This window comes from Budorcas taxicolor, chromosome 2 (assembly GCF_023091745.1).
Source record: "Budorcas taxicolor isolate Tak-1 chromosome 2, Takin1.1, whole genome shotgun sequence".
Lineage (NCBI taxonomy): Eukaryota > Metazoa > Chordata > Mammalia > Artiodactyla > Bovidae > Budorcas > Budorcas taxicolor.
The window spans coordinates 170452507-170523195 of record NC_068911.1 but is presented as its reverse complement, the minus strand read 5'-3'; the positions used below and the strand labels follow the sequence as shown (position 1 = coordinate 170523195).

General features: G+C 53.1%; 1 protein-coding gene and 1 pseudogene across 3 annotated transcripts; one reads left to right on the top strand and one right to left on the bottom strand.

Moving 5' to 3' along the window:
* The first annotated feature begins 5367 nt into the window (after positions 1 to 5367).
* Positions 5368 to 5842, top strand: LOC128043613 (40S ribosomal protein S10-like; annotated as a pseudogene).
* A 5446-nt stretch (positions 5843 to 11288) lies between these two features.
* On the bottom strand, positions 11289 to 64049 carry SLC9A1 (solute carrier family 9 member A1). Of its 3 annotated transcripts, XR_008200908.1 has the most exons (13): positions 62932 to 64049; positions 24270 to 24730; positions 20684 to 20934; positions 19572 to 19789; positions 18227 to 18429; positions 16660 to 16749; positions 16135 to 16205; positions 15839 to 16012; positions 15505 to 15619; positions 15235 to 15336; positions 13722 to 13794; positions 11717 to 13158; positions 11289 to 11517 (listed from the first exon to the last, which is right to left on the bottom strand). XR_008200908.1 is itself a non-coding variant. In XM_052656447.1 (12 exons), the coding sequence occupies exons 1-12, from the start codon at positions 63281 to 63283 to the stop codon at positions 12812 to 12814; spliced, it is 2457 nt and encodes an 818-aa protein (XP_052512407.1). In that variant the 5' UTR covers positions 63284 to 64049; the 3' UTR covers positions 11289 to 12811. The 3 variants fall into 3 exon arrangements, 2 of the variants coding, with proteins under 2 accessions (XP_052512407.1, XP_052512418.1); XM_052656447.1 differs by having other exon boundaries at positions 11289 to 13158; XM_052656458.1 differs by lacking the exon at positions 11289 to 11517 and having other exon boundaries at positions 13025 to 13158; positions 13722 to 13789.
* Positions 64050 to 70689: the final 6640 nt, after the last annotated feature.

Genomic DNA, 70689 nt, shown 5'->3' with positions numbered 1-70689 from the left:
AATACTCCAGCCAATCCATGTATCTTGACATCACAATTTTTTTTTTAACCAGAGACCCATTTCTAAAGTTTTTTTTTTCCATTTTTAGCAAGAAAGATATGTACGTTGTTTTTGTAGACATAATGCTGTTGCACACAGTAGACTATGGTATAGTGTGAATCTGACTTTGTTGTATTTCATATTGCACTATAACTGATTTGCAGTGTGTATTAGTTCCAGATGTTCAGCAATTCTCTTTGTCCTCTTTCCTCAGTCCCTCTCTGGGACACCCTGGGTGCTAGGCGGTGGGCTTCAATTCTCAACAAGTGTCCCCTTCCAATCCCCCGTCCTTTCCCTGAGTGCAGAAAATAGCACAAAATGGACCTTCAAAAAGATACTTTCTTGGGACTTCCCTGATGATCCCGTGGTTAAGACTCTGCATTTCCAAAGCAGGGGGTGCAGGTTCCCCTGCTCAGGGAACTAAGATCCTGCATGCCATGTGGTGCAGCCAAAAAATTAAATTAAACAAATTTTCTTGATGGATAATTGGTTTCCTGGCTCTCAGTGGCATGATCCTTTTACTGAATTTATGATGTGGGCAGTAATTCAGTTCAGTTCAGTCGCTCAGTCGTGTCCGACTCTTTGCGACCCCATGAACTGCAGCACGCCGGGCCTCCCTGTCCATCACCGACTCCTGGAGTTCACTCAGACTCGCTTCCATCGAGTCAGTGATGCCATCCAGCCATCTCACCCTCTGTTGTCCCCTTCTCCTCTTGCCCCCAATCCCTCCCAGGATCAGAGTCTTTAGGAATTCTTTATTACAGATGGGAAAATGAGGCTGAGTATGTCTCCCTCCCGACTGTCAGTCCTTCCAGGACAGGGCTCTGCACCTCCCTCTCTCCACACCAAACCCCCTCCCCACCACACACATACCCCACCACACACACACACGCATCCCACCACACATCCCACCACACACACGTACCACACACACGCATCCCACCACACACACAAACCCCCCACCACACACCCCACCACACACACACACCCCACCACACACACGTATCATATACACACACACACACACACTCCACCACACACACACATACACACACCACACACTCACCCCACCACACACACACAGGCACTCGGGGCCTATTTGCTGAATTCCTCAGGGGCAGCTAAGCCTCAGTCTCTCGATCTGTAACACGAGGCCTCGTGTCTGGCATTCTCCAGGTGCCGGCGCTGGCTCGCCCTTTGCTGTCCTCCGTTCTGCTCTGGTCGGTGGAGGCTGCAGCCCTCGTTAGGTTCAGGGGCCACCCCGTGCTCCCCGGGGGTAACACCTCCTGCCACTGCAGGCCCCTAAGTACCGCAGCAGCCTTTCTTAGCTCTACAACTGTGCCCACCTCTCTGCTCTCGCCCCTTCATCAAGCCCTTTTCAGTTACCCCTTTAAATATGCCATCTGTTTCCATCCAGTGTCCTGACTGCTACAGTAATTGGTACCAGAATAGCCCTTGGAAATAGATTCTTGGCTGGGATTCTGGGGTTCTGGGATGGGTGGCTCACACATCCTGATTAGTGTGCGAACATCCTCCTTGGCGAGGGTGAGGGACGATGGTTATCTGTGACACCACAGTGACTGCCTTTATGACCAGTGGTGGTGTGAGATGCACTGGTTTGATGTCGGGAGACCAAGTAGCTAGGACATTTAGTCACTATGGTGACAGTAGTGATTACAAAGACTGGCGCAGCCTTCTGACTCTACATCTGATTGCCCTCGGGAACACACACAAAGGAAACAAAACAGATTGAAAGCCTTGAACTGGGCTTAATGGGATATAATTCTCATTATGGCCTAGAAGTAATGAGAGGTGATGGAGGTGTCCTGAGGAAAACCAGCATCAGGAAAAGGCCCCAGGTGACGTCACTGCAGGGTGTTCATGCCAGGAAGGTTTGAAGGTTTCTGGCTGAAGCGAGGGTGCTGCCTTCACCAACAAGGAAGATTCGGGAGGTGTTGGGGTTCCAAGTTCTATCCAAATGTCCCCATCCCATGCCTGGATGTCCCATCCTTTCTTAGCCAGTGCCCCTCCATTAGCATAAAGATGTGGTGGGTTGCACATTTAATTGGTTCTGTGACCCTGGTGTGTGTGTGTGTTAGTCACTCAGTTGTATCTGACTCTTTGAGACCCCATGGACTGTGCCCTGACCTTTAAGGCCTGGGCTTGGTCCTCGGGTACATCTGCCCTGTGGCCCCCAGAGATCAAAGATTCCTTCAGAGTCATTCTAGAGGCTTTCTGAATGTCCACCCTTGCACTGAGTCATGAGTTCAAGGCTTTCAGTTTGTTCTTAGCCTGAGTGAGCTCAATGGAACCACAGACCCATTCTGACAATTAACTGACAGACACACCACTGGGGACTTCCCTGGTGGTCCAGTGGTTAAGACTCAGGGCTTTCAATACAGGGGACGCATGTTCAATATCTGGTTGGGGGACTAAGATCCCACTTGCCCTGTGGTGAGGCCAAAAAAGCAGGGGGGCAAACCAAAGGCAATACTCACATCCCTAAGGGAATTCCAGAAATTAGTGCCACCGTCAATGATCTGAAATACACAGACGTGGTCATTCCTACTGAGACTCAGTTTAACTTACCTGTGTGGCTGGTGCAAAAGCCAGCTGGGTCTGAGGAATGACTAGATTACTGTAACTACTAGGTGGGATGGAGCTGTAACTGTGGGTCCAGACATGAAAATCTCACTGGAGCAAATCAACACGACTTCTGCCTTGGGGCCCATCCTTGACCCCCAGTTCTTTTCTATCCCACTAAGTAAAGATCATCAAAATTAGTTTGTCTTTGTATATTAGAGATAGCAGTATATCTTCAGTCTACATCCTCAAGGCTTTGTTTATTCTCCTGATTTCTGCCATAATCTAGTCCAGAGATGCTCATCATCTTGATATAGTTCCAAACAGGCTGGTCCATTATACTGATGACATTATGATAATTGGGCCTAGTGAGCACGAAATTGCAAGCACTTTAGATTCTTAGCAGAACATATGTATGCCAAAGGAAGGGTGATAAATTCCACAAAATATTCAGAGGAATGCCTTGTCAGGGAAGTTTCTAGGTTATCTGGAAGTCTGGGGCATGTCAGTACATCTCCTACAAAATGAGAGTTGCTGAACCTGATACTGCCTACAACAAAGAAAGAGGCAAAATGTTTGATGGGACTCTGGATTTTTGAGGTAATATTCTGAAGCAGATCAGCCCTGGCTGTCCTTCGGAGGGAATGATGTTAAAGCTGAAGCTCCAGTACTTTGGCCACCTCATACAAATAGTTGACTCATTGGAAAAGACTCTGATGCTGGGAGGGATTGGGGACAGGAGGATAAGGGGACGACAGAGGATGAGATGGCTGGATGGCATCACTGACTTGATGGACGTGAGTCTGAATGAACTCCGGGAGTTGGTGATGGACAGGGAGGCCTGGCGTGCTGCGGTTCATGGGGTCGCAGAGTCGGACACAACTGAGCAACTGAACTGAACTGAGCTGATACTACATTTGGTCATGCTGTTCTACCACTTTACTGGGAAAAGTCATAATATTGCAAGTTTTGTGAGAGGCCTGCGGCAAAATAAGATGCTGTAGCAGGTCCAGACTGCAGAGCAAGCTGCCCTGTCCCTCGAGCTTTACAATTTAGAAGTTTATGGCAGGAAAATATGCTGTATGGACAAGCTCCAGCAGGAGAGATGCAGTACAGTTATAGACCCTTAGGCTTCTGGATTAATTTGTGCCCTCTTCTGCCAGTAACTATTCTCCACTGAAAAACAGCTCCTGGCTTATACCCGAGCATGGTGGAGACTGAATGCCTAACTTCAGATCACCAAGTGACCCATGCAACCAGAACTGGACATCATCTGATCCATCTCTTTGTCAAACTGGACATGCAGGGCAACATTCTATTATTCAATATTATATCTTAGATCAGGTCTGAGTAAGTCCAGGAGGCACAAGGAAATTGCAGGAACAGGTGGCTCAGATTCCCATGGTAGGCACTCTCACTGCTTCACTGCTTCTCTCTCAGCCCCAGTTGGGGAAGTTGCTATGGCCGGTTATCACGGAGGAAAAAGCACAGACATGATTTCCAAATGAGTCTGCATAGTATGTTAGCACCAGCCACAAATGGATTAACTGCCACATTAAAGCCACACTCAGAGTGTCTCTAAAAGACAGTGATGAAGAGATATCCTCTTCTGGTTACATTGATTGTCCATTTTGCATGGAAGGAGAGATGACCAGAGGTGCAGATCTCCTCTGATTCATGAGCAGTGGGTTGACAAGCTGACTGGCTGCTCAGGGACTTGAAAATAAGATTGGAAGATTGGTGATGAAGAGGTAAGAGGTCTAAGGGAAAGATTTATGGATGAACTGCTTGAAATGGGTAGAGGTGGTGAAGCTATTTTAACTCACACAAGTGTCCTGAGAGGGCATCCATTGTGAGGGGGGTCTCAGTGGTCAGGTGGACAAGATTACCTAATCTGTTGATGTCAGCTTCCTTTCCCAACTACTCTGGTTCTGGTTCAATGGGCCCACACAGAGAGTGGCCAGTGTGGCAGGGATAGAGGCCATTCATAGTGTGGTAGACAAATAATGACCTGCCATAGAGGCCTACATCCTGGACTTCCCTGGTGGTCCAGTGGTGGAGAATCTGCCTGCCAATGTAGGGGACATGGGTTTGAGCCTGGGTTCTGGAAGGCTCCACACACTACAGGGCAACTAAGCCCAGGCACCACAACTACTGAGCGCACGCTCTAGAGTCTGTGCTCCACAAGAGATGCCACGGCAATGAGAAGCTCAAGCACCTCAACACAGAGTAGCCCCCGCTTGCTGCAACTAGAGAAAGTCCATGTGCAGCAATGAAGACCCAGCACAGTCAAAAAATAAAGGGATGTCCACATCCTAATCGAGGATGAGGATCCTAATTAGGATTACGATTTGTGAATATATTTTATAGGGCAAAGGGTAAATTAAGGTTCAGTTCGGTTGCTCAGTCGTATCCGTCTCTTTGAGACTCCACGGACTGTAGCACGCCAGGCCTCCCTGTCCATCACCAGCTCCCGGAGTTTACTCAAACTCATGTCTGTTGAGTCGGTGATGCCATCCAACTATCTCATCCTTTGTCGTCCCGTTCTCCTCCTTCCTTCAATCTTTCCCAGCATCAGGGTCTTTTCCAATGAGTCAGTTCTTCACATCAGGTGGCCAAACTATTGGAGTTTAAGTATTGGAGTTTAAAGTAGGCGGAAAGAATTGAAGTCGCTAATCAGCCGACCTTAAAAACAGGGAGATTCTCGCTTTTCCAGCTCAGGCCCTGGATGCAGCAGCTGTTGCTATGTTGATGCCCAAGAAGAATCGGATTGCCATTTATGAACTCCTTTTTAAGGAGGGGGTGATGGTGGCCAAAAAGGATGCCCAAGCACCCAGAGCTGGGAGACAAGAACATGCCTGATCTTCACATCACGAAAGCCATGCTGTCTCTCAAATTGCGAGGCTACATGAAGGAACAGTTTACCTGGAGACACTTCTGCTGGTACCTCACCAATGAGGGCATCCAGTATCTCTGTGATTACCTCCACCGGCCCCTTGAGATCATGCCTGCCAACCCTGCGCTGCAGCCATCCTGAGACTGGCTGGCCGCGGCCCAAAGGTCTGGGGGGAGAGCGACCCGCAAGACTCACATGAGGAGAAGCCAGCAGAGACACCTACAGACAGCACCGTGCCCCCTGGTGCCGGCTGAAGCTGGGTTAGCAACTGAATTCCAATTTAGAGGCGGATTTGGTCGTGGACGTGGTCAGCCACCTCAATAAAGTTGAAAGAGATTGTTTTGGGTTGAATAAGCCTCTAACCAGAAAAATTAAAAAAAAAAAAAAAAAAGGGAGATTCTCCTGAATTATCTAGATGGACCCAGTGTCATCCCAAGAGTCCTTAAATGTGGAAGCCGGAGGCAGAGGCGGAGGCAGAGGCAGGGTGGAGTGAGGTGAGAGTCTCCTGGCCATGGCTAGTTTTAAAGATGGAAGGAGGGAACAAGCCAGGGAATGCAGGCAGCCTCTAGATGCTGGAAGAGGCAAGAAAGCAGATTCTCCTCTAGAGACACCAGGAAGGACTGCAGCCTTGCTGACACCTTGATTTTAGCCCGTGCTCAGTCACTTCAGTTGTGTCCAGCTCTGTGAGACTCTATGGACCATAGCCCACCAGGCTCCTCTGTCCATGGGACTCTCCAGGCCACAGTACTGGAATGGACTGCCATGCCTTCCTCCAGGGGGTCTTTCCTACCCAGAGGTCGGACTCACGTCTGTTCTGTCTCCTGCATTGGCAGGCAGGTTCTTTACCACTAGAGCCACTTGGGAAGCCCTTGATTTTAGCCCAGTTAGACTCATTTTAGTCTTATGACCTCCCAAACTGTAAGATAATAAACTTGTGTTGTTTTAAGCCACTAGGTTTTTGGTAATTTATTTCAGCAGCATATAAAATCGGTACACATAGACACAACAGATTTCCCTCACCAAATCTGATCAGGCAGTGGGCACTGCTGAGTGCTCAAGCTGCCATCAGCGAAGATCCAGCTGAGCTTCTTCTTTGGAACTATTCCCTGGGGCAATGGTTCTCAAAGTGTGGACCAGGAAGACTCTTCCATGGGTTCTATGAGGTCAGATCTGCTTTATTAATACTAAGACAGTGTTTGCCTTTTTCTTTCATGAGTGTATAGTGGAATATTCCAGAGGCTACACAGCATGTAATCAACAGACGGAATGCTGAAGCAGATCTGAGAATCTAGCTGTCTCTTATTAAGCCAGGTTCTAAAGAGATCTGCAGGGACTTCCCTGGGCGTCAAGTGGTTAGGACTCTGTACTTCCACTGCGTGGGGCACGGGTTCAATCCCTGGTTGGGGAACTAAGATCCCACGTGCCTCAGCATGGTGAAAAAAGAGAGAGATTTTCAAACATGTCAAATCATGGCACTCTTCTCACAATTTTTGTTTTCAAAAAGTTATTTTCATTAAAATGTTATGTTACTATGTAATGAGTTTATTAGTTTTAAATAGTTTAGCGCTGTAACTTCTAACCCAGTAAAATAGATACAACCCACATAAACAAAAACTGTTTACAATTGTTTAGAGTATAACCTTTCGATAATTTTAAAGAATGTAAAAAGATCCCGACACCAAAAAATCTGAGAACCACCACCCTCCAGGGACCTGCTAGCTGTCTATCGGCAGGTTGAGTGCACTGCCCCCTTGCTTCATAAAGGATCGGTTATCTATCACCGCATGGTAAGAAGTGTGCATTCCTGCTATGGACTTGCCTTCCCCGCCTATAGTGCTTCTGCCAGCCTCGTCATTTTTGTACCTGCTTGTTCATCACTCTGCTATCCCACACATAGCCTATTTCCCTTTTTTGGTGAAGGACGCAGAGCAATGGTCTCGCTCATGGAAGCACTGGACACACAATGTGTCCAATCGCTCAGAAGCAGCTGACTCGCTAAAGAGAACTCCAGCGCCAGCTGGGAGACCACAACTTGGGTTCTTGACATGCGGGATGCAGTGTAAGTTTAAAACCAGTGGCTCCGCCTCTCTCACAGCCTGAATGCAGAGGCCCAGGGACCAAGCAGTGGAAATGAGGGTGGCTCTTCTGTGATCCAAATAACCTCCTGGAGGAATTTTTGCTTTCCCTCTCTCGACTTTGCGCTCAGTGGGCCTGGAAGGATCACAGCTGTGGTTCCTTGAAGTCACAAGTAGAGTCTTCCTTCTGGTCATTTTGAGCTCTGTGTATTGCTTAACTCAAATGTGGAGAGCGGATTAAGTGTACCAGGTAGGGTGATGAATCTAGAAAAGGGAGGGTGGGCAGGAAGGCCACGTCTAGAATCCAGAGGGCCGACTGAGCGCCTCTCAGATCTCCCATGTCTAATAGCGACAGTGGGAAATGGCAACCCAACAAACCGAAGACCAATACAAACCTGAATTCCATAGGAATAAAAACTTAGGGGACACACATACTGTAAAGACCCAGATATACACTCACACACTGTAAAGACCCAGATATACACACACACACACACACACACATTGTAAAGACCCAGATACACACTCATACACACACACATACACACTGTAAAGACCCAGACACATACACACACACACATACATTGTAAAGGCCCAGAGACACACACACACTGTAAAGACCCAGACACACACACACACACAAACACACTGTAAAGACTCAGATACACACTCATACACACATACACACACACTGTAAAGACCCAGACACACACACACATTGTAAAGACCCAGATACACACTCATACACACACACTGTAAAGACCCAGACACACACACACATTGTAAAGACCCAGATACACACTCATAAACACACACATACATATTGTAAAGACCCAGATACACACACACACACACACACATTATAAAGACCCAGATACACACTCATACACACACACACATTGTAAAGACCCAGATACACACTCATACACACACACACATTGTAAAGACCCAGATACACACACACACACACACAGTAAAGACCCAGACACACACACACACACATTGTAAAGACCCAGATACACACTCATATACACCACACACACACACTGTAAAGACCTAGATACATACACACACATTTTAAGACCCAGATACACACTCATACACACACACACACTGTAAAAACCCAGATAAATACACATACACACACACGTTGTGAAGGCCCGGACACACACACACACACACACTATAAAGACCCAGATACACACAGACACACACATTTTAAAGGCCCAGGTACACACACAGTAAAGGACCAGACCAGCCAAAGTGCTGGCAGCTGGTGAGAGGACCAAGGAAGGGGCGGGAGGAGGAAGACATGACTGCTAACCCAGGTCTCGTGACCAGCTCCAAAGGCGGGGCTGGAGCAGGTTTCTGCTGTTATCCCTCCTCTACTGTCTTGTTGAAGGAGCCTGGACGATGACTGAGTTAGGTTCCTGAGGAGTGTGACTGGAGGAAAACAACGATGTAGTGAGACAAGGACATGGTGAGCTGATGAGGCTGTTTTTTTTCCCTGTTAGGGATGAGCTTTCTTTAATAAACCCTTAATTTTAAGAATTGAGGTGAAATTCACATAACAGAAAACAAGCCATTTTAGAGTGATCAGTGGCATTTGTGCAACCATCACCATGATCTATTTTCAAAGCTCTTCCACTACTCTAAACAGAAATTCTGTAGCCGTTAAGCAATAGGGACACCCACTTTTCATCTGAAGGGCAACAGTGAATGGTGAGGGGGAGGAAAGGAATGGCTCTGCCTTCTCTAAAGCCACTCTCCCCTTGTTCCCCTACTGAAGGCTCATCCGTGTGAACCACGCTCAGTGAAGTTGCTGCCTCCCTTCCCTTTCCCGTGGGTCTGACCAAGGGGAGGTGCCAGCAGGATCAAAGTCAGAGCATTTCTCCTCTGGCTCCCTGCCTGGCAGGGGCTGTGTTCTGATCCCTGTGGCCGCAGCTCCAGCAAGGCAGCCCTCTCCCCGAAGTAACAACTTCTTCCTCTTGCCCTTCAGCTTCCTGTAGTGTGATCCCCTTGAGTCCCATCCCTGGTAAGTTTCCTTAACCCTGCCCGCACCTCCGTAAAGAATTCCTTAGTTGAAGGTTCTTTAGTAACCCTTTGAGTGTTCATCCATTTCTTGCTGGGACACTGTTACAGGAATGGAGGCTGCGCTCCCTCCCTATGGCCTCTTTGATACCCATCACTTCAGATTTTATGGATCAAACCAGCTCCATTCACAGGTCCCAAGTCTGGGCAAAGGAGATGCTATCCTCCACAAAGCAGGTCCCCAGGGTGCCTGGGGTGTGTGCCCAGGCCTCACTGCCCTCTGGTGGCCAGCTCCAGAAAGTGCACCTCATGGATCCAACTTCAGGGGAACTAAGCCCACCAGGAACTGTGCTGAGACCATTACACTCCAGAGCACATTCCATCCGGGGGTTATTGTCCCCACTTTACAATGGAGGGCCTCTCCCTTGCTTGTAGCATAAACCAAAATCTTGACCACGGGCTGCAAGGTCCCACCTTCACCTCCCTGCCTGTCACTCTCTGACCCAGCCACACCAGCCTTCCTTCAGCTCCTAGGGTGTTCCCACGTGCAGCTCCCAGTTAGAATATTTGGGAACTCGCTGAAGCTTTCTTCACCGGGATACCCTCATCTCATCCTATAGTTCTCTCCTAGGGTGTCACGTAGGAAAGTCCTGCTCAACACCCCTCCTTCCCTTGTCACAGAGAGAGAGAGACAAAGACACACACACACACACAGAGACATAGATACACACAGACACACACACACAGAGAAATACACATATATACACACAGACAGACACACACACAAACACATGCACACATAGACAGGCACACAGATACACACAGACATGCACACAGGGACAGACACACGGAGACAAACACAGAGACATACAGACACACACACACAGAAATACACATATACACACACAGACAGACAGACACACAAACACACACACAGACAGGCACATAGATACACACAGACGCACACAGAGACATACAGACACACACACAGAGAAATACACATATACACACACAGACACACACAGACACATAGATACACACAGAGACACACGGACACATAGATGCACAGAGAGACACACAGACACACATAGATATACACAGACACACACAGAGACACACACACATAGCTACACAGACACACAAAGACACAGAGATACACACACACATAAATATACACAGACACGCAGAAATACATACACAGAGACACACCCAGACACACAGATACACACGGACACACACACAGAGACATGCACACACAGAGAGACACACAGACACACACACAGATACACACACAGACACATAGATGCAGAGACACACACAGACACACAGATACACAGACACACACAAACAAACACACACAGAGACACCCAGACACATAGATACACACAGACACATGCACAGACACACACAGACACGCACACATGGCTTTCCTGGCAGGACTGATGAACGCCGCCCTTCTTCAGAAGGAGCCGAGGGCTGGGAGCCTCCTGCTCTGCTCACACCTGTGTCCCTGGCGCTGGGTCCACGGGAATCAGCACAGCAGCACCCGACATGGACGAGGCGTCTCTCTGCACAGCCACTGAGCCAAGTCCTTCAGGTGCCTGGGCCACCTTCCTCCCCCAAGTCCCTGGCACCCAGGAAGCAGCCCTCAACTCTATCAAAAACTCACATGGATTTATTAGAATATGAAAAAGATTCGGTTTCTTCTGTACAGGCGGCAGAGCGGCAGCAGCTGTGGTAGCTTTGAACACGGTTGTCAACGTCACCCTTGCATGGGGACTCCTGCCCAAAACAGTACTTTCATGGAGAGGAGGGGGAGATGAGCACCGTCTGCCCAGTCCACTGGGCAGGGGGATGCTCTGACTATTGCACGATCCTGGGGAAAGGAGTACCCTAGAGAGAAGGACAGAAATCACCAGGCCTGGGCCGGGCCCATGGCAGCCTCAGGAGGAGGCCTGTATTTCTGTGAGCGAAAGCCTCTGGGGCCAGGGCTCTGCTCACCCACCAGCCCCAGCCAGTGGGAGATGCTCAGGGGACACCCCGCCCCCTTCCCAAGGACAGGGTTCTACAGCAAGCTGAGTGCAGTGCTTACAAGAGAGGTCCCAGGGGCCAACGGGGCCGGGGAGTGGGAGGAGAGAGAACAGGCCAGCAGGAGCTGAGGGCCAGGCCCAAGAGAAGGAAGGTCCCAGGAGGCCCAGCATCTATGAGTTAGAGAAAGTCACCATTGGGGCGTCCGTGTGTGTGTGTGTGTGTGTGTGTATGTTGGGGGTGGGGGTGGTGAGGTCATTTCTGAAATCAGAGCCCTGTGGACAGAGGACTGATCTGGGGAGTGTTGGGCAGACAGGCACGTATGCGGATGAGTGATGCTCTGGAGTAGGATGGCAGGAGTTCTGTTCAGGCAGGGGTTTCAAAAATGTTTTAAAAACAGGAATGCCCTCTGTGCAAATAGAATCGTACATGGAAGTGTGAATAAACGAAACAGATAGAAAGGCAGCACTCTCTGGAGCTCCGATCAGCAGCCCCTGAAGGGCCCAGTGGTCCCCGCTGGAGCCCAGTTTGGAGAAGCTGAGTCCCAGCTCCAGACAGAGCTCAGAGGTGCCCTCAGCCTGCAGCTCTGAGTAAGGACAGGTCAAGTGAGGTGGCCAGGGTGAGAGCCGGCAGGGGGACAGTATGGCCACGGTCCCCAACCCCTCCCCAAGTCCAACGCCTGGTCCCCTAGTCTCTTCCCTGTTAATGGAGTCCCCGGCTCCTTCCCTTCCCAGGAGGGACCAAGGCTGAGCCAGAGGCTCTTTGGTTAGAAACTAAGATTGACTTGAATGAGTAGGGTGACAGAATGGGAGGGAGCCCCGCAGAGGTCTAGGGGACTCAGAGGCCCTGGTCAGGGTAGGGAGAGAGCTTGGCTCGGGAGGGGGCAGGGTTTGCCTCACAGCCAGGCAGGTCCGCCTCCGATGGATGGATCAGGAAGGCAGTTCTGGCTGGAGGGAGGGCGCTTCCCGGGAGGCAGGGGGAAGCCGTGCTGCGGTGGGGGCTGTGGGCCCAGCTGCCATGCGGTGGGGGTGGGCTGGGGCCAGTCCAGGTTGGGAAGGACGAGGGGAACACCCCCCACCCTCCACCCCCCGCCAGCAGCCCTGGCTCTGGTAGGAGAGTCCGTGGTGGGAGGGCACCGCCCACTGGCCCCCACTCCGTGTTACTGGCCCTTGGGGATGAAAGGCTCTCCCTCCCCAGGCTCGGGGTGGGGGCCTGGGTCACTGAGGCAGCGCTGTATCCTCTGAGAGCTGGGGCTGTCGCTCGGCGCCGGGGTGAAGACGTCGTCGGTGCCCGGGGACGAGGGCTCCTTGGTCCGCATCGTGAGGCCCCCATCGGGGTCCTCGTCGTCCTCCTCCTCCTCGGCCAGCCTCCCCGGATCCCGGCTCAGCCCCAGGACCTTGCCCTTCAGCTCCTCGTTCACCAGGTCCACAGACTCAGGTGACTGCGGGGAGGCCGGGTCTATGGTGATCACAGGCAAGTCGGCCTTGGGCTCATAGGCCAGTGGGTCTGCGAACCAAGAGCAAGGCGCACACTGGCTTCCGGCCCTGAGCCTTCCCAGTATGCGGCCCACCTCTGCCCGCAAAGAGTCAGCCTGTGAGTGCGGTGATCCTGGTATGCTTCAAATCACTCTGCACGGGCCTTTTACGAGGCCAATAGTTCCTCCTCCCCTCGGACTGCACTCTCCAAGGTAGGACTGTGCTCCCCTGCTCAGCCCTGGGGCTCCCATAGGAGTCCCTGCTTCAACGAAGAGCTCAGGCTCCTCCTGAGCCCCTGTCCTGGAAGGCCTGCCTTGGTCCCCCACATGTCGGACAGCCCAACAGTGCAGCCCCCTCCAGCCTCCCCGCGGGCACCCAGCTCCTCAGCGTGAGCCCCTCTGTGGAGCACTCTGTCCCTGGGGAGGACGGCAGGGCCACTCTTCTGGGGGGCCCCCCTCTGGTGAACCCCCAACTCCACCTGACATAGGAGGAGCTCACGGCTTGGCCTGTGAGAAGCCCGTCCTCCCTGCAGGCTCTCTGAGGCCCGTGCCCAGCCTCGAGGCTCCTCACGGGGCCCCCCACAGCCTGCCTTACCTGAGCCGATGCGGGCCCGCGACATGGTGGGCGAGTCCAGCTTGTGGGCCGGCACGGTCAGGTAGTTGCTGATCTGACAGAGGAAGAGCAGGTGGGGGCAGGGGGGTGAGCAGAGGCACCCCGGGCCGGTGGCCGCACACCCTTCTTTGTGTGTCTGGGGTGCCCGCGCCTCTCCGCCCATGCCCGTGGCAAGCCTGAGCCAGTGCTTTGTCCTGAGGGCCTGGCCCAGCCTCTTGTCGAGCTCCAGGGTGACCATGAACACTCCCACACTGTCCCACCTCTCCCGTGGGGACACCAGCCCAGCCTCTAGCTCCTGCCCTCATCTGCCTCTAAGGACAGACCCACAGTCGACCTCAGGAATGTCACCTGGGCCCTGGATGACCCCCGAGATTCTCAATGCAACATGCTCCAGCTGAACTCAGCTACTTATCTTCCTTCAAAACCTGCTCCTTCCTTGGTGTCCCCTCAGCCACCCCACCCGCCTACCCCAATCAAAGGCCAGATGTGACCCCTGCCTCCTTTTCCTCTTCCCTCGGTCCCACCTCAAACTGGTAACCAAGTCTTGCCACTCTGACCTCCTAAATGTCCCTTGAATTCTGCCTGCTCCTCCCCTACCCCGCCACCCCCCTAATCCACCCGCACCCCTTCCCATGTGCTTCCCTTGCTGAGAACCGTTCATGACTTCTCCATGCTTTGGAAGAAAGCCCAAACCCTTAACGCCATTAACAAGCTTCCTTGAAAGCTGAGCCCCTCAGTCTGTGTCAGGAACTTGTGTATAGTTTCTTTCCTTCTGCCTGGCCCTTCTCCTGCCCACACTCCCTCCCCCAAGACTCTCATTGCTAAGCGCACTCTGACCACTTCCTTGTTTGAGGTGCTCAGAGTCCCTTGCACTTCCAGTTCTGCCCGGGGCCACTGTGTGCTCCATAATGGAGGGACTGGGCTGTTGCACCACCGGATACACGGAGGCAATTCTGCCGCTTGGCACTTAGGGAGAGCTCCACAAACACTTTCCTGAACGAATGAATGAAGGCATGTGTGTCTTGCTTTCTGATTCTGAGCCTTAGTTATCCTTTCCTCTTAGCCTTAGTTTTCTCACTAGAAAATGAGAGGTTAGAGCACGTGGATAGACTCTTCTAGATCTGATACCTGAGGACACAGTGGGGAACGGGGGCCTCTTTGCTGCTCTGAGTGGAGAAGAGGTGGAGAAGGCAGCTTTCTGGAACTTTCCCTGGGGCTCAGCCTTTGAAACACATGGGGTGTGTGTGTGTGTGTGTTCAGTTGCTAAGTTGTGTCTGACTCTGCAACCCCATGGACAGGGGAGCCTGGAGGGCTGCAGTCCTGAACACAGGAGGGCTACAGTCCATGGAATTTTCCAGGCGAGAACACTGGAGGAGGCAAAGACACCAGATGGGAGTGGCTCTGTCTCCCAGAGGGCTGGGTGGTGGTGATGCAGGCAGAGGAAGAGCCCAGGTTTCCAGAGAAAGGCAGGAGCCGGCTCCAGCTGCAGACACACCTTCTGCTCCAGTTGCCTGGCCTTCTGTCTCCGGAGCAGCATCTGGTTCCAGGCCTCCTCGTAGGGGTCGGCCACCAGCGTGTGTCTGTTGTAGGACCGCAGCTGTGGGAGGAACAGCTGTCAGGCAGGCCCAACCAGGCCCCGGAAGCTGGGCCTGGAGGGCCTGGGGTGGCTCTGGGCCTGTGGAGCAGAGGAGGGTGGGGGTGGGGGTTGGGGGTGGGGGGCTCCTCTGCAGTAAGTGAAGTGGGCCGGGCAGGGGCAGCCCCTCACCCTCTGCCTGGTCTTCTGCAAGTTGTTTCTCAGGATTTTGCGGATCTCCTCTTCCTTGTCCTTGGACAGTGCTGGTAGGATGCGCTCGGCTGGCAGGGACTTGGGGTGGATGTTCCTGGGATAACAGGCCTCAGATTAGAAAATTCCTGGGACTCTGGGGGCTGGGGCAGGACAGAAGGGTCCCCTGGGGATGATCCGGTTGGGTGTGCCAAGCCTTGGGTCCTCAGTGTGATCTGCCCACCCAGTGGAATGACCTAGGGACCTGCTCCAGGTGGGTGTTGAGGGGTCAGCATGTGGCTTGCAGAAGCGGCCGGGGTTGGCCACTAGCACTCACTGCATGGAGACGGTGGAGACGGCCGAGGGGATCTTGCCCATGCCCCCACTTTCCACCAGCTCGATGGCCTGCTTCATCTCCATCTTGTGGTAGAAAGCGATGAGCTGGGGCTCCTTGGAGCGCTCACCAGCTATCAGACACTTCTTCACGTACTTCTTATTAAACCGGTTGAGCCTGGTGGGAGGTGGGAGGAGATGGGTGAAGCTGGCTCCTGCAATGGGAAGATGCCCAGGCCCCTGGGGGGAGACCCTTACCGGCCCCTCCCCGCCCTCCTGCCCACTAGGCCTGCCACCTACTTGTCTTTCCAGTGGTGGTGGCCGTAGTGGCCACAGATGTCCTCGATGCCTGTCAGAAGGTGGTCCAGGAACTGAAACGTGCCCAGGGCCAGGTCAAGCCTTACTACTGGGCTCCTTCCGGACCAAGACTCCTGAATGGGCCCCCACCTTCCACCCCAGTGCTGCTCTGCTCAACCCAGCCCTGTAGTTCCAGACGCAGCCAGGAGGTGGCGCCCACACCCCACTCATCCTGAAGCCCTGTGGACCCCTCCAGCCCTCTGCCACTGGGGCCCAGCTGAACCCTCTTCTCTGAATCCACTTGTGCCCAGCACCTGGGCCAGGTTTCTGCAGAGGCAGAGACGGCATGACGCCCTCTCCTCAGGTTCCTGGCTGCTCACACCACCCCTCGCTATGGGGTGACCTGGTGACCTCAGGAGGCACTGGATGAGGGAGGAGGGGCTGACTGAGGACATGGACGCAAGGCCTAGCTGACCCCTAGCTCCCTAAGCCTCCTGCAACACAGGGCCCAGGCCCAGCTGCCGGTACCTGCGTGTGGATCTCCTCGTTGATAGAACGCTTCGTTTCTTGCTTTTTCTTCACAGCCAGCAGGTCTACCAGGGGCCGAATGGTCATGCCCTAGGGGGCGGGTGGGTGTCAGGCACTACAGTTCTGCCACCCTGGCAGGGAGGCCACAGAGGTCCTCCACCCTAAGGTCCCTGAGCCTGGGATGCCCTTTGCTCTGACGTCCCCAATCTCCCAACATCCAAGCTGCGTTTATATTAAGCCCACTTACTCCTGAAGACATGGCCAGGGGGTTCACATCCAGCCAAGGGACTCACACACAGGCCAGCTAGCCCGGGCCAGAGTTCAAGCGTGAGCTCCACCACAAATGCACTGTCACCTAACAGGGAAGACCACCTCTGCTCTGGCCCCCTTGCAGGTTTTGACCCAGAAGGACCCAGTAAGGACAGCAGTAGCTAATCTAACTGCACACTTGTCAAGTGCCAGGCCAGTGGTGTTTTCACTAGAATTAGCATTTCAATACCTGCAATGACCCCTTCCTTGTCCCCATTGTACAGATGAGGAAACTGAGACTGAGAGAGGTCAAGTAACTCCCTAAGGTCTCACAGAAGTAGTAAAGCTGGATTCAAACTCAGGCAGGGAGGTCCCTACCTCAATGCTGCGTTCATTAAAAATTGGCTTAGTAAACCAACTGCAAAATAAGGTGATAAAATATTTTGGAAGATGGAAGCAGGGCAAGATGATCAAAGAGGCAGCCTCTTCTCCTTTTAAAAGACAGAAGACAAGTCCAGCCCCAGGAAGTTTGCTCTACACTGTGCTCTCTGGAGAAGGCAATGATGTTTCCCACTGAGGGCTTGTCTAGGGTTATGATCCAGGAAACATGGAGCAAACACACAGATGAAGTGTTTCTCACTTGCCCAAAGTCACGGGTCAGATAACGAGAAATGGTTTACATCATCTCAAGTTGGGCTCCCTCAGGGACTCCAGGGGTGGGTGAGGTTCTCAGCTAAGCCTGGGTCGTTCAAATGCACAGAAATCACAGCCAGCAGCTGGAAGGAGTCTTCAGGATCAGCTGGTCCAGTCTCCTCACTTCACAGATGGGCATCTGAGACCCAGAGATGGGAGGAGAATCTTTCCGGCTCACACTGACAGCAGCAGAGTTCTGGCTAACGACCTCCTCCGACAGCGCCGCTCAGGGGCTGTTTCGCCTTTCCAGCCCCTGTGCTGCACTACTGCCCCCATTTGACTGATGTGGAAACTGAGACCCTAAGAGAATAAACCACTTCCCCAAATCCCTACCGTGAGCTTCATGGTCCTGCTGACTGGACACACTCCTCTCAGCGCTACCTGGGCTCCTGACTGAGCTGGGCAGCATCACTCCACAGTGACACGTGACCAGGCTCTTCCTTTGCAACTGAGCACACTGAGGCCCGGAAAGGCAGGGGCTTGTCCAGGGCTGCACGAGGTGCTGCTGGAGCTGGAACTACAACCCATGCTGCCCGCTGCCCTCCTAGCCCCGCTCGGGCATGCGCTTCCTCTTTCCTGGCAGGGTCAGGGTCCCCAGGCAGGGCTGCTCTGCCCTGTCCAGCACCTGCACAAAGACGGTGAAAAAGATGACGGTGATGATGGCCGTGAGGAACAGGTCACACATAGGGAAGTGCTTCTTGTCCAGGAGGTAGCCCAGGGAGAAGGCGATGGCCCCTCGCAGGCCCCCGTAGGCGATGATGAACTGGTCCTTGGGGGTCAACTTCACGATGCGGAACTTGTTGATGAACCAGGTCAGGCCCAGCACGCCTGCCAGGGAGGGGAAGCAAGGGGTCAGACTGTCCTAGCCCCTCATGCCTTCTGCAGCTGGGAGATTTTCTGTTTGGAGGAAGCCTCCACTGGTAAACCCACCCAGCTAATTCATATCTCAGGTCCCTCAGTCCAAGGTGCTCCTAATCCCTCAATCCGAGAGTTGGGTGGATCTTTAAGGGAGGTCCCTCACCTGTATATACTTTAGAGACATTACAGAGGCCTCCAGGGGCTGGAGGGCAGAAGGGTACCAGGAAAAGAGATGAGACAAGACTGGCTACAAGTTGATACCTATTAAATATGATAGGTACACGGGGCCTACTTTTCTATGTGTTTGAAATTTTTTGTAATAAAAAGTTGTTTTAAAATGCTAGGGCTTCCCTGGCAGTCCAGTGGTTAAGACTTCATGCTTGCACTGCAGGGAGCACGGGTTCGATTCTTGGTTGAGGAACTAAGAGCGCACCTGCAGCATGGCCGGGGGGGAAAGAAATATTGCAGAGGGAGGTCGGAGTCCAGGCTCAACCCCATAGCCCCGGAATCTCCAGAGGATGAGGCCCAGGATGAAAGGGTTTTTAAGACAGCACAGCAAGTTAAGTGCCACACCCAGACCTAACCTCAGAGAGGAGGTGAGATCCATGGGCAGGAGCCACATGGTCACTGAGGTAACGTGCATCCAGAAGGTGAGGCAGCTGCCCAAGGGCCTGAGGCCTGGTTCCCAGCGGTGCCCAGGTGTGCCCCGGGGCTGGTAGCAGCAGTTGGGAGGCTCTGCAGAAGACTCCGCAAGTGCCAAAGTCACGTGTGGGAAGAAGCGGTGCAAAGACCACAAACCTGAACACAGATCTGGCCCTGGGGGCCTCAGTCCCCTCCTCAGATACTGACTGGCTCAGAGTCCCAGGGTTGCTGAGGCCTCTTCCACGTGCACACCATGGCTGTTTCCCCCGGGAGCGCGGCCCTCTATCCCCTCCAGGGCCCATAAGGGCCTCAGCGCTGCAGGGAGCGGGAATGGGGAAGCCCCCGTCCTGCAGGGGCGCTGGGAGCAGCCTGGAGCCAAGCCTGCCACCTCCACACACAGCATGCACCTAGCTGCCACACGCACACACCCCCTGCCACGCGCACACCCCTCTCCGGGCCCAGCCCCTCACCCAGCACTCGGGCGATGAGGCAGAAGAGCAGGGTGCTGATAACAAATGTCCAGTTCCAGTGGTGGGAGCCGGCCACGGTGGAGACGCCCAGGAAGATGAAGATGAGGGTTTCGCTGACGCTGCTCCACATCTTGAGAAAATACTTGATGGTCGTGTGGGACTTGTGGGAGATGTTGGCCTCCACGTAGGGGCGCATCACCACGCCCGAGGCAATGAGTCTGGGGGTCAGGGGAGGAAAGAGCGGGGAGCGGGGTTCAGAGTTGAGTCGCACCTTCCCAGGGCGCCTCCAGAGACAGGGAGGCAGGCAGGGGCCGGGCGCCTGAGCTCCTCTCACGGGTCAGACGCCTCTGCCGGCTTCCAACCCCTGTTCTCAACACTCTCAGCCAACCCTGCAGACACGGGTGTATTCTGGCATTTTCCAGGTGAGAGATCTGAGACGTGCAGAAATGAAGTCACCTGCCCATGGTCACACTGCCACGGAGTGGCAGAGCTAAGACACGAACAAAAGAAGTTCTGCCCGGCTCCTAAGCCTGGGCCTTTTCCCCGAGGCCCTGCGGCCTCTCCACCTGACAGGGGTCACGCCTCTGGCCACAGGTTTATCCCCACCAGAGTGTGGTGTCCCCGCAGGAAGCCCTCCCAGCCTGGCGCCCACACTCGGGCTCCACTCCGACTGGCCCAGCCTCCTCATTGTCACCCCCATCCCCGTCCCCCAATCCAGCCTTGGCACTTCCAGTGACTTCCCCTAGCGGAGCACCTTGACACCTCACGGCTTTCCCGCTCCCCCTCTACCATCCAACCCCAACTGCAAGATGCAGCTGGGGCCTCAGGACTCCTGCTGCAAGGGAAGTCCTGAGCACCCTCACTAGGGCTGCTGAAGGGAACAGCGGGTGCGAGTGCCTGCGTCCGGAGACCACCAAGGTACTCCCTTTGTAACAAGAGAATAAAAGAAATAGCTGGGCTAAGGCTTTCCAGAACCTTAAACTCCGTGCTTCCGGGCAGCCCTGAGACTTGAAGCCTGGATCCGGGGGGCTGGGCCCTGGGGAGCTCCCTTTGACCCTCCAAACCCGGGGGAATCTGGGTTGGCGCCCCCCCCACGCCACGCCCAGACTCACGCCATGATGCCCGACAGGTGGAAGAGCTCGGCTGACAGGTAGGCCATGTAGCTGTAGAGGAAGACGAAGAGCGGCTCGATGACGCGGATGTGCGAGGTGAAGCGGGAGGTGAAGGCTGCGATGACCCCGTAGACCACGCCCACGAACACCCCGCCCAGGGACACCACGAAGAAGCTCAGGAAGCCGAGGATGATGTCCACGATGCCCACGCGGTCGTAGTTGGCAAACTCCTCAAAGAGGTGATACAGGACCTGGGAAGGGTGTGCAGGCTGGTTGGCAGGCGGGTGGGCATCCTGCCCTGTGGCTCCTGGGGGTCACCCAGGGTGGGGCCCTGCCCCATGGCTCCTGGGGTTCACCCAGGGCAATTCTGTCCTCTCTGTTGACCACAGCCAAGAGGTGGCAGAGGAGTCTGGGGGCCAGAGGGTCTATGGGCCTGCAGCGGGCTGTGCAGAAAAAGAGCCCAGCTCTGCAGCCAAACCACCTGGGTTAAAATTCTGACTCTGCTGCTCCCCAGCTGTACACATGGGGCAAATGACTCAACCTCCCTGTGCTTCAGTTTTCCTGTCCAGAAAATGGGGGCAATAGTACCGACCTCATAGGGCTACTGTGAGATTCAATTAGTTAATGAAGGCAAATTGCCTATCACAGCATTAGCTGCTATTCACCAAGCTCATCGTGCACGCCCCTGCCTGGATTTTGGTCTTTCCTTCAGTGCAAAGCTGGGAAAATTCAGATAATGAACTAGAATAGGACTTCTTAACTGCTGAAGCTTTCTAAAAATACACTCGGCCAGCCCATACTCCACTTGGATTGTCTGGAAGTGGGACCCAGAAATCTCTGTTCAACAAGGCCCCCAGGGGGTTGCAATGAACCACCGAGTTCAGGCACTATGGAACCAGAGGCTCTCCACGGCTTCCCCACCTCTGGGCTGGGGAAATAAACGGTCATTGTAACACCACCATCAGACTTTAAGTGGCACTTCATACACTGTAAAGCCCTTTGATTGTGGTCATCCTGTTTGCCACACAACAGCCTCATGAGGTAGGCAGGCTAAAGATGCTTGTTTCCTTGCTAAACTAAAACTCAGAATGGTGAAATGATGTGCCAGAGGACCCCCCCACCCCCCGGAACCCCCGCCCAGGAGCAACAGCACTGGGCCCAGAGCTTGGTCCCTGCCAGCAGTGGATGGGCCTCCCTGGGGATCCAGCTTTGAGTTTCTATCTGCCTCCTCTTAGGTGCTGGTTGCCTGGCCTGCTCCTAGACAGCTCTGCCTGGAAACCAGCTGGGGAGTGTCCAGGCTGAAGGAACACAGAGGCAGTGGGGAAGAAGACCTGGGGATCCCCGAGACAGACCCTCCAAAGCCCCCAGTACCTGGGCCACACATGGAAGCAGGGCACCTTTGCTCCAGGGCCAAGGCCTGAGGCCACACAGCTTGAAGGAAGCCTTCAGCCCTACCATCTGGGTAATGGGGCATTCACACCCATGCCTAGAGTTCTAGAAAGGGACCGACTTGGGCCAGGCAGGGAGGGGAGATTCCAAGCACTGGCTGGTCTCCCGTGTGCCTGGACACAGCCGTCTGGGAGACGGGGCAGGGCTCTGGCAGTGCGTTCTCAGCCCTGGGCTACCTAAACCTACTCCCGGCCTGAGGAAATGCTCAGGTCCCTAAAGAGCACTGCCTGGAACAACGGGGCAGGTACAGAGGGCAAGGTCCTCATTTCTGGCCTGGCACCACTGTCACTGGGACTACAGAGGCAGAGTGGCATAGTGCTAAGCATCTGGACTCTGGGCTCAAGACTGTGTAGATCTGAACCCCAGTTATATCATTTATCAGCTACTATGATCTTGGATGAGTTCCTTAATCTCCCACTGCCTCAGTTCCCCCACCCGAAAAACCGGGAAAAATCACCGTGCTAACCTCATGGAGTCTGTGCAGATTAGCTGAGACCATACATGATCAGACAGGAAGCATGCAGTGAACATGAGCAGTGACTACCACCACTGCCCCTGTCTCGGGGAGGCATGGCCACGGGCCCACGGTGGCCAGACGGGGGCATCCACTCTTGCAGCCACACCCCACTGTTCCCCAAGAGTGCCAGCCTGAACCCCAACATACACCCAGATCCTCTGGGGAGGGCTTCATCTCTGGCACCCACTGCTTTTGCAGATATGAGTGAGTGTGACTCCCGTCAGAGCCCCGGGTGGACGGCAGGCTCAGGACAACAGTCCCTGCTCCAGATGAGGAAACAGGCCTGCGTGGCAGCCATAGGCAAGGGCGGGTGCCCGAGGAGACAGGACAGATGGGCCAGCCCGTGGCTGCCCCGGCTTCGCGAGGAGCTGACGGGGGTGCCAGGGTAAGGAGAGGGAGAGGAAGCCGAGGCTGTTGGCAGGCGACCACTACTGTCGGTAGCTTCTTTGAGGTGCGGCTTCCTGAGCGGCTGGGAGTGAAGCGGGAGTGCATGTGTGAGCATGCACAGGGCGTGCACAAGGGTCCATGAGTTTTCCTGTGTGGGCAGCTGCTCTCTGAGGGGTCCAGCCAGGAGGGGGATGTAGGTGTTTGCACAACACAACACGAGTATGCACATACACGTACCTGCTTCCTGAGGAAGCCGGCTGGGAGGAAGGGTATGTGGAAACATACACAGCCTTGCCACGTGCAGACCCTGCGGTGGGGGTGTCTGTCCTCGCTAGACCCGGGAGGAACGCACTAACTACTCTGCCACATCCCAGCTGTCAAAGGTGAAGCCCAGAGAGGTACCGTCACATGCCTAAGGTCACACAGTAAGCAAGTGGCCAACCCAGACTGACCCACTTTACTTGCCACCTTCTGGAGGTTTTAGAGACAAGGTTCCTTTCCATGAATGCTGCCCCCAAACTCTGCACAAATTAAACTCTAACTTAAGACACGTGTGTGTGTGTGTGTGTGTGTGTGTGTGTGTGTGTGTACGCATGCGTGCTCAGTCATGTCCAACTCTTTGGCTGTAGCCTACCAGGCTTCTCTGTCCATGGGATTTCCCAGGCAAGAATACTGGTGTGGGGTCCTCCTCCGGGGGATCTTCTCAACCCAGGGATTGAACCTGCATTTCCTGCATTGGCAGGTGGGTTCTTTACCACTGAGCCACCTGGGAAGCCTTAGCTTACGACACAGCTACCAAGAAAGCTAAAATGCCCCTCAGAGACTAACTGGTCTATAAAGGGTAAACTGAGGTACAAAGAGGATAAGTCATTTAATCAAGATCACATCAGAGTGCATCAGGGACAGAGCGTACGACCTGGTCAGGCCAAGAGCTCAGGCCCTGCAGTCAGATAGACCTGGCTTCCAATTTCAGTTCTATCTATTCTACTGAGTTATTTAACCTCTTTAAGCTTTACTCTTTCTCTTCAAAGTGAGACTAAGAAGCACCTCTTAACGTAGTCAGGAGGATAACTGAGATAATCCCTGCCGGTGCCCAGCACGATGGCTACACATAGCAAGCAGGACTGGACACTTGCTGTCTTACTATCATGAGCGGGGGGATGTGGGATTCTTTCTGGACCTGGACTTGGGTCTGGTTCTTGCGTGCCCCGGGGCGTGGTCCCTGCCTCTCACCACAGTGACGGCGTCGTTGAGCAGGGACTCCCCAAACACAAGGATGTGGAGCAGCTCGTTGATGTGAATCTCCTCGAAGACGGCCAGCACGGCCACAGGGTCCACGGCCGAGATGATGCTGCCGAACAGCAGGTTCTCCAGGAGGCCGATGTTGTTGATCTGCTCGCCGCCCACCAGGCACACGGCGTACATGAGGCCGCCCAGGAAGAAGGCGTTCCACAGCGTGCCCACCACAGCGAAGATCAGGATGGTGCCCAGGTTCTCCGTGAACTGCCGCAGTGGCAGGAAGTAGCCGGCATCCAGGATGATGGGTGGCAGCAGGAAGAGGAAGAAGACTTCCGACTGCAGGATGGGGGGCGTCTCGCCCACGCCCTTGATCAGACCCCCCACCAGCAGCCCCACCACAATCAGCAGGCAGCTCTCCGGGACGATGCTCGAGATGGTGGGGATCACGTGGAAACCTGCAGAGGGTGAGATAACGGAAGGCGTGGGCTTGAGGGGAGCCAGGAGAACAGAACAGAGCTGGGGCTGAAGGCTGGGGTAGGACCAAGAGGGGCTCAGGCTTGGTCTCAGGGGGCTGCTCTGTTAACTCTCTGAGCCTCGGCCTCCTCGCCTAGAGCTGATAACTCCAGCCTCCCAGGCTAATATAATGCAGTTATGGATTATGTTTATACATAACTAAGTGATGTGTAACCTACCTGCTGATGTTGTTGAAGTGCTTTTTTCAAAGGACATACAGATGCTCCCTGTCACTGTCATAAAGTAGGAGAAAGAAGCAGGTCTCCAGAAAGCAGAAATTATACACTGATTACCGAGGCTCCAAGTACCACCCAGTTCCCTGACTGCCCCGTCTGCCCAGGTTAGGGTAGGGGTCCTTCTCTGGTGCCTTCCCCTCTCACAACTCCAATCTGCAATCCTGAGGGCATTACCTAACACCGGAACCCAAGTCATCTGTCCAGGCACAAGTTCACGGAGACGGATGTAAGCTCAAGACCAGGCATAACAATCGAAAAATTCTGTCTAAGGGAAGACACCCAGTTCCCCATCACGGAGGCATTGAAGCAAAAGGCAGACAATGGCTGGTGGAGAAGTGACACAGGAGACAGGAAGGAGCACAAAGGAATCAAAGACTATCAGCGCAGGAAGGAACCTGGGGATCATACTGCCTGGGGCCTGCAAACGTGCAGCACGCACGCAGCGACTTCCAATCCCAGCTTCGCGTGCTTTCCCGCTGCGCCCAGAGAGATGCTCAGGAAGCCAACAGCAATCAATCGGTTCTGCGCGTGAGACAAAACCTGTTTGCCATCCTGTTTCTCACCCAATTCCACCCACTTTAAAGAAGGGGCAACTGAAGCTCAGGGAGGGGAAGGGACTCACCCAAGGTCACACAGCTCATCAGCAGTAGAACCAGGACAGAACCCAGGTCTGACTTCACCAGCTTCTATCAAACTCCTCCTTCTTTAAATCACCCCCTCCTTTCTCCCCATTAAGGTGAAAATGCCCCTCTGCCTGAGACTCACCAGCTGCCTCCCCAAGCCAGGTCCTGGCCAGCAGCAGCAGCAGACCACCCTCTGCAGCTGGCCCCCTTGGTTCCAAACCCCGAGCTGGGAAGCGGCAAAAATCCCTTTCAGAGAGGGCCCCTCTCAATGCCAGCTCCGCCCCCAAGCTGCTCATGGGTCTCTGGTTTGTTTTGGGTGGGGAGGTGGGTGGAGAAGACCTGGGACATAACCCCCAAGGTCCGCTTGGTTAGGATGGCCTGCTTGCCGCGTTGCTCGAGGTGGGAGCTCTTGCTCTCCTCCCCTCCTTAGCTTGTAAACTCTCTGCAGGCAGATTCCATCTCTGTTTATGATTATGTCCCCAGGGTTGGGGATACAGGAGGTGCTCAACAAGCATCTACTGATTGGAAAATGCACAGGGCTTGGCCAGGACCCACATGAATCTCTATAACCTGTCTGGCCAGGCCTCTTCTCTCTTTACCCCTGGAGAAGCCTGGGAAGGAAGAGGAACATCCCTCCCCAGGCCCAGGGCCCTCCTGCTCTCAGGTACTGATCTGGGTGGTGCCAGCTACAAGTCAGGACTCAGTATACCATCCAGGCCCAGAGCCAAGCACCCAGGGCCTGGATGTCACAGGGCCAAGCACCCAGGAGATACAATCGAATCATGTTGGAAAAAAAACACATCTCCATCCTAGGCCAGGAGACTTCAAAACCGACCTGACCAAGAGTCACCGCTTTTAGGACTTGCCTGGTGGTCCAGAGGTTAAGACTCTGCTTCCAGCCCAGGGGGTGTGGGTTCAATCTCTGGTCAGTGAACTGAGATTTCCATGCCGGGTGGTAAGGCCAAAAGAAAGTCACCACTCTCGCTGAGAAGTGCACTCCTCTTACCCTGCCATACCCGTCCGTCTTTGACTGCCTGTCAGTAACGCTCAGGGTTCATGTAGCTGGTACACTGCGAAGGGCCAAGTCAGGCTGAGTCCAAGTCTCCCTTGCTCTAAAGATTAAAGTCCAAACTTCCAGCACGCCCTTCATCATCAGGTCTTGCTCATGTCTCATGATCCCTGCTTTTTTTTCTTTTTTTGACCTTGCCATGCATCTTGTAGGATCTTAGTTCCCTGACCGGGGATTGAACCCAGGCCCACGCAGTGAAAGCACTGAATCCTAACAACTGGTCCCCCAGGGAATTCCCCCCACTGCCTATTCTTATGTTTCAACCTTGACAAACTCCTTCCAATTCACTCAAGTGAGGTACACCCTCTTTGGCCTGCAGAACTTTGCCTAGTCCAGTCTGCCTGACCTGAACACTGTTCCTCTACCCACACTGTATGTGGCTGACACCATATCCTTCTGCCTGTCTCCTCTTCCAGGAAGCATTCCTTGACCACCCCTGCCTGCCTGAGCTAGAGCAGGAGTCCTCTGGTGTGTCCCCCATCATAACCTTTGACCCACAGTCATGACCTGGATTCCTCCTCTTTCTCCCTGACACCCAGTGAGGCCAGACAGCGCAGGCAGAAGCAGTGAAAGAGGACAATGGCACCACACCCGGGACCTGTATCTGCCTTGAGGGAAGACAAGACAGCATGGGGTTTGGGGGAGCCAAACCCAGCCAGCCTTCCTCAACGCCCCACCCCCACCCCAGAAGCTGAGCAACAAGAGCTGCCACAGGGGTAAGCAGAGTCTAAAGAGGCAGCCCAGGGCAAGTGGAGGACAGTGTTGACCTCTACCTGGACTGCTGGGCTTTGAAATTGCCTCACCACCCTCTATGCCATCCATCCAATCCACAGAGCTTTCCTGGCTACAGGAATACCAGGCAATGCACCAGAGACCAGTAAGCCTCAGCCCACTGGGGGAGCAGAGGGATGATTGTGTGTGTGTGTGTAACACTCCAAGAGCAATAATATGAAGAACACTCCTTATTGCTAAAGGTGCACCAGGAGCCAGGCACACGCCACATCTTTAGTCCTCACAATACCTAGCCCTGTGGGATAGTTATTGTTCCCACTTTGCAGAAGAGAAAGTTGAGGTTTGGCAAGGTTCAGTAGCCTCCCCAGAGGGCAGGGGAGGAGCTCAACTCTAGCTCAGAGCATCTCACTTCTTCAAGTGAGTTGGTCCTCACAGTACCTGGGGCTGGTACCCTGTCCCCAGAGCAGAACCCCCCCAGGCCTTCCTGTGTCAGCCCTGCCTTTCAGGGAGCAGAATCCCGGGCCCTGACGGGCAAGGGGAGGGGTGGAGAGGAAAGTCTGGGATCCACCCTGGCTCCTGGCCTGCGGGTAGGCTGCACATTACTGGAAAGCGGCTTCTGGCGGAAGGGCGGATTCTGTCATCAGGCAAAGCCCGGGGGCCTGATGGCCTGTTCTGACTTGTCCCTCTCCCAAGGCCCTGATTCCACCCATTGTCACCACCCTGCACCCTGGAAACTAAGTGAAGTGAAAGGGGGACAGTTGGGCCTCTGGGCCCTTGACCAAGACCCAGCATTGAGGCAGGACCCCAAGATGCCATGAAATGAGGCAAAACTTCTAGGCCTGAACTTGTGACAGTGGTGATGTCACCAGGATGGAATCAGGGGTGGGGCAGAGGCCACCAGACTCAGACCCAAGCCGTGAGAGCCGACACGGACCTCAGAAGCCACCTAGATCCTCCATCACACGGTTGGGGAAACTGAGACACAAAGAAGGGTGGCGATCTGTCAGGTCACGTTCAGTCCCTCAATGAGGACCCGTGAAGCTGAAGTCCAGGGATCGCTCAAGCCACACGGCCTCCTGCTGGAGCCCCCAGACCTCCCAGAGCAAGGACAGGAGGAGAAGGTCTGGAATTCACCATCTCCCGGCCACGGGGCAAAACCGCTGACGTGGTTTGGGGCTGGCTTCCCTTTATAGGTGAAGAGGCGGGGGCAGGGGAGTGGTGTTTCTCACTCTGTCCGGTGTGAGTGACAGTTGGGCAACTGGGGGCACACACATATACACACTCATTCTAGCTCTGACACACGCTCACTCTGCCCACTGTCTGACACACACACTCTCTCATATTCTCTCTCATGTACATTCCCCACGGTTTCACTCTCTGACACGCTCTCACACACAGACTCTGACCACACACTCGTTCTCTTACACACCCATGCACACAATCACCTACATTCTCGCTGTCTCTGACACGCACGCTCTAAGACATTCACGCTCACCCGCCCTCTCTGTCTTACAGACACACACACATACTCTTTCTCTGACACACATAGGTAAACTGAACCAGCACGTGACTCAACTGCAGACTGATGAGGGGCTCTTGGTCCCCCGCAGCCTCTCTGTACTTCACTGTGAGAACGTTTTATTTACATCCCAGACCGTCCCCACCTGCTGAGACTGGGCGCCGTGCAGCAGGCAGGCAAGACTGTCCCACATCACCCTTGGTTGCCAGGGTAAAGGGATATCTCAACCCCACTGGCCGCATTTCTCCCCTGGCCTGGCAGTCAGAGGGGAGTGCCAGGAAGAGGGGCCTCCCTGGCCTCCCAGAGCTGGGTCAGCAGGGACCCAGGGGCACATGAGGGGCTCTACCGCCCTAGTTCCTGGCCTGAGGACTGCTCTGGGGCTGCAACTCGGCCAGGTCCCAAGGGATTGCTGGTTGCACAATGATTCCATGTCTTTAACTCCCTCTTCAACTGCCCCAGCAACCAGTCTCTGCTACAGTAATGAAAGGTGATCCCTCCCAGGGAGAGCCTGGCGCTCGACAGTTTACAGCAGCTTGCTCTGCTTTGTCTAACTCACCTGCACCTCACCAGGCTCTGGGCCGTCACAGTCACCATCCCCCCATTTTAGAGATGAGGAAACTGAGGCACAGAAAGGTGAAGCAACTTGCTCGAAGTCCAGTGGTTAGCAACTGACTCAAATCCAGGCAGTCTGGTGCCACTCTGGATTCTCAGCCACTTGCCACATTATCACTGGTTTTATTCTTATTTTGTTTCTAAGGGGTGCATCAGAACCCAGGACTCAAGAGCCCCAAAGCAGTTCCCAGGGGGGACCGGAGGTGGTATTTCTTTCCATGAGCTCTTCTCCAGGGAAGTCTTGCTGCGGCTGTTCTTCCGCTCAAGGAAAGACCTTAGGGAACCCTTCCATCTTCTCAGTTCCCAGTTAACTCAGCCAGAAGGGGGTTAGTCTTCTCCTAAACTCCTAGGGTAGGAGGAGAACCAGAGGGGCTCTGACTCTTCTCGAGTCAGATTTCTTCTCAGTGTGGATTCTTCCCACCATCAAGTCAGCTCTGAGGTCCAGATGCAGCCGCTGCCTCAGTAGGCTTTGCAGCCAGACCGGCAGAGACAAGACGCATGGCACTCACCACTCTGCCCTGTGTTACAAGCCGGATGGAGTCACTGACTTGTTTGGTGACTTTGGGCAAGTTACATCTCCTACCCTCAGTTTCCCCGTCCGTGTAAAAGCCTATTTCAGAAGGTTTCTGGAGCCCAAGAGGACCTAATAAGGGTAAAGAATGGCAAACACTACTGACCCTCAATGTCGGCAAAAAGTGGTTCTATTATTGTTATAATCTTCAAAACCAGGTTTAAACCAGGTTTAATATGAATCACTCTATGTTATCATGACCTGTTGCACTTGTCCATCATTTACGATGGACATCACTTTAAGCTCTGCAATGGTGCGAACTTTTTAAGTCATCTGGGTCTCCAGCTATCAGCATAGAGTGGGCATTAACTATTTATGAACTGAAACAAAACTGACTTTCAGATGTAAAGTGTGGGAAAGAGGAAGGAGATGGAAGACACTCTGAGATTTCAAGAGTAGGTGATGCTCTCAGAGCAGGGATCATCTGAATTAGGCTTTGAAGGATCAAGAGAAGTTTGCCAGAGAGAGAAGGAAGAAAAGAGCCATTCTAGGGTCTGTATTACAAGTATCCCGCAAATGGATGTATGGATAATGGGATGAATGAAAAACAAGGAAAGAAAAAGACAAATAGCAAGGCTGAATTCACCAAGCCTTTGCCAATATCCAAACGTGAGAACTGCCAAGATTAAATGAGATAGTGTATATAAAACACTTGGCACAGTTCCTGTTACATGTGTCTTTGAGTCTTGGTCCCTCCTGTCACTGGGGTGATGATGAGTGATAAGGGTAACTGTGTTTCAGAGCTTCTGGCCCACAAAAGACAATTTTTTAAAAATGTACCCACCCAGTAAGATCATAATTCACTTTAAGATATAATCTCTAGCACGGAGGAGAAAAACACTTACTGGACACTTAAGAGGGTTGGATACAAGACTTTCACATATCTCGTCTCATTTTATCTCATATCCTGACCCCCATTTAATAGATGCAGAAACCGAAGCTCAGCGAGGTGAAGTGACTTCCCCAAGGCTGCAGAGCTGGGAAGTGGCAGAGCCAGAATCAGAACCCAGGTCTCCCCATCACTAGTCTTTGTGGCAGGCTGCGTCAATGACAACTAAGCCTGTGAGCATCAGAGGAAAGAGAAGTCAAGTCTGCAATGTGCCTCCCCTGTGAGCATCAGAGGAAAGAGAAGTCAAGTCTGCAATGTGCCTCCCCTGCAAAACAGCCAAAAATAAATGTGTTCCAAGTACCTGGAGAGGAATCGTCCCCCACGCCGGGGGAGTCGGTCTCTGTCTGTGCCTTCCCCCATCATTCTTCCAAACGGCACCTCTATCTCTGTTTCAGTCCCCGTCTCAGGGAGACAGGGTCTGGGTGGGAACATCCAGTCTGGGTGGGAAATTAGCTAATAAATCAGCGCAGAACACAGCAGCATATGCTGGGCTCCCCGAGGCATAGGGAAAGAGGACTCGGTCAGATCAAAAACGTGCATTTCAGGCCCGGCTCTGCCCTTTAGTAATCAGGAGGCTTGGGCAAATCATGAGACCACAGACGGGCCTCGGTTTCCTTGTGTGTAGACAAGTGAGAATCAAGGCACTGGACACAGAAGCACCTTGTACCTTGTGATGTGGCAAACAAACTTCGGAGATGATCAATAAATGAGAAGGACAGAAATTCCAGTCCCTTATAACGAAAAGGACATGTTTTTTGGGTGTTAGTTCTAAAAGGTCTTGTAGGTCTTCATAGAACCGAAAAAAATCTTCACGACTAAGATAATCACAATGGTATGATCACTCACCTAGAGCCAGACATCCTGGAATGTGAAGTCAAGTGGGCCTTAGAAAGCATCACTAACAACAAAGCTAGTGGAGATGATGGAATTCCATTTGAGCTATTTCAAATCCTGGAAGACGATGCTGTGAAAGTGCTGCATTCAATATGCCAGCAAATCTGAAAATCTCAGCAATGGCCCCAGGACTGGAAAAGGTCAGTTTTCATTCCAATCCCAAAGAAAGGCAATGCCAAAGAATGCACAAACTACCGCACAATTGCACTTATCTCACACGCTAGTAAAGTAATGCTTAAAATTCTCCAAGCCAGGCTTCAGCAATATGTGAACCGTGAACTTCCAGATGTTCAAGCTGGTTTTAGAAAGGCAGAGGAACCAGAGATCAAGTTGCCAACATTCGCTGGATCATTGAAAAAGCAAGAGAGTTTTCCAGAAAAACATCTATTTCTGCTTTATTGACTATGCCAAAGCCTTTGACTGTGTGGATCACAATCAACTGTGGAAAATTCTTCAAGAGATGGGAATACCAGACCACCTGACCTGCCTCTTGAGAAACCTATATGCAGGTCAGGAAGCAACAGTTAGAACTGGACATGGAACAACAGACTGATTCCAAATAGGAAAAAGAGTACATCAAGGTTGTATATTGTCATCCTGCTTATTTAACTTATATGCAGAGTAGATCATGAAAATCGCTGGACTGGAAGAATCACAAGCTGGAATCAAGATTGCCGGGAGAAATATCAATAACCTCAGATATGCAGATGACACCACCCTTATGGGAGAAAGTGAAGAGGAACTAAAAAGCCTCTTGATGAAAGTGAAAGTGGAGAGTGAAAAGTTGGCTTAAAGTTCAACATTCAGAAAACGAAGATCATGGCATCTGGTCCCATCACTTCACGGGAATAGATGGGGAAACAGTGGAAACAGTGGCTGACTTTATTTTGGGGGGACTCCAAAAATCACTGCAGATGGTGATTGCAGCCATGAAATGAAAAGACGCTTACTCCTTGGAAGAAAAGTTATGACAAACCTAGATAGTATATTCAAAAGCAGAGACATTACTTTGCCAACAAAGGTCCGTCTAGTCAAGGCTATGGTTTTTCCAGTGGTCATGTATGGATGTGAGAGTTGGACTGTGAAGAAGGCTGAGCGCCGAAGAATTGATGCTTTTGAACTGTGGTGTTGGAGAAGACTCTTGAGAGTCCCTTGGACTGCAAGGAGATCCAACCAGTCCATTCTGAAGGAGATCAGCCCTGGGTGTTCTTTGGAAGGAATGATGCTAAAGCTGAAACTCCAGTACTTTGGCCATCTCATGCGAAGAGTTGACGCATTGGAAAAGACTCTGATGCTGGGAGGGATTGGGGGCAGGAGGAGAAGGGGATGACAGAGGATGAGATGGCTGGATGGCATCACCGACTTGATGGATGTTTGAGTGAACTCCGGGAGATGGTGATGGACAGGGAGGCCTGGCGTGCTGCGATTCATGGGGCCGTAAACAGCCGGACATGACTGAGCGACTGAACTGAACTGAACTAAAGGAAAGAAATGGGACAGAGGGGGCAGGGGGTGTCAAGGAGACTTGAAAGCAATAAGCAGAAGGATGCTGTGACTGCCGGGCCCAACTGGAGGCCTGACAGGAGAGGCTGTGATCAGGATTCTGGGTCAGTTAATCCTTAGCCCTTAACCTCCCATCCCGATCAACCCCTGTACTCCAGTTGCTGGAAGTCCCCAAATCCCAGCTCTGCGCACACAGAGGGCAATCCTTCACTCTGAACTTCTACCCACCTTTCAAAACCTAGTGCAGGTGTCACCTCCTCTGGGAAGCCTTCCCTGAAAGCCCAGGCTGAGTCAGGCGCTCCTGCAAACTGATGGGTGGGAGCTCTGTTGCTGGTGTTCTCATCCCCCTGGCAGCCCAGCAAGAGGCCCGGGGCCCCACAAAAGTGATGCTCAGGATAAGTGAGTTAAGGGGATGATGGAAGCTTCCCAAAGGATGTGGGATTGAAGTTGGGTCTGGAGGGCAGCGGGCTGATGGGGGAAGACTGAACAAAGGAACAGAGAGGGCGGCATCTGGAAAGCCTTCCGAGGACTCTCAGGCCTCCAACCAGCCTGGAAATGAGACGAAGTAAGGGAGGTGCTGGTGCAGCTGGAGGCGGCAGGAATGCCAGGACCCGAGGCAAGGGACTGGAGCTGGCACTGCGGGGCTCAGAGGGACCCTTGACCCTCAGCCCTGGACCTGGTCTTGACCCAGGTTCTATTCCCGCCCTGCCTTTCACTCCCACCAGATTTCTCTGCGGGTCTCAAGACCCATTTTGGTACCCACCTCCACCCCACCCCCCTCACCCTGCACTGGGGCAGCACCTCCAGGGACCTAGTCCAGTCTCCCCAGTCACCGAAGCCCCCCGTAAACATGTGCTGAACGAATTTCCCTCTGCAGCTTCTCCCCACCCCCACAGGAAAGGTGCTGGATGGAGTGTGCCCACACAGGGAGGCGGATGATGACTCACACGGGGCAGGGGAGGCAGGGACACGGACTGGGGACTGGCAGTAAACAGCCTGCGTGTGTTGACAAGATACAGAGCTCCAGCGGGCAGCAGGAGGCCTGGCGAAGGAGAGGCCTCCAGGCAGCCGGTCGGAGGGGGTGGGGTAGGACCTCAGGCTCCAAAGACTCTAGAGGCTGGTTTGGGTCCCTGATGGGGGTCCATGTGATACACACCAGCTACTTTTGATTTTTTTCAAAATAGAAATATATTACTTTGGTGATTTTAAATGAAACCCATGGTCCTTTAAAACTTTTTTTTTTCCCAAAAAGTATATAAGTGCATTAAGTCAAAGGAGAATTATCTGACATTGATCCTCCTCCTTCAATACCCAATCCACAATCCCCCTAACCCCAGAAACAGACAGATATATAAACTTCCAAACTCTTCTGTATCTCTTAAGTTTTACATTTTTGTGCAGGGACTTCCCTGGCAGTCCAGTGGCTAACCATCTGTTCTGCAATGCAGGGGACACGGGTTTGGTTCCCGTCTGGGGAACTAAGATCCCACATGCCACAGGGCAACTAAGCCTGCGTGCCACAACTTAGAGAGCCTGCACAAGGCAACGAAAGGTCTCACATGACGCAACGAAAACGCCGTGTGCTGCAGCAAGGGCCAAGGCAGCCTGGCTAGATAAGCCTTTAGAGAAATGTTTGTGTAAATGGAATATTCCACACAGTGCGCTTTACTGGCTTCTATGGAGCAGAGACCACACGAAAGGCTGCAGCTTCCTGTTCAATTCTCTCAACAACCCCCCGGCAACAGGCATTATTATTGTCCCCATTTCAAGGTAAGTAAAGAGAAGGTCGGAGAGATGGCCACTAATATGCCCCAAGGTCAGAGAGTCAGGGCTACAGAGCAGCATTTCAGACCCAGGTTGACCCCACCCTCCAGGCCCCATCCCTTGGCCACCCCGACCCTGGATCAGCCTCACTGTGAAGATGGCCCTGCCTGTGCCGTCATGGACTGGATGTACCGCACCAGTGGCCTCGGGCTGAAGCCTGCTTTCTGACACTCTGAGATCCTTCACTAAGAGCCCCAGGCAGGCTGTGCCTCTGTGCTGGCAGGGAGACCAGAGGGCCTCAGCTTCCGCCTTCTCCTGACCCCCTGGTACCACGGGCATCAGAAAAATCTGAGTCACACCCCTTGCAAAGGAGACCCTCTGGGCTCCCCGGATTTCAACTAAGGAGTGTGGAGGAGAGGAAAGCACAGGATGCTCGAGCTGGAAAAGAACCAGGGGCTAGTCTAGTTTCAAGCTACCGTCCCCTTCGTCTCCTGATGCCCCAGGTATGCAGCTCCCCGGCTGGGGCTCTGCCCTTCCCACCCATCCCCATGCCCAGGACCTCTCATGACTCCTGCCAGATGCTCTCAGGACTTAAAGACAGCAGCAGGAGCTCCACGCACCAGTCTGCCCCATACCTGGGGTGGGGAAGAAAACAGGAGGCTTGGGGAGAGAAGTTCTATTTCCAGAAGGCTTCGAGCCCTGAGGAAGCTGCGTTTTTCTTTTCTGTTCCTTTTCGTGGGGGTAGGGAGTAGTTTGCAAAATGCAAGCTTAAGAGAAAACTGAAATTGAGGATACCAAATATCTGTTGTTCTTAAGAGTCCCAGTTGCAAGTCACTCAGCTTAGAAGCCTAACAATGAATTCAGTCCTTTATATATAACCTGAACTTGCTCACAATGTCACCACACTCAGATAGAGAGAGGGGGAATACAGAGAGATGGCGGCAGGAAAGCAACACAAAGAGAAATTCTACCTTTTCCAGGACAACAGCCGTACAAAAGCAAGTCCAGGCGCCCCATTTTCAGCGGCCACAGGGGAGGGAGGGCAAGCTGCAAAGGGAGCCCAGGACTCCTGTGGGGCAGGCTGGCGAGGGGGCATCCAGGCCCCTTCTACCCTTCCTAGCTCGATTGGCTAGAGTCCACTTGTGCTTCACAGCGTCTGGGGTGGTGATGAAGGAGGGAAACCAGGTACCCCTCAACTAGAGCATTTTGGTGACCTCTCAGAGCTGGGAGTGGGCCTGAGAAGATGGGGAGGAGTCCAGAAGGCGGTGGGGAACGGGGGAACCTGAGACCAGTGTGTCTGGGTGTGCATGGGGTGGACCTGCATGGTGACAAGGACACGGGAGCTGCACTGACCCCCAAACCTGTTCTTCCAGAGGTCCCCACCTCCCCAGCATCACTCAGTCGCTCAGGCCCAGACCCTGGAATCATCCTGACTCCTTCCCTCCTCTCACAACCCACATCCAATCCAGTGGCAAACCTCACTCCCTTCTGGCTCTACTGGCTTCCTTGCTTTTTCTTGAGTGCAAACATGATTCTCCCCCCCGCCCCAGGGGCTTTGCACCTGTTAGCTCCTCTGCCCGAAACTGACTAGGTGAATGGCAGGTCCTCCTTTCTACCAGGTCCCATACTCTCCCTTCTCTCTGCTTAACCTGCTTTATCATCTTTAGAGCACTTAGCACTTCCTGACCGTCTGTATGCACTCACTGACGTCCCCGTGACCCAGAATGTGAGCTCCGTCAGAGCAGACTGCTGCAACCTCTGTTGTGTCCCTGGCAGCTAGAGTTGTGTCTGGCAGGCCATAGGCTCACCATCAGTATTTGCTCAATGGATGATGGCCTCATGACCTGACAAGGTTGATGCGAGGACCACATGAGACCCAGACACGGGAGCCCGGAGCAGACCGAGAGAGTCTGCTCACACCACGGGGCTGGTTGGCCGTCTCCCCTCCAGATTGCTCTTCAAGGGCAGGGACCCTGTCCTACTCACTGCTGACTCTCCCTCACAGTACAGAGCCTGGCACCGGGCAAGCATCAAACTTCCTTGTTGAGTCTGCATGACTATCCAAGGGCACGATTCCTGTCCTAATTGAACCTAATCTTCAGTTTTGGCTCTAAGTGCGTGAGCACTAAGCGCTAGCTGAACTGGCCTGAGCCTGAAGGAAGGGCTGGGGTTAGGGAGGCACAGGGAAGGCCTTCCAGGCAAAGCCCCGGTGTCCAGAAAGGCTGGACAGATGGAACGAGTGTGGTGTAGGTGGAGGGCTTCTACTGGGCACAAATGAGAGTGAAGGCCGAGGAGGAAATAATCATCTGAAGAAGTGGTCATATAGCAGCCTCTCCTCTGGTCCTCACTAAAACCCAGGGCACACAGACAACAGATGAGGAAACAAGTTCAGAGAGGTCCCGACACTGACCCAAGATCACATGGGTAGCAGCCAAGCCCAGGTCACAAAGCTGACACCGCGGACTCCCAGTCCAGTGCTCACACAGGGCCAGACTGTGAAAGGCCTTAAATACCCTGGAGAGGGAACTCTGGGTCAACCCGGTGGACCAGGCAGAGCTACTGGAGGGCTTTGACAGACACGGCGAAAAAGTCCTGCCTACAAGCCCCTCGAGGAGGGAGGCGGGAGATGGTACTGCCCCCAGGCTCAGCACCCTGGGGTGCAGCAGAGCTCTCCAACTGCCCAGCAAGCAAGTCTAGGCTCCAGGAGCAGCTGGCCCTGCTTCTGGAAGATTCCAACAGATGGATGAGCCCTAGCCCCCATCTCACCTCCAAATGCCTGCAGAGACCAGAAAGCTACACTGGGAGAGGAGAAGCGCCTGAGCCAAAGCCAGGCTGGGGATCAGCAGACCTAGGTTCCATTCAAGACCCTGTCACCACCTCACTAGGCGCTTTAAACAAGCCCTGGCCTTTCTCTGGCCTCAGTTTCCCCTTCCTCAGAGGCATAACAAGAGCCTTTCCATTTCTGACGTCTGGCCGGTGAGCCCTGCTGATGGACAAAGCCTGGGCTCTGCAACGCTCACCATCTCTGCCCAAGCCAACAAGCACGATGTCTGGGCCAGAGCAGTCTTCACGCGGAGCAAAACTGCACGAGGCAGCCCGGGGCAGCGTGAAGAACCCTGGCTACCAACCAGGGTGCTGGCATCTGTCCCAGCTCTAAACCTGAACTCCTCTGTGATCTCTGGCAAATCATGGTATCGCCCTGAACCCCGCTTCCTGCCTCTCTAGCAACAACACTGTGGCACAGGGTGGCCGTAAGAAAAGGAGATAAAAAAGGCAAATAAACTCCCAGGGAGCTGCGGTCATCACTGCCCAGCCTCGTAGTCAGGCCCTGGTAGGAGCAGGACCCACCCTGGTCAGGTGGCAGGTCTGCGCCAGAGGTAGCTTCTCTCGGGGGGGCCCCAGCAGCCAGCTCCCTGGGAGATTGAAGCAGAGGGATCCGTCCTGGGCTCTAAGCAGGGCTGGGCCAGGGGAGGTGGTTCAGGTGTAGGCTGGGAGCTAGCGGGCTGGGAGGGAGACACTGGAAAAACAAACAGGGGTGTCACACCCAGGTTCTGTCTCGAGTTTCAACTCAAATCAGGGAGGCGGGGCACCTGGTCCTGAGAACCCAGCAATCTGTTTCCTGACTCTGCCACCCATTTGCAGGCACTCGCCCCTCTGAGTCTCTGTCTCCTCATCTGAAAAGCGAGGTTCACAATCATGTCTACGTCAAAGAGCTGTTCTGAGGGTCCGAGGCAATGATACATCTTGAACAAGGGGCTGCCAAAGAAAGAGCTCAGCGGAGGGCCTGGTCCCTGCGCTGTGCCCCAGTCCCAGGCTGGAGAGGGCCTGCTGGCACCAGAGCACAGCCGCCCAGGAGACGGGGCCACATTCTGGGGCAGCCCCTCCAAAGCAGAGCTGGGTGCCCTGTCCCTGTCAGCATCAGTTTCAGGCTGAGCCCGGCTGGCAGTAGTTTCTGGAGGTGCTGAGGGGAGGCTGAAGAGAGGCCCTCTAGAGAGCCCACTGGGTTCATTTCTCATCCGCTATAAAACCCATAGAACGTCCTGCCAGGGAACCTGAACACAGATCTGGGGCGCTGGGGATGTGGCTGTGCCGCGCAGACCCAGGCTCCCTGGACCCTCAGCGCTGTATCCCTGAGGCAGGCTGCTGGGGTGGGGAGGCCAGAGGTCCCCCCTAAGAAGATGCCCGAGGACCTGTCTGGGGTCTGCCCTGAAAGTGTCCACACGCTTCTCCTGAAAACAGCCCAGATGGCTGACCATCAGCAAGGAGGGGGACACAGAGGGTGTGCAGGTGGGCCTCTCCCAGCCTCCTCCCCCTGTTCCACCGGGGACAGTGTGCCGCCCCAGGCCTCCAGGAGCCTGGAGACACACGGAGTGGATGGGAGAGCCAAGCATGCTCAGAGGAGGCTGCCCTTTAGAGGACACTGCAGAGACGAGGACACGGCCGGCTGCAGGCCTCGGTCCTGGTGCCAGGAAGACCCGGGGCTCCAGAAACAGCAAAGTGACTCGGGCCTCTCCTGGAGAAAGAGAGGGGCAGCAAAAAAGCCAGGAAAGTCACAGGAGGCAGGGCCTCCCCAGACCATCTCAATCTGACCCCCCCACTTCACAGATGCCAAGAAGGAAGCCCAGAGACAGGCAGGGACTTGGCCAAGGTCACACTGCAACGTGATAGCAGTGCCAGGCTCCACACCCAGGACTCAACATCCTCACTGGGAACACAGTACCACCCCTCACACGACTCCCACCTTTTTTCTTTAATTACCCTTTCCCAGTGCTCCGTTGTGATGCTTTGTCCACATTAACCACCTGATCCTCCTGAAAGTTCTCTACACAGGTACTGCCATCCTCCTTCTGCAAAGGAAACGGAGGCAGAGAGAGGTGAAGGGACCTAACCCAGGGCCCCAGAGCTAGTCTCTTCTGACTCCTGAGCCATGGCTCAACCAGGCTGCCTCCATCTCTGAGCCCTGGCTTTCTGTCCCGTTGTGCTGGGAGCAGAAGCCTCAGTTCAAGGCCAGCTCTTTCATTCCTTAGGGGTGAGCCAGCCACCCACTCTAGACCTCTGGTTCTCTCCAGGAACCCTAGTGGCACCCACGTTCCCTTGTTCTGCATCTGCTCTGCTTGCGGGAGAACCAGGAGCTGTCTGGTACCCTGTGAAGAGGAATGGGACCCTTGCAGAGGCACCTCCAGTCCTGGGGTGGACCTGTGCACACTGTCTCGGAGGAGGGGCGTGGTGCAGCCCTCCAGCTGCCACCAGCACAGGAAGGGAGACTCACACCAAGCCCTGTGCGTTCGCCTCACCAATACCTGAGACAGGCACTGTTCCCATTTTTTGGGAGGAGAAACTGAGGCTCAGCACCTAAAGAACTTGCCCAGGCGGCACACAGCCAGCCAGCAAGACAACTGGCGTTTGATTCCAGGATTGCCGGATCCTGGAAGCCAAGCTCTGCCCTCAAGCCAGGCTGCTGGATAGGAAAGGACGTGTAACGGCTTCCTGCTGTCATTCTGGTCCTCAGGGCATAGGTAGCGCACATCCTCAGATGCGGCTGGCTGGAGGCCGGGAGTCCGGTGAGGAGCCAGGCACGGAGGAGCAAGGGCCCAGGCAGACTGAGAGGCTGCCAAGCTGTCTACTTGCCACCGGCCCATCCCATAGAAGGCAGCACACTGCGCCCAGGAAGGCGCAGAGAAAGGCTCCATAGCACCTGCCTTCTCCTGGGCAGGGCCAATCGGATGACCCTTCACATGGGACGTTAAGTGGGCATGCCTGGGGCAGCAGGAGCTGAGGGAGCAGCCCCTGCGGGGTGGGCGACAGAAGGCCTGGAACTCCGGGTGGAGCCCTGGTTTTCTAACCAGCTCAGTGGCCCAGCTTCCCCAGGAGAAGGGGATGCTCACGATGACAGCCTCACTGAGGGCACCTTAGCCTTCACAGCTACCCCGTGAGGGAGGCCCTGTCATATCCATTCCCAGATGTGGAACCTGAGGCTCGGAGAGGCCAGGTTACTTGCCCAAGGCCTCCTTGCTGGTGAGTGGCAGGGCCAAACAGGACTCCAGCCCAGGAGGCTGACTCGGGAGCTGACGGCGGCTTATCCTCCAGGGTGGCTCTCAGCCAGGTTCCTCATCTGAGCCACAGAGAAAGCGATCTGGATACTGTTTTCTCAATTCTCTGAAGGATGGACCTCACTGGAACCATCTCTGCTGCTGCTAAGTCGCCTCAGTCGTGTCCGACTCTGTGTGACCCCATAGACGGCAGCCCACCAGGCTCCTCTGTCCCTGGGATTCTCCAGGCAAGAATACTAGAGTGGGTTGCCATTTCCTTCTCCAGGAACCATCTCAGAATGTTCCAAGGAGCAGGCTGGGGGCCTTGGAATGGAATAACTATTGTTGTTACCAGTGGAAAGGACAGAAAACTGTCCCTGAACACCAGGCCCCACACTGCCCCAACTAAGGGCCTTGGGTTTGCTCCCCTGTGGAGGAAAAGGACCAGGGAACTTCAGGGGCTCTTTCACTCTGGTTTCCTACACTTCAAAGTCACTTAGTTCCTCTGCTTTCTGGTGCATGTGACCCTGGCTAAGTAGTTAAGCTCTCCAGACTGCAGGGCCCTCCTTTACAAATGAGGACACCTCCAGCCACCTCACAGGGTCAGGTGAGGCCCACAGAGTTGAAGAAGGCAGAGAGGGCCTTGGAGGGCAAGGCTTGGGCGCCAGGTGGAGGTGCCTCCTACTCTTTGGGCTGGACTCCTGTGACGTCACCAGTCACTGCCGCTAGAACGCGTGTCACTCCATGACCTCGCCCTGAAGGCAGATACCAGGGCTCAGAGGCTGTCCCCAAGCTCCACCCTGGACCAACAGGCCACTCCCAAGGAAGGGCCTGCCCGGCTCCCTGATATCACCCCCCGGGGTGCTTTCACAATGAGCTGTGCCTCCTAGACAGGCAGGAGCCAGGGCACAGGAGTCACTTGGGCCACTGTGTGCCTGGCACTGCAGGCGGTAACACCAAGCAAAGTGGGGCCCACCTGGGCCGGTATCTTATCACACTAAATGCTTCCTGGGAAGGAGCCGGGTGGTGAGGCAGAGGCCCAGCCCACGCTGGTCAGGCCTTTGCTTCCAGAATCGTGACCTCAGCCTAGGCTGTAATCTCCCCGGCCTGGAAGACCTCCCACAGCTCTCCTGCAGAAGAAGTTTCAGGAGACCTGGACACTGAGCTACAAGCTGACTACTCAGATCCAGGCCTTGTCTGTCTGAGAGGACAGGGGCAGGGGTGCTAGCTTGGCTTCTAAGGGGGAGGAAGTGAGCTCCATGGGGCAGAGCCCCATGGAGAGCCCAGGGAGCTACAGAGCCCCAGGTCTTCGGGTCCCAGACAAGGGCTGCGTCTCCTTCCCATCCGAGGCTCCTCTGCCCCCCACCCTCCTGCATCTCTGCACTCTTGAACCAGGGAAGGGTGGGGAACCAGACCACTGCCTGGAATTTCTAGCGCCCAGTGGCCTCAGCCAGGAACCAGGGGAGAGACTGAGCCTTGGAAATTTTCTAGAGCACCCTTCCTCCCTAGCAGGGAGTCCCCGCAGATAGGAAGTGGACTGATGAGAGCCAAGCTCTGGTCCAGAGAGAGTGGAATCGGGTGGAGGGGGCGGTCCCCTGGGACGCTGTAGCTCCAACAGCTCCCTCGGTTCGGGTCTGGCTCCATCACTTGCTGGCTCCGTGACCTTCCCCAGGACACTGTTTCCTCAGTGTGACGGACAATGGGCTGAGTTAGCTTCTCAGAGGCCTCCTCTAACTATGACAGCCTCTGATTTTACCTAATAACCAGCACACATGCGTCACTTTCCATTTTGCTTTGTCTTTTCCCCATACTTGGTCTCATGTAAACATCATGGCATCCTTCTGAGGCAAGTATGGGTTCTCCTAAGTCAAAGACAGAAAAAAAAAAAAAGCTCAAGGCACTTACGCCCAAGAACATACTCAGATAGGGCACAACTGAGCCAGGGCTTGCACCCCGGGCTCCACACAGAGGAAAGTTGAGGGCAGTCGGGCCAGGCTAGGGTGGAAGGCCCAAGAGGTCAGTTCAAGAGTTCACCTAGCCTGTCTCTCTCGGAACTGCTCCACTGAGGTGGATAAGCGGACTCTTCAAAGATCAGATTTAATGGCAAAAGTGAAGTCACAAAATATTATGAACAGCATGATTATTATTGTGAAACTATTTTTATTAAAAAGAACATCACACAACTGTAGGGAAAAGTCGGGCAGACTCACTGAACTGTGGAGAGTGATCGGTTCTAAGCGAGGGTGTGGGGGGGGTGGCTCTGAGGAGCAGGGCGGGTAAGGAGAGGTGGAGTGAAAAGGATATGACCTGAATATTTTTCTTTAAATACTCATGTAGTGTTTGTTGGTTTGTTTTTGTTATTTTTCTTTTTACAAACAGCAACAACAAAAATCTGGGCGGAATTTTCTGAGCACCAGATCTAACTCAAAACTCAGTATTAGGGGGACTTCCCTGGTAGTCCAAAGTGGGGGTGTGGGCTTGATCCACGGTTGGGGAACTAGACCCTGGATGCTGCATGGTGTAGCCAAAAAAATAAATAAATAAAAATTTGAAATAAATAAATGACTTAAAAAAAATCTCAGTATTAAACATGTTGCTGTAATTGTTTATCTCAATTTTCACAAAGACCCTATGGTGTGTAAGAATATTCATAGCAGCTTTATTCATAATTGTCAAAAAAAAAGGGAACCAACCCAAATGCCCATTAACAGGACAATGAATCAACTATGGCTTACGCACACAAGGCAATACCACACACAGCTACAGAAAGAACAAACCGCTGGGACAGGCAAAGATAAAGGGGAACCTCCAGGAAACACCGAGCAAAAGAAGCCAGACACAAAGAGTACCTGTGTCTGACTAGGTATACAGAGTCAAAGAACAGGCACAACCAAAATGGTGGCTCTCTCGGGGGCATGTGGGGGTGCAAACTGGGGAAGGCAGAGGGAACTTGGGGGTACACAGACGTCCTCTATCTCCGTCTGGGTGCAATATTGGTAAATGATCAGCAAGCTGTATGTATATGTTAAGATCAGTGTAACCTACTGTATGTACATACGTAGGTGCACGCATGCCCAGTCGCTCAGTCGTGTCCGACTCTTTGCACCCCGCGGGCTGTAGCCCGCCAGGATCCTCTGTCCCTGGGGATTCTCCAGGCAAGAATACTGGAGTGGGTTGCCATGCCCTGCTCCAGGGGATTTTTGCAACCCAGAGATCGAACCAGTGTCTCCTGCACCTCAGGCAGATTCTTGACCCCTGAGCCACCGGGGAAGCCCCATGGATGTATATTACTCCTCCATTAAAGAAACAGAGGGGGAAAGGTTTTTTAAAAAATGCAGGTGAGAATTATTTCCAGAAAACAACAATGCTCACAGGTTACACAGGTCGTTAGTCCAAGGCTATACAGCTCAAAGGGAATAGAGCTGAGGTTTAGAACCAGATCTGTTAGATTCTGAAGACCTTAAGCCGCCAGGCCACACTGAACCCTGACTGCCCAAAGGATGCCCTGAATCTCCCCACAGAGTCCCTGTGTCTCTCTGCAGAAGCAGCCTTGCCCCTGGGTTCAAGATGGGCTTGCTCGATATTAACCACCGGTCACTGTGGTTCAGTCACCTGCTCACACCAAGTGGGTGGAGCCTGGCTCCCCGGAAGGCTCAGCACACTGAGGGCTGCAGTTTAACCCGCGAGGCCAAAAGGGAGCAGAGGCCAGGCCCACAGCTAAAGACTTGAGCCTACTGGGAGCTGGGATGACTGGAGTGCTCCGCGCAGGGAGAGGAAGGCTTGCGCACACCCACCCATCTGCCATAATAGGCCCTGGGCCACAACGATGGAATTTCAAATGTGGAAGCACAGCTAAGCGGCAGAGGTGGGCTTGGGATTAGCTCAAACCCCTGGCCCAGTGTCCCAGCCATCAGACTTTGCTGCCTCACATTCTCCCATTAGGACCCCGTTCTCAGTGCTAAGTCGCTTCAGTCATGTCCAACTCTGCAACTCTATGGAATATAGCCCACCAGGCTCCTCTGTCCATGGGATTTCCCAGGCAAGAACAGTGGAGTGGGTTGCCATTTCCTTCTCCAGGGGATCTTCCCAACCCAGGGATTGAACCTGCACCTCCTATGTCTCCTGCACTGACAGGTGGGTTCTTTCCCACTAGCGCCACCTAGGAAGCCCATTAGGACCCCAGCTCCTGTTGACTCAGAAAACCCGGACCCAGCCAGTTGATCTCACCTTCCTCCCCACCAGGGACCAGGGGCAGAGGAGCTTTGAGGAAGCTGGATTCCCAAGCCACCGCCCTATGCTTTAAATTTCCAGCCTGCCCAGGCTCCCCCACCCCCTCCAAAGGGAGCCACCTCCCGCTGCTTGGCACCGATCCCCTCTCCTGCGACATCCTTTCTGCTCTCCCCCCAACGCCTACGCAGTCCTTGTCCCAAACCACTTCCTGCAGCTTCCCATCTGATCAGTTTCTTAGGAAGGATAATTATCCGTGGAGGGAGGAGGTGGAACATTCCCAGAGCCAAGAACATGGGGGAAAACTTCACCGAGTTCATTCTCCACCCGCCAGGAGGGCCTTCGTCCTAAACACAGGCGTTTCAGCCACGGTCTGAAGGGAGTCACGCCTCCCTCCCAAACCTCCACGATTGCCGCCACTGTACTGCCGTCCTCACTGCTCGGCCGCGGATCAGAGGCCTTTCCACGGGGGCCCAACTCCGGTCCAGGCCCCACCACCACTCCGTTCTAAGTGATAGCACCAGAACGGAGCCCGTCTGCCACCAGGGCCCACGCTGTATCGCGCCTCCTGCCGGCGTCCCTTCGGCCTGCCTTGTATTTAAGCTGTTTGCATGTCTATCTCCCACACAGAACTGTCAGCTGCCTCCCGCACAGCCCTGCAGATGCGTACATAGTAGGTGCTCAGAGGCGAGTCTAGGAGAAGGTGGGGCGCCGGGGGCAGCGGGATCATCCCTTGGAACCCAGCAGGAGTGAAGGCCCCCTCCCACCACCGCGGAAGAGTTCCAGACCGGGACTTGAGACCCGAACTAACCCAGCTCTGCCACCGCCCCCTGCGGCCTGTGGGCAAGCCATTTCCTCCCTGGCCTTCTGCTTCCTCCTCTGTGACACAGGGGGCTGGGCCAGACACGGATAAGCCCTCGCTGCTGGGTGCTCCCCACAGCACCGTCACTGAACCTCCCAACGCCGCCCATCAGTCACCGCACAGCTGGGCGAGCAGGAGCCAGGATTCGAGTCCAGGCCTCTTAATCCCCACCGCCCTTATCTTTTTCCATTACACCTCCTGAACTCCTGACTCTGTCTCTAGGATCCTTCTCAACAATCGAGTCTAATTCTCTGATTCCAGTCCAGCCCTTTCTGGGCCTGATAACTCCCCAGGCCACGTGCGCCCAGGGTTTAGCCGGGAACAGGCATGTCAGGGTCCTGGGGCTCAGCAGTGCCACGCCTCCCACATGACAGGTCTGGTGACATCCTGCCTGAGGCGGGGTGGGGTGCAGGGCTGGGCCGGGAGTCCAGCAGAGGCTGGCGCCTCACTTGGCCCCTCCCCGCTGCATGTGCTCTCACCCCCCTCCCACTCCTGGTCCACTCCTCTCTGAACAGGGCTCTCCTTCCTGCTCCCGGCCTGGCCAGAGGTGACTGCTCCCAAGCTCTGCTCCTATTCTCGCAGACCTGGCAGAATGGCCCTGGGCCAGTGTCCTGCTTTGCTCGGCTCGCTGTGGCCAGCCCAGAGCCCGGGCCAGCTCTGGGAGCCATCTCTGACCCCTAGGGTGCTCACCCCATCCCTTCCCTCCCCGGGCCAGACCAGTGGTCTGTGTGTCCCGGCCCGGCTCAGCGGCAGCGCACCCAGAACCCGATCTGATGCCTAATCCCAGGCCCACAGGCCAAGCAGCGTCTGGCTCCCACCTTCCTCTCTGTCCTCACACCACCCCCTCCCTCTTACTCCACCCCAGGTTCCTCAAACATGCTCTCTTCAGGGGCCCTGATCTTTGAAAGATAGGCTCCTTCTTGTCACGTGCTCCGCTCAAAAGCCAGCTCCCTAGAGAGGGCTTCGCTGACCATCCAAAGCAGCACGTCTTTCTCCTATCTATTTCCTTCAGGCCATTTATCGCCGCCTGACGTTGTGTCCACTGTTCAACACCGCGCGCTGGCCTGCGAACCCCCTGACGTCAGGAGCCCCCTCAGTTTGCTCCTGGCTGTGACCTCAGCACCCAGAAGCGTGTGGGCCTGGGTGGAGGGTGGTGAGGGGGGCTACATGCTAGGTGGCCAGGAAGGCCTATCTAGAGAGGTGACATCTGATTTAGAGCCTGAACGAGGCAGCCAGCCTGTGGCCATCTCCAAGCAGTCTCCCAGGTGGGGGAAAGCAAGAGCTGCGGCCCCATGGAGGAAGAGGTCTGGTAAGGAAGGCTTGGGTGGTTTGAGGAACCCAAGAAGCTTGGTGTGAGTGAAGCAGGGTAAAGAGTAGCAGGGAGTGAAGGAGAGAGGGGTAGATGGGCCACACCTCTCCTGGATTTTATCCCAAGTTCATCAGGAAGCAACTGAAAGATTTTAAACACAGGAACTGGAGGAGGAAATGGCAACCCACTCCAGTATTCTTGCCTGGCAAAATCCCATGGACAGAGGAGCCTGGTGGGCTACAGTCCATGGACTCGCAAAGAGTCAGACACTTGTCAGCAAACACGGGAACACCATGTTGCTGGTTACATTTCTAAATGAACTGCACCGGCTGCTCTGTGGAGGGCTGATCACTGGCGGAGGGGAGTGGGCCAGGAGACTGCTGGAGTCACCAGGTTAGAGACACTCGTTGTGGCTTAGACAGAGGTGGAAACGCAAGGCAGGGGCTCCATTTGACCCGTGGAGCCGTCTGTCCTCCCATCCAGAGAGGCCTGTGAGTCAGCAGCCCCCTGGCTGGAGGTCTAGATGCTCGCAATCCAGCCCAGTTCACCTACTCAATCTTATTTCTCAGCGACCCCCAGCCCAGACTTTCCCCCCAGCTGACCAGGCCTCCTCTCAGCTGCCCACCGATGCCCGCAGCACGTGCTGCGACCCTCACCTCACCTGCCACCCCACCACCACCACGTGAGGGTCTGGTGAAGACAGCGGCACAAAGACCCCTGCTCATTCCAGCCTCCTTTCTCCCCTCCCGGAAGTCTTTCTGGGCTTCAGGCAGTGGCACAGCTATTATAGGAGCTTCCCTCGTAGCTCAATTGGTAAAGAATCTGCCTGCAATGCAGGAGACCTGGGTTCGATCCCTGGGTCAGGAAGATCCCCTGGAGAAGGAAACGGCAACCCACTCCAGTATTCTTGCCTGGGAAATCACATGGACAGAGGAGCCTGGCAGGATACAGCCTATGAGGTTGCAAGAGTTGGACACGACTTAGTGACTCAACCACCACCAGCACGGCAGCTATCAGGGAGCATGTCATTATTCCCTCTTTTCAGTTTCCCGAGGCAGCTGTAAGTTGGATAGAGGCAGACACCAGACTCGCACCCTTCAGGGTTGTGGGGACACTCAGACCATGACAGGCTGCGTGGAGCCCTCAGCACAAGGCCAGGCACCCTGAGGTCTCACTCAAGGGCAGCTCCTCCCAGACTGCCTGTGTCTGAGGACACCCATCCCGGGTGCTCGTTCAGTTGCTCAGTTGTGTCCGACTCTTCGCGACCCCGTGGACTGCAGCACGCCAGGCTTCCCTGTCCATCACCAACTCCCACAGTTTACACAACTCATGTCCATTGAATTGGTGATGCCATCCAGCCATCTCATCCTCTGTTGTCCCCTTCTCCTCCTGCCTTCAATCTTTCCCAGCATCGGGGTCTTTTCAAATGAGTCAGCTCTTTACATCACGTGGCCAAAGTATTGGAGTCTCAGCTTCAACATCAGTCCTTCCAATGAACATTCAGGACTGATTTCCTTTAGGGTGGACTGATTCCCAACGGACTATCAAACTCAGACACTTCAGCTCATGGTCTCATTCTACGCTCATCCCAGTCACGACGACAGTCAGCCCTACCCCAACATCCTCCAGCCCCCTTACCTAAAATCATCCTCCACTGCTAGACTTCACCCTCTCCTCCTCTTTTAAAACAATTGCTTTTCTTTTCTTTTTTTTTTCGGTCACACTTTGTAGCTTGTGGGATCTTAGTTCCCTGCCAGGAATTGAATCCACACCCTCAGCTGTGAGAGCGTGGAGTCCTAGCCACTGGACCACCAGGAAATTCCCTCCTCTTCCTTTAATCCTACAGGATGGTGGTAACTCCCATTTCTGAGTGCTTATGATGTGCTCAGGGCTTTACAGACATTATCCCATTTGCTTGTGGAGACTGAGGCTCAGACAAGGTGATGCAGTTATGAAGTGGCAGAATCCTCTGCCCTTAACACTGGCACAGATCACCTGGCACCTCATCAGAGCTGAGTCTATTTTAAAAATCATCGACTGTTCTGCAAAATTTAGTGCTTTTATAGTTACATATCAAATTGTCATATAAAATCTCGCTTTGCTCATTAAATGCTTCACGTGATAAGTCTTGCTCCTCCAGCGAGGTGGGGAAAGGACTGTTATGTAGGAGATACAGCCCAGTACTTGGAATGGGAAGCCCCGGGTCTGGCTTCAGCTGTGCCACAGTCAGGCTATGTGATCCTAGGCAAGCCACCCAAGCGCTCTGGGCCTCAGTGTTCTCGTTTGTATAAAGGAGAATGACAGTCTCCAAAAGGTTTTCTGATGCATGCTCAAAAGCGCTCCACCCACTTCACTGAAATAATAAATTTTATTTATCCGCAGCCACCTCACCCCTGCATTTAGCGCAGCCCTGGATGCCCAGCAGGGATCAGGAAGTCTTGCTGAGTGATTTTTCAGTTGCTGGAGATTCAGAAGTCACAGAAAATAAGCCACTATTTCTCCTCCTCCTGATCATTATGTTCAGAATGTGTCAAACTCTGTCACACATCTGACAAGGGCACTCTCCCTGAATCCTCCCGACACCTCTGCCAGGTGTTACCCCATGTTTGCACGCGTGCATGCTAAGTTGTGTCTGACTCTTGGTGACCCCATGGACAGTAGCCTGCCAGGCCCCTCTGTCCATGGGATTCTCCAGGCAAGAATACTGGAGTGGGTTGCCATTTTCTTCTCCAGGGCGTCTTCCTGACCTAGGGATCGAACCAGCATCTCTTATATCTCCTGCACTGACGGGCAGGTTCTTTACCCACTCATGCCGCCTGGGAAGATCCCCATGTCAGGGATCATCAGATTGAGACCCAAACAGGGAAAGCGACTTGCCCGAGTCACTACATATTTGAGCTAAGACTTGAACCCAGGTCTGTCAAGTTGCAAAGCCTCTGTTTCTAACTACCATGTTTCCTGAGGAAACTGCTCTGGGCCACATTCTGCAATCCGAAAGCCCTGCCCCAAGTCAAAGCTTTGGGCTGTGCCCAGTGAGCCCTGTTTCACTCAAGCGTCTCATCTAAATCCTACCTGTTCTTCAAGGCCTAGTTCACCAGTCATCTCTATGAAGCCTCCTTGGTCCTCCAAGGTAGGAAGGTCTTCCTTTTTTAATTTTTCTAACATTTATTTATTTAATTTTGGTTGTACCGGGTCTCAGTTGCAACTTGTGGGATCTAGAGTCCTGACCAAGGATTGAAACCAGGCCCCTGCATTGGGAGCATGGGGTCCTGGCCACTGGACCACTGGGCAAGTCCCAGGAAGGTCTTTCTGCCTCCTCTCTACCCTCAAAGAATTCTATCTGCACCTCGACTCACACCCAGTTTCTACTGCCTGACTCTTCTGCATCTACAATGAATTCCTCAGATGAGTCCTTAAGCTCCTTGAGAGAAGCAGTTCTTGTGCGTCTTTATTAGCTTCACCATTCAGGCAGGCCCAGAGGGTGTGGTAGGGTGCCGACTCCCCTCCTGCACTGAGCTGTACTCAGAGCCTTGGGCTGGGCTCAGTGGGGTGAGCTCAAGCGTCTCATCTAAATCCTACCTGTAGGATGCCCTGCCTCCATGCTGGCATCCTGCCTACATGGTATGACATCCAGATTCCTGTGGGCCCTGGCCCTAGGAGATAAGATCTCATCCCCTGGACTGATGGCAAAGATCCAATAAAAAGCAGAGCTCTCAGGCTGTTTGCTGGTTTGTAAAGGAGTCAAAGGCCTGAAGAATTGGATGGGTGAGAACAGAAGCTTCTGGGTTGCAAGGCTTGCACTTGGTTCTCCTGCAAGGACCTGTTTGGACAAAGCCAAATGGCTTCCTGGCCAGAAACAGCTCTTCTGACAGAAAGTCCAGCAGGAAGCGCCCTTCCTTAGGCTTTTAGGGCCCACTAGAGAGCTACCAGGTGTCCCTGGTGGCTCAGCAGTAAAGAATCCGCCTGCCATCGCAGGAGCTCTAGGAAACATGGGTTTGATCCCTGGGTCGGGAAGATGTCCTGGAGTAGGAGATGGCAGCCAACCCACTCCAGTATTCTTGCTTGGAGAATCCCAGGGACAGAGGAGCCTGGCAGGGTTGCAAAGAGTCAGACACAACTGAAGTGACTCAGCATGCATGCAGAGAGCTGCCACTACTCAGATACTAACATCCAGGCCAAAGGCCATTGCCCCTCCTCTTGGTCCAGCTCTTACTGCCTAGAGACCCCTGGGTTAGTTAACAGAACAGGGAAAGCCCTCTCTCTGCCATTAATTCATGTGACACTGGGCACATCCTCTCTGCGCCTTAATGGGGAGATGAGAGGACTGGATCAAAACATCTCCAGTTCCCCTTTGGGTCCGGGGACCACAGGCTATGATTAGGTTCTTTCTACCTCTAATATCCTACAGGTAGAATAATATTCTCTATTTTCACTGCCAGAAGCAGGGTCAGAGCAGGAGGTGGCAGTCCTCAATCCAAGAAATAGCAGAGGCCAATCGAGACTGCCTAGTATTATGCCTTCAAAGCTTATCCCCTTCAGAAGCAAGGACACGTTTCTACTGCCTCCAAGGTAGCTGTTTCACCTAACAGAGTCTCAGAGGACTGTCTGGGCCTTGGCCACTTAGAACAGAAAAACGGCAGAAGGCCTGAGTGACCTCCCAGGGTATGAGAAGCGCTCACCCTGGAAACCCAGCAGACCAGGGGGCAGAATGAACCTAGTACCTTGCCAGCCTACACTGGGCAAGGGGGGCCTCTCTTGTCTGCTTTGATCCCCAATCCAAAAAAGCTTTTCTCTACTTTACAGAGTCATTTTCCCTCTCTTCTCCCAGGACACAGCTTGCTTATTCTAACGGGGTTCATTCCCCGTGCTTAGAAGGAGTTCTGCAGTTCCCCCGGCAAATCCCACTGAGGACAGAATTAACTACCACTTCTGGTGGCTCAGATGGTAAGGAATCTGCCTTCAATGCAGGAGACCTGGGTTCGATCCCTGGGTCAGGAAGATCCACTGGAGAAGGAAATGGTTACCTACTCCAGTATTCTTGCCTGGAGAATTCCATGGACAGAGAAGCCTGGTGGGCTACAGTCCATGGAGTCACAAAGAATCAGATGCGACTGAGCAACTAACACACACTCATCCGAGGAAAGTCCTTTACCTGTCTTCAGATTCCCACAGGACAAAGGGTCAAAGCTCTTAATGTTTCTGGCGGGGGCGGGGGTGTGGGGAATAGATCCCGTTGCTATCTGTGCTACTATGGGCTTTCTTCCTCGATAAAAACACACAAATATTTGTAGACTATTTTGGGGGGTACCATGGGCCCCCAAACTCCATCAAGGACTCAGAAAGATTCTTAGAAACCTAGATCCTAGAAGAAAAGCAGGTCACCCAGTCCCTTCTCTCACCTAAGCCAGGATCCCTTCTAACAGCAAGCCTCCCTCCACCATCAAGTGATGTTCCTCTTCATCTGGCCCACTGCTCAAGATCACCTCCTCCAGGGAGCCTTCCCTCATCTCTTCTCCTCCTCTCTGAGCCCCTCAGCATCTCAGTCAGAGCCACACAAGTTCCCACCTGTACTTTCTTCCCAAGCAAGAGAGCTGGCTCTCTGTGGACCCCCTTATTTAACCCCATAACCCTGAACCAGAGTTGCAGATGACCATGATCATGAATATGAGAATTCTGTGCCTTGAAACCAGGGTTCATGACAGCAGTGGACCCTTCCCCGAAACAGTGGGGCTGCAGAAATCTCCCTCCAAAAGCCAGGCTGCCCAGGCCTCACAAGAGCAGGAGATCCCCTGGGATGACTGCCTTTCCTACGGGAATGTCCCAGAGGGCCTTTCAGCAACTGAAACCGGCAGACAGGGAAACTAAGGCCCAGGGAAGCAAAATGACGTGCCACAGATCAATACTCATAGAAAGAGGTCCCTGATTCATAGACCCGGTCCCTGATTCCAAGCCTAGAGCTCTTTTCCTTATACAAGTGGCTTTATAAAAACTAAATCTGGGGGCTTCCCTGGTGGCTCAGTGGTAAAGAATCAGCCTGCCAATGCAGGAGACATGGGTTTGATCCCTGGTCTGGGAAGATCCCACGTGCCACGGAGCAACTAAGCCCATGAGCCTAGTCTCTAGAGCCCGGGAACCACAACTTCTGAGCCCACATGATGCAACCACTGGAGTCTGCCTGCTCTAGAGCCTGCGCTCTGCCCAAGAAGAGCCACGGCAATCAGAAGCCTGTGCACTGCAGCTGGAAAGTAGCCCCCAAAAGCCTGCACAGCAATGGAGACCCAGCACAGCCAAAAATAAACACCACATTTTAAAAATACACTTTTTAAAAAAAGCTAAATTTGTCCTCACACTCCCACACTCATACATGCGCGAGAGTTTCTGAAAAGGTGCACAAGAAAGTTAACAGGGGTAACCTGGGGAGTGTGACAGTGGAGGTGGTCAGAGAAGTGAGGAGGCTAACATTTACCTTAATACCCCTCTCTACTGCTGGATTTTATTTCTGTTTGTTTTGTTTTACCATGAATGTGTTTTATGTATTCAAATTATAGAAATAAATCTGCCACCGAAAGGAGATTCTGGCCCCAGCCCACCTCCAACACACAAATAGAAACAAAGAGAAGCCTTAAGTCCTCCTGTCCGGGTAACTATAAATTAGCGAGACTGCCTTTTCGCATAGTCTATGACCACTGGTCTCATTAATTCACAGTCGTGGTGCGGTTGATGACTTGAGGAATCTTACCGGGAAAAGCTAAATTCAATTAGGGCTCTTGGCGGCTCCCCGAGGAAGCTCTGGTATCTTGCTTTTACTTACACAAATTGAGGGCAAACCAAATGGATCCAGACTCTCCCAGAGAGACCCCTCCCAGCTCTGAGAGGATGCCCTTGCAGACCCTCCATTAGCGCGAAGCAGAGGGAGATGGGAGAGGCAGGGGCTGGCTGGCGCCTGACATCCCTCTGTGTCAAGGCAGGTCTCCTGGCTGCCTCAAACCCTTCCCACGGACACTATCTCTGCATGGAAGAGACACTATCTCAGTAATACACTCACTCGTCCCCTCAGATCTTTTGGAGCCCTTTTTCCATGCCAGGCACAGAGGAGAAAGCAAACAAAGGCTCTGCCCTCAAAGGGCTGACATTGTGGTAGGAATCACGTACTAAGAATAGCTCTCTGTCCTGCCTGCTTCCCTAATTCCTCTCCATCTTCAAGACTGGCTCAAGTTCCCCCTCCTCTGAGAAGCCTTCTCTAACCATCTGTGCCCTCGGGCACTGCCTCTTCCCTCTGAACTTTGCCTCTGCCAGGAGTCTGCCCAGCCCTCAGCACAGAGAGACCATTTTCTCCAAGCAGACTGGAAGCTCCTGGTGAGCCGGGCCTGGGTCTCTCACTCTTCCTGGTTCCCTGATGGGCCGCCAAGCTCAGAGCCTGCTCGTGGGTTTCGGCTCATTTTCCTCTACGACCTCAGCTGGAACAGATGAATTAATTAGCTGCCCTCAGTCCTGGCTGGTCAGCCCAAAGCCAGAGCCTCTGTGAGTTTGTCTGGCACACAAAAGTGCTATGTAAATGTTAACTGCTTCTTATTTTGGTGAACTTATAGACTCTGCTGGTACACGTCTGTGATGTCACCTCTTTGCCTTCCATGACCTGGTCTCAAATAGGCCCAGCACTGTGGAAGGGCCAGTCTGGGCTTAGGGGGCAAGTGCCCCCCAAGGGACTGGGAAGGGGACTAGGGAAAGAATAGGACTTCTTCTGAATCTTGCTCAGAGCTGCTTAAGGACGCTATCTTTTCAGGAAAGCACTGGCCTGGGTAATTTGGGGAAACTCCAGGCTCTCATCAAGTCAGTGTCAGAACTCAGGGGTCAATGTCTGACCTAACAGACCCCCAAACTGGCCTCATGTGTTGATAGAACTTTAAGGGGGAAGGAAATGAAGTCAGCACGATCTCAGGGAAGGGGGTGGGGGCAGCCCACTGATCCGAGCCCAACTCAAAACCTAGTTCAGTTAAAATTAGATTAGCCTATAAGATTAAAAATACCCACATGTAATCACGGGCTGCCTTAAAGTACCAGTTGACGATTGTCGGCATCTAAAGAGATGGTCGGGCCTAGCACGGTGTGTGCAGACAACCTTGGGGAGACGTGTCTGACTCAGACGTTTGCAGGGGGAGTGAGCGCTGCAGAAGGAGGCCCACACAGGCGATGGATGACTCAGGGATAACCCAGGTCCTGGGTTTGCTGAGTGAGCCTTCTCTCCCCACCATGGAAGGAAAGGGGGATGGGGCCGGGGGGAGACAGGAGGATAGAGGGAGAGAGGCAGGCCTGCCAGCCAGCTGCACACAGGCTGGCGTTCCCGAAGAGAGCCCAGGTCCCTCCTGTGTTTCTGAATGCCACCACCTCCGAGAAGGCCTAGTTGCTTCACAGCAAGGCTTTGCGGGGGAGGGGGGCGCACAGTTTTACTACGCCCCCAACCCAAGAAATGATCCAGAGAGAGCAGCCAAGACTTGAAATGCCTTCATTCTCCCTATTTTAAAATGGCCATGGGAAAAAGAAAGCTCTTGAACTGAAAGGGAATCAGGGCATGATGATGAAAAGAACACAAGCTCCAAAGTCACACAGATCTGAGCTTCAACCCCAGTGCTTTCCAGCCGGGCAATATCTGACACAGCGTCTCAAACAGGAGCTTGATATGTGACGGCTCACATAATTAACAAGTATTTAATATAAATACTGCGAACGAGCAAAGAGGGCTCAGAGAAGTGGTGCCTTGCCTAAAAGGTCACACAAGCAGCAAAAAGCTAGAACCAGATCCCAGGTCTCTTGATTTTCCCTCTTCTGCCCCATCCTGCATGTTTTCTGCTGTAATTCACTCCTCTGCCTCTCCTTTCTCCTCCCAGAGGGCCTGCAACACATCAAGGGAAAGGGAAAGCTCTCCATTTCAAAAGCTTGCTGCTCCACAGACTAGGAGAAGGACAGACCCCAAGGCTGAGTCAGCCTTCACACACTCACACTCTTTCTTCATACAAATACTAGGCGTGTGTGAGGGGTCAAGGACTTGGAGTTGAGGTGGCCTGGGCTCCAGAGCAACCCAAACCACCAGGCTTCTTTCGCCCGTCCTTCCTCCAAGAGGAAACTGTCCCTCCTGTCAACCGTTCAGGTTACCAACAGGGATGTGTCTGGTCATTTACTCTAGCTAAAGCCTCTTGGGACCTCCGATCTCCCGCCACAATGACCTGACCAGGCAGGAAAGAGGACAGGGTCTTGGATTATAAGTCTGGGGTCTGAGTCCTTACTTGTTAAGTGAACTGCTTGAGGTTTCCTTCGATGTCAAATGACATCTGCTACATTAGATGTCATTAGTGGTACACCAGTACTACTTGCGAGGGACTTCCCTGGTCATCCAGTGGCCAGGACTCCGTGCTCCCAAGGGAAGGGGTCTGGGTTCGATCCCTGGTCAGGGCACTAGATCTCACATGTCCCAAGTAAGAATTTCCATTCCACAACAAAAAGTGAAGCTCCCTGTGTGCTGCAGCTAAGACCCAGTGCAGCCAAATAAATAAATAAATAAATATTAACGAAAACAAAAGCAGCACCTGCTATTCTAGCCCACAGGATCATTGAGAAGATTAGAATTAAACAGTGTATATGCAAGTGCTTTGGAAACAAGTTACAATACTAATGAGAATTAGTACTAAACTCCACTTGCCTTAAAGGGCTAAAGACAATTGTGCCACCTGCTCTCAACACAGAGGCTGCCTCTCAGGGGACCCTGCTGGGCCCCAAGGGTAACCCAAAGCAGCCCAGCACCCTTCCCACCCAGAGGCCGGAGATGGTAATCACAAGGTTAGCCACCCCTGCTGGCAAAAGGAAACGACCCTCTAATTGGTCCTCCCCGTCCAAGCAGGGAAGAAGCAAGCTGGGTCAGACCACTGAGAGAGCAAAGAGGTGGCAGGCAGGGTCACTAGCAGAGGGCAAGGGATAGGCCCAGCCCGGCTGCGGGATTCAGGTGCACACATGCAGGCTCACGGGGATGGAGGATGCCGGCACAGAACCCCGATGGCTCTCTTGGTGGAGGGAGAGAGCTCCTGCCATCAACAAGTGCCAGCCCCTAAGGCGTGCATGCTCAGTCACTAAGTCATGTCCGACTCTTTGCAATCCCATGAACTGTAGCCCGCCAGGCTCCTCTGTCCTTGGGATTTCCCAGGCAAGAATACCGGAGTAGGTTGCCATTTCCTTCTCCAGGGGATCTTCCTGACCCAAGGATCGAACTCGCGTCTCCTGCATTAGCAGGCAGATTCTTTACCATTGAGCCACCTGGGAAGCCGCCAGCTCCGACAGGGAGTACTAAAATCCCTGTTAGCACGTGCGGTGAGCTGGGCAGCTACTCCCTGCAGAGGCCAGGCATCTGCTGAGGGGAACCGTGAGGGCGGGAGATGCAGCTGTACCCTGAGAGGAGGCTGTGCCATGACTCAAGCAGAGAACGGCAGCTCTACATCACAGCGGATAACCCCCCTGAGCTGTTTCCTCATCTGTGAAACAGAGATAGCCTTTATCTCATCCAATTTTAGCAAGAATTAAACGAGATTACTTCTGCCTGACACTACTCTGCAGATACTCAATAAATGGTAATTCTTTTTAAAACACACAGCCCCCCAACAGAAGAGATGTCACAGGACAGGCTAGGCCGGATGCCAAAGCTGTGGATAAACAATAAGGGATACGGCTTTGGGGGAGAAATGAAAGCAATGGCTGTGGGCTGGAGTGGCCTGGGAAGACCGCCCAAAGGGGAGGAACCTGAACAGGCCCTGAAAAGCCGCCACAGCGCTGGACTCCGTGCTGGGTATCCCACGTTCGGCCTCTGTGTCGATGCTGGAAGAAAGAGATGGCATCCTCACCCTCCTGATGAGGCAAGTCAGGTTCAGAGACACCAGGTGCCTGGTCACGCAGGTACCAGAGGCAGAGCCCCGACTTTGTGACCTTGTCTGTCCTTCCCACCAGAACTGGAGGGGGAGCGGCCGCGAGGGGCAGGACAGAGAGGAGAGGGGCGTCTCATGGGGGCTCAGCTGAGTGAAGCCCAGGCCACATGACCAGCAGAGGCCCTCCAAGTGCCCTGGCACCCCGGGACCCAGGGCTCCTGCCTGAACCTCCCTCCCAGGCCTGTCCTGCGGGTATTCTGCTGTTTCTTCCCAAAGAGAAAAAGGTCACCTTTTCCTTTTTGGAGAGTTCCACCTGGGCTTCTAGGGACAGTTTCAAGGTGACCTTCAAGTTGTTCCTCTCTCCTGAAGAGTGAGAGAAGCGAGTTCTAGTCTTACACAGGAAACCAGCCTTTGGGTCTGATATCCACACGTGTGAACTGGGCAATAACGACCCCCATCTCCCCTCCTCACAGACCCGTTCTGAGGAGGACACGTCAGGATCCACCTTGCAAAGACCAAAACCAAGAAAAGCTGTAAGATGTGAAGGGACAAAGGAAGGCTTTTTTTTTTTTTTTTTTTGTCTGTGGTCAGGAGACGAGTTGAATACCTGCTTCACGGGCTGCCAGGAGCTGGACGTGGGTAAACAGCTGTATGGGGTGCCAGTAGAGAGCTGGGTTACAGTGAGGCGCTCCCTTGAAACACACACAGGACTGGAAGCCAGGTAAACAGAGAGACAAAGCGGGATTCATGCAGGGTTCAAACCCCAGTGAGGGGTGGGGTGGGATGCGGCGTGGTCCTACCCAGGGCTTGGAGTCGTTCTCACAGTTCTCCCAGGGGGCTCACCCCCCACTCACATCACTAGGCCCTCCCCACGAGGAAAAAGGCAAGAATCCCTGACTGTCAGGCTTCCCGTGTGGCTCAGCTGGTAAAGAATCCGCCTGCAACGCGGGAGACCTAGGTTCGATCCCTGGGTTGGGAAAATCCCCTGGAGAAGGAGACTGTCAGAGAGAGAGAAAAGGCCTGAGAAGGGAAGAGACTTGCCCCATGTCACCCACTGAGTCACTCAGAAAGAACCCAGAAGCATCTCCTCTAGAACTTCAGCTCTAGGGCCTTCCCCAGGAGGTTCAGGGGTTAAGACTCTGTGCTTCCACTGCAGGGGGCACTGGTTCAATTCCTGGTCGGGAACTAAGATTCCACATGCCACGCCTGTGCAGCCAAAATAATTTTTTTTTAATAGCATCATTTGATTATTATTTTAAAATTTATTTATTTATTTTAATTGGAGGCTAATTACAATATTGTAGTGGTTTTTGCCATACATTGACATGAATCAGCCATGGGTGTACAGGTGAAGAATTTTTTTTTACTCCTCGGCTCTAACGCCATCCGCCCTCGGCCAGTGTCTACCTGAGGCTCTGCTCCACGACCTGGACAAGAGTGAGAACTGCACACAGCACCTTCTGTTCTTAAAGGAGAGGTGATGTGCAAGGGAAGCAGCTGTCACAGATGACAGAATGAGGCCTCCAACAGGGCGCCTACCTACGCTGGAGCACTGAGAGAAGAGGCAAGACCCCAAGATGAACTCCAAGGCTCCAGAGTGTAGTTGAGAGCGAGCATGGCCTCGGTCCCACAGCCCACCCCCCGGAGTCAGCTGGCACCATGTCCCTTCCCCACAGGACCTGCTAAAGTGAAAAGAAGAATAAAGTCGGTGGGACTGACTTTCAGTCCTTCCTGAAACCTGAAGGAAGGGCTCCGGGCGGCAGCTTAGGCCGAGAGATCCGTAATCCTCCAGCCTCCGAGGAAGGCTCTAGGAGCCCAAGGTGGGGAGGCGTTTACCTGAGGTGGTTAAACTACCAACAGGGGTGGCTGCACCTCACTGAGCGTTTCCTGTGAGCACAAAGGCAGCTTCACGCGCGTTAATTTCTGTCCTCACCACGTCAGCAGCATCATAACTGGATGCTAGTATTTCCCCCTTTTATACTTGAGAAAACTGAGAGTCAGAGAGGGTAAGGGCCAGAGGGGTGCCAGCCTCAGTTCAACACTGCAAAGGGGCAGGGGGAGTTCCCTGGTGGCCGAGTGGTTAGGATTCCAGGCTCTGACAGCCGCAGCCTCGGTTCAGTCCCTGGGTGGGGAACTGAGGTCCCTCAAGCTGTGTGGCCAAACAACAGACAGCCAACACAAGGGGGAAATGGGCTTTCACTTTCGGCCACCTGAACAGGGACCCTCAAGATCACCTTTCTATTCTCTTCCCCAGGATGGCCAGGTGCGAGGGCACCTCTGTTTCCAGAGGCAGAAAAACGTCCTGTCAAAGCAGAGACAGTCTCTCGCAGCTGCAAAGGCCCTCAGAGATCATATCCAGCATCCTCACTTTTACAATGGTAAAACTATGGCCCCAGGCTGAATGACTTGCCAGGGTTACCCAAGTCAGTGGAATGGCAGAAATGTCAGACCTGGAAGAAGCCACAAAGATCAACTGACAAGTGAGGAGGTGTCACTGGCCCAAGGTCACAAGGGAGACGGGACAAAAGGCCAAGTTTCCTAACTTCTAGGCTGACACCCGTGTCATGGCACCACCTCTGCCAACTTCCCGGGGCCCCGGCACAGTTTTGGTGGGGACAAATCAGGCCAAACCTGGTCCCGTTGGGACTGGAGTCAGGCCTGCACAGACCAACTCCTGGCTGTCCAGAGTAGGAGCTTAGTGATCATGCTGTCGACCTACCAGAAGTCACTGAGCCACACGTGCGTGCACTAGTCCCCCCGCCCCCCCATACCCTAACACAATGCCAGGTGCGGCTGGGAGGTGACGGGGTTGGAGAGAGGAGGAGGGCAATTTATAAATAGTGCCTATGAGGCCTCTTCCTGGTCTCACTCAGGCAAATGACACACCAGTCACTTCAGCTTCTTACAACAAATTAGGACACAGGGGCTTCAGGATTCAATGGATGGTCAAATTTAGAGATTCTTGCCGGTTTCACAGGTGGGCGAGACCTGCAGAAAAAAGCCCAGTTTGTTCAAGGTCATGTATTTGTCAGAATCAGTACACACGACTCCCCTTGCCCCGGCCTTGATTTTTTTTTCCAGGCTGCCATCAGGGGATAGGTGCTGGTGGCCCAGTCCGATGTACAGGCCTGCCACTGTCACAGCACCGAAGCCCTGAATCAGGAAGCCAGCTCCTAGATCTGTCACGACAGAAGCACCCGAGCCCTCCTGCAGCATGTCCCGGAGCCTGCCTCATACCAGGCTGGCATCGCCCTCAGCTCCCGCGTGTCCTTGGGAGAGCTGCAAGGCTTCCTGCCAAGAATCACAAACTCTCCAAACCCAAACCAGCAGAGTCCCAGGCCCTCGTGCCTTCCACAGCTGGCTGGGGGCTAAAAAGGCAAAGGCGGATGTCAAAGCCCCCCAGGACACCACTTCTAGGGACTTCTGGGTCGGGCAGGCTCTGGGGAGCTCCAGCAGCATCTGGAGCACCTATCACCTGGAGCATCTCCAGCATCTATCACCCAGCAGAACAGAGTGCCCAGACCTAGCGGGGAGACAGCCTCTGGAGGGGAACCACTTTTCTATTTCCTTCTTCCAAAAAGAACATTTCAAAGTCTCTTCATATCAGAACATCCTGAGCTTCTCCACCCGTCCCTCTCCCACTTGGCTGAGTAGCAGGCAGGCCACCATGACTGGCCCGGCTGGACAGCACTTTGAGACGCAGCAGGGTGCAACCTGGAGGTGAGCTTGACCATCCTCCACTCCCCCTCCCCCACCTCAAACCAGACTTCAGGAATTCCCAAGGCCCCCTGTCCCATAAACTGTATAAAGAATGGCATTCCCGGGCAGGAAACTGACTCAGGGGCTCCTGACCAGCCTGGGCAGGCAGAGCTGATGGATAACACTCCAGGGATGAAGGAAGGAAGGTGAGAATACAGTGATGCCTCATCTTCCACCACACCTGTAAGTCTCCAGCACACACGTTGCCCACTCTACTCAAACTCCTTAGGCAAACCAAGTAGAAAGATCCTCCGTCCTAAACAGCCTTCCATGAAGCATGTAATTACACTGGTGGCTGGTGACAGAGCAGACTGTGTCACTTGCTGAAGACACGCCTGTCTCACACACACACAGCTGGGCACCTGGCTCCAGAGGAGGCCTGCCAGGCCTGGGAGCCTCGCTGAAGGCACCTAGGACCAGAAGCATCCTCCAGTCCTGCTCTCTCCAGTGAGCAATACCCCACTCCCATGTGAGGAGGCCGCAGAGCTCAAGTTTGAGAAGCATCAAGATGGCCGGATGGAGGCCGCCTACTATACAGGACCAGTCCAGACCCTCATTCCGGGGCAGCTTCAAGTGGTAAGGATGGGAACAGGCTCCTCAGCTAGGTGACAGCGGAAGCATCGGGGGCGAGGTGGACTTACCTATCTTCATGAGGCAGGCCAGTAGGATCCAAAGGGCGATTTCGAAGGGTGTGCGCACGTGTTGGTAGTCGATGCCCAGGACTGGAAAGGCCTTTCGAGCCTTTGGGCTGTGTTCAGCGAAGGAATGGTTAACTGGGCGGCTCTCGGGGGCGAGCTCCGGTGGGGCGGTGGTGACATCCCCAATTGAGCGTTCTCGGGGCGGCTCTGAGCCTCTGATGGTGCTGGCGGTAGGGCTGGGCTGGAGGCCATGGCTTCTGAGAACGGGCAGCAGCCCCACCAAGGCTACCACCACAAGCAACGACGGAAAGATTCGAGGCGGAGGGAGGCCACTGGCGCCAGACCACAGAAGCATCCCGCTGCTTACCCACCCCCCCGACCCTTAGCAAAATGAGAGTAAGACCTGGGACATAGGTAGCAAGGGGTCAGCAGGAGGGGGCAGGAGGGACTGCGAGAATCTCTAGGCAAAGTTCATGTTTGAGAGATGTGTTTTTGTGGAAGCAGTCCTCTGGAGGTGGAAAGAAGGCTGGGTTCCCGATCTAGAACGCCAAACTGGGGAAGAGGGACCAGGACCCAGTTAGGACCATAAGAGGAGACCAAAAGGTTTGGAACTCCAGGCCTGGGAAAGGGGGTGGGGGAGGGGAGAGGCAGCACCCTAGGGACAGAGGAAGGAACAGGATGGGGGTGGACCGCAGGCAAGGAAAAGGGAAGGCGGGGACCCTCTGCTGAGAAGAGTGGCTGAGCTGCTGGGACTCTTGCTAAGGGAAGGAGTAGAGAGCCTGAGCTAAAAGAAGGGGATCGAAGGGGGTGGCACCCAGTCCAGGAAAAGAAGAAAGGGAGCTGAGAGCCCAGGCTGCGAGGAAGGAGTGAAACCAGAGAGCGGCCGGGAGCTTCCCCACCCAAAGAAGGACCGGGGTGCAGGCGCGCCGGGCTGAGATTCCGGGGAAATGGAGGGAGGCGGAAGGCGGAGGCAGGCGGCCTGGAGAAAGGGCGCCTGGGCGTGGGCTGGGGGCGGCTCGCGGTGGGCCAGCAGCGAAATGCCCCTCCTTGCGGCCCCGGCGCCGTGCTGCGCTGCGCCCTGGCCCAGCTTCAGTTCCTCCGCGTCCAGCTCCACTTCCAGTTGCAGCCCTACCCCTGGCACCGGCGGCGGCTGACTGCTGTCTACTGAGCTCGGTACTGCCACTTATAGGCACCAGCGAGCAGCCGGCGCTGCGGGCTAGAAGGACCTGTCAGTGCCCGCGCGATGCAGCGACCCCTGTCGCCGAGGAAAGGAAGGATCGCGTCGAAAGAGAAGGGAAGAGTCAGAGATGGCCAAAGTTCAGCATCTGCGGAGATTCTGATTTTAAAAAGGGTAAAATGCTGTGCTAATGACAAAGCGCTGTTCACATCCACCTTCGCAGTCTCATGGAGACTTCCCAGGAAACGTGAATGATGTTTTATTGTCTTAGACATTTAGTTACCATGTGACCTTGAGCAAATTACTTAACCTCTGTTCCACAGCTATCTCATCTGAAAAAGTGGAGTTAACAAGAGTACCTATACCTGCTGTAGCAAAGTATGTTGTGTTAGTGGCTCCAGTCGCGACCGACTCTTTACAACCCCATGGACTGCAGCCCACCAGGCTCCTCTGTCCATGGGATTTTCCAGGCAAGGATACTGTAGTCGGTTGCCATTTCCTTCTCCAGGGGATCTTCCCAACCCAGGGATCGAGCCCTGGTCTCCCACACTACAGACAGGGTCTTTATCGCCTGAGCTACCAAGGAAGCCAGTAGTAAAGTATATGTGACGGCTAATTGAGATAATCTATGCAAAGTGTTTAGAATGGAGCCCAGGATGTGGAACCATGATGATGCTTCCAGGTTTGCAGATGAAGAAACAGGTCAAGAAAGTTCCTTGGATAGTATCAAAATAGTTATGTTGATTTTCTAGGACCCCTGTAACAAAGTTCCACAAACTGAGTGGCTTAAAGAATAGAAATTTATTGTCTCATATACTGGAGGTTAGAGGTCTGAAGTCAAGGGGTCAGCAGAGGACTTCTGAGGGTTCTGAGGAAGAATCTCTTCCAGGTATCTCTCCTAGCTTCTGGTGGTTTGCAGCAATCTTTGGTGCTCCATTGTAATGCCAGTCTTCACTTTGAGAGGGTAACAGGCAGGAAGGCCAGGGGTCTCTAAACAGAGGAAATAGTTTGTAAGTGTCAGACATTTTTATCTTTTTTAAGCAGCAGGAGGAAACAAACTAGTGATATTTTTTAAAAAAATAATCTGCCCTTCTTCAAAATTCAAGTTAATCATTTTATGGCCCAAAATAAGCCATTTGGTGCCAAAATTATCCCAAAATACATCTTATGAGTAAGGGGCCTGGTGCCATTCTAAGTTTTAAGACATTCCTTTCTTTCATTAACAGGCTGCTAGTAACTATATAATATCCAACTAAAGACTAGCAGAGGGGGTACTCTTTCTGCCCCCCTCTGATGCCTATGTCAAAAACTTTATCTCCTTTATACTTTAATAAAACTTTATTACACAAAAGCTCTAAATGATCAAGCCTCATCTCTTGCCCCAGATTAAATTCTTCTCCTCCAGGAGCCAAAAATCCCAGCGTCGTGATTCAACAGCAACCTTTCAACTTGGTGATCTCCCTGGACCTCTGTCTCTGGGTCCAGGATTCCCTCTTTTTTCAAGGTTTCCAGTCACATTGGATTAGGGGCCCACCCTAAAGACCTGCTGGGGTTCCCTGGCGGCTCCGATGGTAAAGAATCTGCCTGCAATGTAGAAGACCCCAGGTCGATCCCTGGGTAGGGAAAACCCCCTGGAGAAGGGCATGGCTACCCACTCCAATATTCTTGCCTGGAGAATACCATGGACAGAGGAGCCTGGCGGGCTACAAAAGAGTTGAACACAACTGAGTGACTAACACACACACACACACACACACACACACACTAACGGCTTCATCTTAGTTTGCTCATCTTCAATAACCCTGTTTTCAAATGAGTCCACATTTGCAGGTGCTGGGGGTTAGAAACAACATCTTTGCAGAGGACACAATTCAACCCACAGCAGGGGTGGAACTGAGATTTGAATGTATATGTGATTGTGTATTGATTGGAATCGGTAAGATTCAAGTGATCATGGCTGTACACTGGAATCCTTGGAAAGCTATGAAAAACTACCACTGCCTGGGACCTTCAGAGGTTCATATCCAGAGCCCAAGAATGGTGGACAGTTTTTCAAAAGATTCCCCGGGTGATTCTAGTGTACAGCTAGGACTGAAAACTTGAAATTACTGAAATGCCATCCCTGTTTTTCAGAAGAGTAAATCAAGGCCAAGGAAGTTGAAGTGATTACCTTGAGATCACAAAATTATTTCAAAGGGGCTCAGTTCAGTTTAGCAACTGTTTATGGGCTTCTTGACAAGGATTTGTGTTAGGCTTTGGCAACACAGACATAATGGGTAGGAAGGAGGCAGCAGTGATTGGGAGGGGGCACAAAGTGGGTACAACAAGGGCTTCTAGGGGCTGATGCTGTTCCCTTTCTTTCATGGGTGGTGGATACAAAGGTTATCCTGTGATAACCCACCGAGTGCTCATGATCTGTGCACTTTTCATAAGATATGTTCTCCTTTCACAAGAAGGTATATTCAAATGATATGAGGGTGATGTGATTGTGACTGAAGGTGCCAACGTGAAACTGATTCTCTGTACTTCACATTCTCCTGGCACAGGTCCAGCTACTTGCGAGATGACAGAAGAGCCCAGAAGAACCTTCAGAGAAAGCCAAGGGCCTTGTGTCACCTGACAGCAGACGGAAGGATAACATCAGCTATAATGGAAATAACCGAAGAGAAGAAAAGCATTTGGGGCAAGAATGAGAATAATGGCATTATGCCTCACAACGGTTCAGTCCTGTATGATTTACACCCAAGGGCTCCAGGTTTACCAATGTACCAAGTCCTGTTGCTCAATAGTAGCCATTACTCTCATTTCCACTTTACAGATGGAAAAAAATGAAGATTTAAACATAAAGCCATTTGGCCAAGATAACACAGCTGTTAGATAATAGATCCAGGATTTAAGTTAGTTTTCTTACGTCTTAATCCAAAGCTCTTTCAAAACACCACAGGTTCAATATAGCAAAAAGAAGGGCACACGTGGGGTTAGTGGAAGGACTTTATGCAGGTGACATGGAGAGGGAACCATGAGACCTTTCCAGCTTTTTTTTTTTTCCCATGCCACACAGCTTGCAGGATCTCAGTTCCCTGACCAGGGCTTGAACCTGGGCTGCAACAGTGAAAGGGCCGAATCCTAACCACTAGACCATCAGGGAACTCCCAGTTCTTTCCAGTCTTGACGGCAACATACAACAGTATGCTCTGATCCTCCTCAGTCTCCAGTCAGTCCTTGGGTACCAGCCTGGGAAGTAGCAGATCCCATGAGGACCAAGAAATACCCGCCCTGAGATCCTCCGCAGCCTGGAGAAGGTTTCACCAGCATGACAGTGCCAAGAAAGAGCCCTTGGGAAAAACCACCCAGGACAACCAAGGCCCAGCCTGGACCACACAGTAGAACATAAAAGTTAAGGTTAAGAATCTAGCCAGATCTGGGGGCTTCCCTGGCGGTCTGGTGGTTAAAATCTGCCTGCCGATGCAGGGGCCACCGGTTCCAAGCCTGGTCTGGAAAGATGCTATATGCTGAGGAACAACTAAGCCCATGTGCCACAACTGCTGAAGCTCGTAGGCCTAGACCCTCTGCTCTGCAACGAGAGAAGCCACCACAGTGAGGAGCCCACACACAGCAATGACGAGCAGCCCCTGCTCGCCGCAACTAGAGAAAGCCCGAGAACAGCAACCACGACCCAGCGCGGGCAAAAATAAAATACATAAATCTTAAAAAAAAAAAAAAAAGAAGAGCCTATCCAGATTCTCTAGGTTCAGATCCCCCCATCACCACTCAGTAGTTAGAAGACCTTGGGTAAGTCAGTCGACCTCCCTGTTTCACAGTTTCTTCGTCCATCGCATGCGGGCAACAACAATGCCAGTCTCATGGGGCTGTTCTAAGATCTTAGCCAATATACATGTGGAACTCGGGGCAGCACACAGCAGTACCACTTACCTTTACCGTCTGTATCTTCATTTACACGCACTGAGGGCCTCAAATGCAGACCTTTGGTGTTAGGGCCACATTCAGACACAGAAATGCTGGCTAGAAAAAAATCCCTCACATCTGAGAAACTGATCCTCAGACCAGGACCCCTGTGGCAAACTATGAGTTTAATAATTTCTTAAAATTATATTTTGAATTTAATAATTTTAGATAAATTATACACATTGTGTATTCTGCATGTTAAAAGCATTATCTTGTTAAAAGAAAGAAAGAAAGTGAAGCTGCTCAGTTGTATCTGACCCTTTGTGACCCCATGGACTGTAGCTTGCCAGGCTTCTCTGTCCATGGGATTTTCCAGGCAAGAACACTGGAGTGGGTTGCCATTTCCTTCTCCAAGGGATCTTCCCAACCCAGGGATCAAACTCAGGTCTCCCGCCTTGCAGACAGACTCCTTACTGTCTGAGCACCGGGGAAATCTCTCTTGTTAAAGGTCATCAGTTAATATATGCTGTAATACTTGTAACCCTATTTTGGCAAGTCCTATTTTGTTACTGTTGCAGGCTCACATTGCTCTTGACTCACAGGGGCCGTGTCTCTGCAGACTCCTCTCCTGCAGATCCAGACCATCTCTAGATGTCTGGCCCTGGGCGGCATCTCCCCTTGTTTAGGCCATGTCTGTCCTTCTGTGCCCCTCCTTGAATCCTTTTGGTAAAAGTCATGGGAACTTGGGCCTACTCCATCTCATCCCTCCAGCCTTTATGCAAATCCTCCTTCTAGTTGTCCAGTCTACCTTGACCCCAGGGGACATAAGGTCAATCCCTGATCCAGGAACTAAAATCCCACGTGCCCAAATTAAGATCCAGCAAAGCCAAATAAATTTTAAGTAGTGGGAATTTTATGGACTTGCTATAGCTATGACAGATGAGTACCAAACAACGTGTTATACTTGGAAAAGATCCTCTGGGCCACTTACTAGCTGTACATAATGAGGAAGTCAGGTTTTGTCTCTGTCACTCAGTTTTATAAAAGGGGGGTGAGGTCTGAATATATGCCTTGAAAGTTAGTGCAAAGATTAAATAGCTGATATATTAATACACAAAGCTCAGTTTCTTGCACGTTGTTGGCACTCGGTAACTGACTTCACTTCCTTCTTTCCTTTGTCATATAACATCACAGCCCTGCAAGGCCCTCTTCTTCCATCACTCACTCCACTCCAACCACGCGGCCTCCTTGCTGTTTCTCACACAGTGCCATCCCCACTTCTCTCAGTGCCTTAGCGCTTGCTGTTCCTTCTGCCTGGAATACTCTTCTCTAGCTATCCACTTGGTCCACTCCATCACATCCCTCCACAAAACCCTCCACATCCCATCACTTCCGCAAATCCTCCTCAGCGTGGCCTGCATGTGTGTTACTCACTCGTGTCTGACTCCTTCCCAGCCCATGGACTGTAGCCCGCCAGGCTCCTCTGTCCTTGGAATTCTCCAGACAAGAATACCGGAGTGAGTTGCCATTCCCTTCTCCAGGAAATCTTCCCAACCCAGGGATCGAACCGGGGTCTCCATGGCAGGTGGCTTTTTACTGTCTGAGTCAATGTAGCCTACAACATGATAACGCTAACTAATAATGACGTTTCCCCAGCCTGATCACTGTTGCCACTACCACTCAGGCCCAGCCCTCACTCTGCTGCTTTTTTTCTTTTTTTATATAGCAATTCTCACATTCTCATATGGTATAATAAACCTACTTACTACATTTGTTGTCTACTACCATTACCTCCTTAGGTTGCAAACTCCAGGAGGGCAAAAGAGGCTGAATGAATGACATTATTTGCCTCTGAGAAAACCAGGTTGCAAGGGGAGACTCACTTGTGGCCACAGAGCTGGGAATAAGGGGAATCAGGTGTGAATTCAACTCTGTCTGACTCTGAAGTCCAAGTTTTTCCCACTCCTTTGGGCTGATGGCCACCATGAAGATACATTGCATGCTAGGCAGCCAGGAGAGAGTCGGTAAGAAGGTAGAATTTGTGATTGAGTGATTGGCTCTGAAGCTACATTCTTTTCTTCAGATATTTATTTATGTATTTGACCACTCTGGATCTTAGTTGAAGGACATGAGATCTTTAATTGTAGCATGAGGGATCTAGTTCCTGGACCAGGGATTAAACCCAGGCTCCCTGCACTGGGAGCTCGAAGTCTTAGCTACTGGACCACCAGGGAAGTCCCTTAAGCTAAATTCTTAATTCACTCAATAAACTTTTAGCACCTACTATGTGCAAGTCCTTGTGCTTCCTGCTGTGGGAGACTGGACAATGAATCTGATTAACACCCATTAGTGAACCTGAGACTCTTATATCCACTCTCAGACCAGAAGTCTTATGGGCACTTCCATCTCCACAGGTACTAATCACAGCCCCAACCTTTCCCTGAACTTGCTACTACTCCACCTTCTCAGGTACAGATTGCTTAGCCTTGCTGGAGATGCTAGGATTTAGAAAGCCAGAGGAGAAAGGCCCACGGGTTGAATTTTATTGAATGCCCTTGGAAGATTTTGATGCAGGTGGTCCTGTCCACACGTTAGAAAACTCTAGCCTGAATGGTTAAAGGAAATTTTTTATTGTTCCCACACTCTCTGCAGTTTTCAGGGAGAACTTTCTGAGCCAT

Bases quoted from the DNA above. Each gene is read 5' to 3' on its own strand.
- SLC9A1 (XM_052656447.1), bottom strand. From the start codon at position 63,283: ATGCTTCTGTGGTCTGGCGCCAGTGGCCTCCCTCCGCCTCGAATCTTT. The intron at 20,935-24,269 runs GTGAGAGGCAGG...CACCCTTCCCAG, and splicing joins TCAACGACGCCGTCACTGTG to GTCCTGTATCACCTCTTTGA. The intron at 19,790-20,683 runs GTGAGTCTGGGC...CCTGACCCCCAG, and splicing joins CACCTGTCGGGCATCATGGC to ACTCATTGCCTCGGGCGTGG.